Here is a 72,089-nt window from a genome sequence, read left to right on the forward strand (position 1 = left end):
TCAATAAATGTTCGAAAAATACATGGTAACTCAATTGTTTACTAACTTAGAATCTCTAGTCATAAGCTTCTATCAAGTCCTATATTTATCTATTGGTCAACATGCATATGTTTATGCCATATTTAACTAAAGATTATATTATAAAATACCATTCGTTAGAAATTATGTGAAGTAACAAAGATGATATGTCTATCTTTGAAACAATTTAATCACAATAATACTAAAGTTATGCAAGGTAATAAATACCTTTCGATATTATTACAAATTTGACCTAATATATTATGAAAAGATCAAACATGCATGAATAACATAGTCATGGTTCGATTAAATAATTAATTCAATTGTATCCCTACACTAATAATGCATGAAGAGCATAGTCATGGTTTTATCTAAATGGATAAATAATGAGGCACAGAACATTAAAAACATGTCATGAATAATTTAAATCAAGAATTTTCAATCATTCTAGCATAAACAAAACTAAGTCATTATTATAAAATCAAAAGCAATAGAATAAATTGCAACATGTTTTTCAACTTAGAACAAAAATAAAGAGTAAATGAAAAGAAAAACTCCAATTAGAATCTGATGGTTCTCTATGATACTGCTCATGGTTATTTCTTCCTTTCTTTACCACTTGCTCCGATACAGATTACTCCTTAGGTGGCTTGCCCTTAAATCTTTAGACTTTACAATTGCTCACTCAATTTTCTCTCAAATGAAGAGAGAATGCAAAAATGAATGAATGAGAGAAATGAAATGCTTGGATAAAGGATGATTGACTGATGAATGATGCTCTCAAGTGATGCTTTAGCCCCTATTTATACTTGTATGTTTCCATCCTTCTTTACTATTTTTAGTTGTAACTAACCTTATTTTTCTCCTTTATAGGCGGTGCCTCCCTTGATTTGAAGAAGAATGATGGACGACTCCTTGATTTGAGGAGAAATAGGTTGAGACTAAGTCTTGGTCTGTTTGTGCACATGGAAGGGCCGGTTTGGACTTCTTCGTGTGAGCTTGTTGGGCCTCTATATCTATTGGACTTCTTCTACTAGGCTAAATATATTTTTTAAGCCTAAGGGAGTTGGACTGAAATACTCATGAAATTGTAAATTTCAGATTTTAGTCCTCAAAAAATATAAAAGTATTGTATTTAGCCTGAATTTAATTAAATTGACACACATTCACGATAGAATTAATTTATCACAAATTATAAGTAAAAACTACAAAAATTGTTATCAACTATTCAGAATTTTCATAAATTAAGTTTGAAAACGTGTCTAAAATAACTATATATTGTAGAGTTATCAAAGCACACCAGAAACAAATCCCTATTTTTTTCTTTTCTTTTCCATCTCTACTTGGGAAAGAGACTTAGTATGAGCCTTCTGCCCCATATTTCCACTAGAATGGCTCCTTGCTATCTTTGAGCCACTAGGGGTATGGTACATTTTGGGCCTAGGAAATAAGGGTTTGGGTTGGCCTACTCAACTTCCTTCCATCATACCCTTCTTTGGAGGTTCCATCAAGATACATTCAACCTGTTGTGTAACACCCTGAATAATTTAAGTCATTTTTTATGAAATCTGACATAAATGAGTATCTGCTTCAGTGGTTAATTGCTCTAGGTGTGTGTATGAGGTCTTGGGTTCAAGTCTCACATTTGGAAAATTTTTATTTTTTATCCTAGCCTTATCCTTGGTGGGTTGGGTTATACTTTATCTTTAGTGAACTTATATTAAAATGAGCTTGCTGGCTTAAGTGGTAAGGAGTTTGCTTACTGGAGGTCTTGTGTTTGATTCCTTGTGAAAGCGTGGATGATATTTTTGTTTCGGTTGTGAGATAGAGGTTGGGTGGAAGTGAATTTTTGAAGGAGTTGAGAGATAGTGGTTAGTGGGTTAGTGGGATTTAGTGGTTAGAGGGAGGTTAGGATAGATATTATTTGAATTAATTTTATTTTATTTTTTTCAAAATTTTGGTTCTCTCTCTCTCCCAAATTTCTAACATTCGCTTTGCTTTCCTCCACTCTTCCCTTCTTCTGTCATTTTCCTTTTCAATCTATACCCTCTTTTTGTTCATCGTGTGTTATTCAAGATTTCAGTGTTTCGTGTAGTCAAGTAAGTGGGAGGTTTTCACTTGTAGATTGGTTTCATTTTAGTAAGCTATTGTGTTCTCCTTCTCTCTTGTATTCTTAGTGTGGGTTGTAAGGGAAAGTAATTCTCTGTAAACATTTTGTATAGGAGAAGGCGGTGAGATGGTGGTTTCGCCCAATTGGGCTAATCTGTGCGCATGATCAGGTTTGATAGCGGTAAATGTATGCGCGTTGCTCAGTTTTGTATTGATGATTTTGTAATTAGATTACTAAAAACAGTGTTTGGTATACTGTTTTTAGGTTTGAGAGATCTCGGGATTTCTTTCGCATCAAAATCGAACCAAGTGTGTGCCTTAACACGAAAAATTAAGTTTCAGCAAAAGCCAAAAATAGGGTCAGCGATGTCGATCTTTGTGTGGTGTCTGTTGGCCGTCACGGTTGGCCATGTCTTGTAGACACGACTGTGGATCGACGAAGGTGTCACCTTGCGCAAGGCACGGTCGTGTGGTGGTGTGAGTGTGACCATGTGTGCCACATGGGCTAAGCCAAGTTGGGTGTGTGGGCCACACTAGTGTGTAGGTTTTGGGCAAGCCGTGTTGGCCACACGGGCAAGGCCAATTTTGGAAGTGAACCACACGGGCGTGTGGGCCCACACGGGCATGTGGGCCTATAATTCTAAAATTTTCCCTAGGGTCGCACTGGTCATTCTGATCGACTGTGGGCCTACCGTAGGGTCGGTAAGGACTAACCAAACCCTAAATCATGTGATCTGGTATTCTAATAGTCTGCTCTAAGTAGGACACTGATATGTATGTCTGACTATTCTGTTTTGAGTATATATGTTATCTGTATACGAGCATGCTAAGCATGATATTTCTGTATCTGTATTCAGTATCTGTGATTAGGGTGAGAATTGGATATGTGGAGGAAGTGATCTGTATGACAACTTTTCGCCTATATTCTGGCAGCTTGACTGTGTATTATCTATCATGTGTCGCATCGACACTATATGGTGTGTAGGGATAGGTGGGTGTTTTTAACCCCATATGGTGTGATGGGATGGTCAGAGATGGTGTGTAGAGGATGGGGGTAGGACTCTGGATATCTGTATCTGACATGGACTAAGGTCCGAATCTGTATCTGACTATATATAAGATTTCTGTGTATATTGCATGTCTACTTCTGTTGGGTTACACATTAAGTTTACAAAATCTCATATCTATTTGTCTTTCTATTCAAGTAATCCACAAACTTAGGCGGGTCAGTGTGGCAGAGGCTTAGTGGTGTCCACTCTATCGAGATCTATTTTTATTTAGTAATAATGATTAAACTTTAAAATCGAGTTTTTCTTGAGAGTTTGTAATCTTAAAATCGGGACTTTCAGGACTGTATGGTTTAACTGTTGGATTAGGATTTTGTTTTGTTTTCATTTCTTCAAACATTGACAAAAACACTTTACGGAAACAATGTTTTTAACAAATAGTTTTTGGAAAAAAGAGTTTCGTTTTGTTTTGAACGATTTTCGAACTTTCCACTGTGAAATATACGATTGATTTCAAAGAATAACTGAAACGGTTCCAATAATGTATATGTATAAACAAAATTGTTTTATAACAGTTGGACGTTTGATTAAGTAACTAATCGTTGTTTTATCGAGGTATCGTTGGTTTCAAAACCCTTCTTCGTAACACTCCCAGATTCGGCCATAACGTTTAGACAGTGTTTGGGGTGTTACATTTAGTGGTATCAGAGTCAAATTACAAAACTCTAACTGTGAATTTTTGGTTCCAAAATTGTGTTTTGAAAAGGAACTGGTTTTTAAATAATTTGGATCATTTTGAGTAAGTATGTGGTACACCGAGTCTCCGGCGTCGATCCTGTAAGTATCTCTGAATTTAAAAAACACTGTAGCTAGAACTTGCTAAAACTACACTGAGTTAAGTTAGAAACTGAAACCTCTGAAATACTTCTGAACTTCTGATAAATTAAGCATAAAATATCTGTTAATAAACACTGAAACTGATGCATAAAAGTTTATAATGTAGATAAATTTGAAATTAAGATGAGCACCCGTGGAACTCGCGGTCATGATATTTGTCGGCCCGGCGAGCGCCGTAGGAGGGCTCGACCTGAGTTTTCCTCTCTGGGCAATATGCCGAACTTAGATACTAATGAGACACTAGTTTCACCTGCTACTGAGACTGGGTTTCAAAGCCGCTTGGCTAGGGACGACGCATTGTCCTAAGTCATGTTGAGTGTTGGAAAGGGTAGCTAGAACCCATTTTGGATCTGGGGGCCGTGGGTCGATAACTGAATGACTCTGTTCCAATGGAGCTGAGTTGTTTAGGAGTGTCACTGGATTCGCCCCTACTGTGATTGAGTATTTGTTGGAGGCCACTGAGAGTATTATGAACGACATCGACTGCACTCCTGAGCAAAAATTAAAGGGTGCAGTCTCTGTGCTTCGTGATGAGGCATATCAGTGGTGGTTGTCAGTTGAGGAGGGTACTCAACCGGGTCGCCAGAATTGGGACTACTTCAAGACTGCCTTTCAAGCAAAGTATGTGGGTGCAAGTTATGTGGATGCTCGTAAGCGTGAGTTCATGAATCTCAAACAAGGTGATAAGTCTGTGGCCGAGTATGAGGATGAGTTTTTTAGATTTAGCCGTTATGCTTGAGGTATGGTGGCATCTGAGTATGAGAAATGTGTCCGTTTTAAAAATGGTTTGGAGGTTCTGATTGCTCCGCAGAGGGAGTGTGAGTTTGCTATTGTGGTGGATAAGGTGAAGACCGCCAAAGAGGTGAAGTGCGTGGAGCACCAGAATAGAGATTGTGAGAGAGGCAAGAATAAGAGGGATTCAGAGCCCTCTAGTTCTGTTCAGAGGCCTAAGAAACGGGCCAGACCTGATGGGCCTGTTAGAGTGGGAGTTCTTGTTGCTCTTACTAGGATTCAACCTTTTGTTGACTGTGGTAGGCGCCATCCAGGCGAGTGTTGGAGGAGATTAGGGGCTTGTCTGCGGTGTGAGTCTTTGGAGCACCGGATTAGAGAGTGTCAACATCATGTAGATCAGATGCAAGCTATGGGATCGGGTTCTGTTCAACCTCAAAGGGTGGTTCAGTAGCCTCCTAGGGGCCATAGATTGGCTAAAGGCGGTAATGGTATAAGCCTAGGCCAGAGAGCACGGGGTAGATGTGCTAATCAAATTGAGGCGAGGCAACATGTATTGATTTATGTTGCTCGACACCGAGAGCACAAAGACGCTCCTAATGTGATCACATGTACGCTTTTAATTTTTGATGCTCCAAATACTGCTTTAATAGACATAGGTTCTACACATTCCTATGTAGCTAGTACTGTTTTTGAGAACTTGGGGATTGCAGTTGAGTGTACTGCTGGTGAGATTAATGTACTGAGCCCGTTGGCGTAATCTGTTCAGGTTAGTAGATTATATAAGAATGTTCCATTAGAGGTACAAGGGCCTGTGTTTCCTACAAATTTGATGGAGCTAACGTTTGGGGAGTTCGACATAATTCTGGGTATGGACTGGTTAGTTGAGCACCAAGTCAGGTTAGACTGCATGACAAAGAAGGTCGTTCTGAGGACTGAGGTTGAAAAGGAGGTGATTGTGATTGGCGAGCGTCAATATTACTTTTCTAATGTAATCTCCGCTCTAGTGGATGAGAAATTGGTTCGAAAAGGGTGTGAGGTGTATTTGGCTTACATCAGTGTTTCAGTTTCTTGGGACTCTTCCGTTGGGGATATTAGAACAGTAAGGGAATTTTTGGATATTTTTTCTGAGGAATTATCAGGTTTACCTTTAAATCGAGAAGTTGAGTTCGACATTGAGCTTCTACTGAATATAGCTCCGGTGTCTACCGAATACATTGAGCTTACAGAGCTTAAGGCTCAACTTCAAGAGCTTTTGGATCGTAGGTTCATCCATCCTAGTGGATCGTGGGTTTACTCTAAGACTAAAGATGAGCATGATGAGCATCTTAGAGTAGTGCTTCAGATACTCCGTGAGAAACAACTTTACGCTAAGTTGAGCAAGTGTGAGTTCTGGTTGCGAGAGGTAACTTTTCTGGGGCATGTGGTTTCTACTGAGGGGATCTGAGTGAGGCTGTGCTTGATTGGAAACAACCTAAGAACATATCAGAGATCCGCAGTTTTCTGGGTCTTGCAGGTTATTATCGGTGATTTGTTGAGGGGTTCTCTCTGATTGCAACTCTTTTGACTAAGCTTCTGCGCAAGGGTGTTCCTTTCGTCTGGACTGATGTGCAATAATCGAGCTTCAAAAAGCTATGTTTGTTCTGACTCAGGCTCCTGTTCTGATATAGTCTGAATCTGGTAAAGAGTTTGTGGTGTACAGTGCTGCCTCGCACGTCAGTTTGGGATGTGTACTGATGCAAGATGGTAAGGTTATGGCATATGCATCCCTTCAACTTAAGTCACACGAGGGGAATTATCCGACGCATGATCTTGAGTTAGCTACTGTGGTATTTATGTTGAAGATCTAGAGGCACTATCTGTATGGTGAGAGGTGTATCATCTACATCGATCAGAAGAGCCTCAAGTACCTCCTTACTTAGAAAGAGTTGAATCTTAGACATCGTCGATGGGTAGAGCTACTCAAAGATTATGACTGCACGATAGAGTATCATCCTGGTAAGGCCAATGTGGTGGCCGATGCTCTTAGTCGTAGAGCGATGAATGATTTGAGAGCGATGTTCGCTCGTCTTGGTCTGTTTGATGATCGGGGTTTGTTAGCTGAGTTGCAAGTTAAGACGACTTGGTTTGGGTATATTTTAGAAAATCTATTAGGGGATAAGTCTCTGGGTTTATGGTTTCGTCAGGTTGAGAATGACAGTACTTCTAATTTTAGACTGAATAAGAATGGATTTCTATGGTTCCGGGGATGGGTTTGTGTACCAAATGATTTTATTCTGAGGCATACGATTCTGAGGGAGGCACATAGTAGCTCTTATGCTATGCATCCCGGTGGTAATAAGATGTATCGGAATCTTCGTGAACTGTATTAGTGGCCGAGATTGAAACTAGAGGTAACGAATTTTGTTGCTCGTTGTCTGATGTGCCAGCAAGTTAAGGCTGGGCACCAGTTGCCTTCGAGTTTGCTGTAACCTGTTAAGATTCCCTTGTGGAAATGGGAGCGAGTGACGATGGACTTCGTTAGTGGGTTGCCCTTGATACCCACTAAAAAGGATTCTGTTTGGATCATTATGGATCGATTGACCAAGTTCACCCATTTCATTCCGGTTCAAACGGATTATTCACTGCAAAAGTTAGTGAAGCTCTACATCTCTGAGATTGTAAGACTGTATGGGGTTCCAGTTTCGATAATCTCTGATAGGGATCCTCACTTCACCTCTCGATTTTGAAAGAAACTGTATAAGGCTCTGGGTTCGAGATTGGATCTTAGTACTGCGTTCCACCCTCAGACCGATGGTCAATCTGAGAGAGTGATTCAAATACTGAAGGATATGCTTCAGAGTTGTGTGATTGATTTCCAAGGTAGCTGGGAGGATTTTCTGCCGTTAGCTGAGTTCGCCTAGAATAATAGTTTCCTGTCTAGCATCTAGATGACACCTTACAAGGCTTTGTATAGTTCTAAGTGCCGTACACTACTATGTTGGACTGAGTTGGGTGAGCAACAGATTTTGGGTCCAGAGTTGGTTTCCGAGACTGAAGATAAGGTTAGATTGATTCAGGATCGAGTACGCTATGGGTGACTTCATATTTCTTAAGGTATCTCCGTGGAAGAAAGTTTTGAGGTTCAGTCGTAAGGGCAAGTTGAGTCCTACGTTCATTGAGCCGTATCGGAGTCTGAAGCGTGTGGGACCGGTCGCTTACCAGTTAGAGCTACCACCAGAGTTTAATTGTATCCATGATGTCTTTCACGTCTCGATGTTGAGGCGGTACCGGTCAAATCCATCTCATGTTGTCTGTGTTGAGGAGATCGAGGTTAGATCGGACTTAACTTTTAATAAGGACCCAGTTCAAATTTTGGATCGAGATATTAAGGTTCTGAGGAGGAAGTCCATACCTTTGGTTAAGGTTCTGTGGCGGAATCATGGCACTGAAGAAGCCACGTGGGAATCTGAGGACTCGATGCGTCAACAATATCCTCAGCTGTTCGAATCAGGTAAATTTCGAGGCCAAAATTTCTTTTAGGGGGTAGAATTGTAACGCCCTGAATAATTTAAGTCTATTTTTGTGAAATCTGACATAAATGAGTATCTGCTTCAGCGATTAAGAGTTCTGGGTGTGTGTATGAGTTCTTGGGTTCAAGTCTCACATTTGAAAATTTTGGGTTATTTTTTATCCTAGCCTTATCCTTGGTGGGTTGGGTTATATGTTATCTTTAGTAAACTAATATCAGAATGAGCCTGCTGGTTCGAATGGTAAGGAGTTAGCTTGCTGGAGGTCCTGTGTTCGATTCCCTACGAAAGCATGGATGATATTTTTGTTTTGGTTATGAGATAAAGGTTGAGTGGAAGTGAATTTCTGAAGGAGCTGAGAGTTAGTGGGTTAGTGGGATTTAGTGGTTAATGGGAGGTTAGGATAGATATTATTTGAATTTATTTTATTTTGTTTTTTTCCAAAATTTTGGTTCTCTCTCTCTCCCAAATTTCTGACGTTCGTTTTGCTTTCCTCCACTCTTCCTTTCTTTTGTCATCTTCCTTTCCAATCTGTACCATCATTTTTTTATTGTGTACAATTCAGGATTTCAGTGTTTCATGTGGTCAAGTAAGTGGGAGGTTTTCACTTGTAGATTGGTTCCGTTTTAGTAAGTTATTGGGTTCTCCTTTTCGCTTGTATTCTTAGTGTGGGTTGTAAGGGAAAGTAATTCTCTATAAACGTTTTGTATAGGAGAAGGTGGTGAGATAGTGGTTTCGCTCAATCGGGCTAATCTGTGCGCATGGTCGGGTTTAATAGCGATAAGTGTATACACGTCGCTCAATTTTGTATTGATGATTTTGTAATTTGATTGCTAAGAACGGTGTTTGGTATACTATTTTTAGGTTTGAGATGTCTCGGGATTACTTTCGCATCAAAATCAAACCAGGTGTGTACTTCTAACATGGAAAATCGAGTTTCTATGAAAGCCAAAAATACCCTAAATCATGTGATCTGGTATTCTAATAGTCTAATCTGAGTAGGACACTGATATGCATGTCTAACTGTTCTATTTGAGTATATATGTTATCTGTATACGAGCATGTTAAGCATGATATTTTTGTATCTATATTCTGTATCTATGATTTAAGTGGGAATTGGATATGTGCAGGAAGTGATCTGTATGGCGACTCCTATATTCTGGCAGCTTGACTGCATATTATCTGTCATGTGTCGCATTGACACTATATGGTGTATAGGGATAGGTAGGTGTTTTTAACCCCACATGGCGTGATGGGATGGTCGGAGATGGTGTGTAGGAGACGGGGGTAGGACTCTGGATATCTAATTCTGCTATCTGTATCTGTCATGGACTTAGGTCTGAATCTGTATCTGACTGTATATGAGACTTTTGTGTATATTGCATGTCTACTTCTATTGAGTTACACACTGAGTTTACGAAAACTCACATCTGTTTATCTGTTCTATTAGATAATCCACAGACTTAGGCGGGTCGGTGCGGCGGAGACTCAGCGTTGTCCACTCTATCGAGATTTTTTTTATTTAGTAATAATGATTAAATTTTAAAATTGGGTTTTTCTTAAGAGTTTGTAATTTTTGGGACTCTCTAAACTGTATGGTTTAATTGTTGGATTTGGATTTTGCTTTGTTTTCTTTTCTTTAAACATTGACAAAAACTCTTTATATAAACAATGGTTTTAACAAATGGTTTTTGGAAAAACGAGCTTGGTTTTGTTTTAAACTGATGCGATCTCGTACTCGTTAGGTGAATCGAGCTGCTTGTGTTCACGATCATAAAATTAAGAAGTATGGGATTAGTTATTGGAAGAGTTGTAAACGAACAAAGTTGGCTTGAAACAAAGGGATTTTTAATGGATAAAGATGGCAAAGATAGGTTTGTCTTAAGGCTAAAGAGAGAACCAATATTATATGGTAATATTGACCCAATTCTTATGGTAGCTCTTAAGTTGAAAATGGAGTTGATAGCTTAACCGTAACCCACTATCTATAAGAGATAGGAACGAATCAGTATAGGTTGAACGCCACACTTCAAAGAAGTGATAAGTTCAAGAAGAATCAGATTGATGCCACAAGGTTCACTTGATAAGTCAATTTGAGTCAAGGAAGAACAAAGAGATTGAACATTCTCAATTATATCAAAAGTTCAAAAGTTCTTTCTACATGATTTAAGCCTAGTATTTATAGGTTGTAAAAGGTCCAGCCGAATGGACATGTTTTAATCAGCTTAATTGAGCTGAATGTCTATTGAATTGAACAATAATTCCCTTGAAGATTTCTAGGAGTGCAGGACAGCAATAGCCTGCAATTCCCAAGCAGTCAAACCATGTATACTTTGAAGTTGAGTTGAATGTGCAAGTATCTGATCAGTTAAGGAGGTGTGAACATGGATTGATGCCTTCTTGGGAAGCCGAATGTGCATCTATAATTTTAATTCTACTTGTGGCACATGAATAGTCTTCAAGTGTGAACAGCCAGATTTGGACGGTCACTTTGGTGTGAACTTAGCAACCCGCTGATTAGTCAAGTGTGAAAACACTTGTGTCCATTACCTTCCACGAAAAATTGATTAGTCAAGTGTGAAACCAGCAGCTGCCCATGCATGCACATCCAAATGCATGTCTCTCCATTAAATGTCGTCCATTGAATATACTTGTTGGGCAGCCAATGTGAACAACCTACAAAAAACATTTAAACTCGGATTAACTTCACTAATAAGACACAATTTAATCCGTATGAACTTTAGACAAAATTAATATGTCTGAACTAAGACCAAATTAAAACATATATTAAAACATATATTAATGTTGTACAAATAGGACATAATTAATAGACTTATCACTTATTAAAGATGTTCAGATTATGACATAGTTAAAACTCAAATTAATGATGTTCAAATTATGGCATAATTAAAGATTCAAACTTTAATAACTAAAATAACTAAAATGACTTAATGTCCTTATTTCAGCAACCGAAAATAGCAAGCTAAAAATTAAAGATTAGCTTGAAGCAAGCTGTATGGAACGCATGAGGTGCATGTCTACTATTGATCAATGAGCCTCGCAACAGCTTCTCCCCAAATTCGATCAATGAGACCCGAAATAGCTTCCTTGAACCTCTTAGCTCGAGCACGAGTGATCGGCCCCATTGGTAGCTCCATTAGTTCATCAGTAGCCTTGGTTGAGTCCTTGGCCATGATCACATCATAAACGGTTTTCGAACTTCCGCTGTGAAATAAATGGTTGATTTCAAAGAATAACTGAAACAGTTCCAACAATGTATATGTGTAAACAAAATTGTTTTATAACACTTGGATGTTTGATTAAGTAACTAGTCGTGGTTTTACCGAGGTGCCGTCGGTTTCAAAACCCTTCTTCGTAACACTCTTGGATTCAGCCATAACGTCTAGGCCTTATTTGGGGTGTTACATGTTGAGCCACCAAATACCCTTCCACCAAGGTTTTTGGTTTAAACAATCTTAAGTATTGCGTAACCTCTGGCTTCAATTTACTCATAAAAATGCTCAATGAATAAGTTTCAGGCAAGTGTAATTTGTTCAACTTACAAAATGGTCATTGAAGTGGTCCACTAATCCCAACTTCTTAAGGGACACTAACTCAGCCATAAGATCTAAAAAAGTGTCAGAACCAAAACATTTCTTCAACCCTCAAGCATATACTTCCCAAGTCAGTTGATGTAGTTCCTTTAAGTAAAGAAATGGTGCCAATCCAAGGGTTTTCCCTCCAAGTGCAGCATAACAAGTCTGACTTTGGCATGATCTCCCACACATTCAGCTTCAAAAAATTGCTCAATCTTGGACCACCACCCTCGGAAGTTAGTCTCATCAAAGTATGGACAATTGACCTGCCACCAAATGTGGTGGTAGTTTGGTACAATTTAGCACTTTAGGGGCTTGTTTTCTAGTCATTTTAGGATTAATTATGTTATTTTCATCCTTAGTAGCTTAAGTATAAAAATAAGTGTTTTTACGTATAAATTGATGTTTCTTGACCTATTAGGCCAATTCGAGCCTTAGTTAGTTCTAATGTGTTCAATTGAGTGTGCAAGATAAATATTTTGTAATGCCCTCAACCAAACCCGATCTACCAGATCCGAATCTCGGGTGTTACGTCCTTCTTATAGATGTAACTAAAAATTTCCTCTTTCTTTTATTCACTATTGTAAATGTCTTTATGAATGTAACATAATTTCTTATTGGTGTAGATTTATATTTTGCCTATGTACAGACTACTACAGAGTTTCTTGTAAAAATACATTGTGTGATTATCATCTCGACTTAATAAATTATTAGACTTTCCTACTTCCTCTCTTTAACCTACAGTATACATCTTGGAGTACTACTTATTTATTTAGGCACAGTACTTTAGTTGTAACACTCTATACCCGGCTTGGTCGCCAAGCCCAAATATGGGATGTCACACCACCATCTCATGTCACATACATCAAGTAGAAAGTTCATTCTAAACAAAACATCCATAATTTTATTATTTGTGAAGGTTTTAAGACACTCAAACTTGAGATTTATTATTGTTTTAGGCAAATTTTACAATAATTAGACTTATAAACATTTTAAAACAAGCATAAGGTCCATTTAGAAAAATTTCCAAAACATGTCCATAGGTATTAATACTGACTCTAGGGTATCGATATTTTCTCTAAGTGGTATCGATACCATCTGGAAAAACGATACCAAACTTGCATTCTATTTCTAGATTGAAAACCCAAATCTCGAAAATTATCGGTACCTGTCATGAAATATCGATTCTTTAACCTTGAGTATCTATACTCGAGCAAAGATATCGATACCAAATCTCTATTCTAACTTTCTGCACGTTTCAAGCATAGGGGTATCGATTTTTAAAACCCGATTATCGATACCTCTGCTCTAGACCTTAAAAATGCAGCATACATATGCAATTATTCCATTCCACTTTAGTTCCTAAACATCATACCTCAATTAATTCAACAAATAATCATTCAACGGCCATATCTGCAATTCAAAATCACAAAATCACATCGAACAAGTAACGTCGAACCATTCTCATGTTCATGGAACTAAGCATATTAAAAACATGTAATCCTTATAAACCAAATCAAAGACTAGCAAAATGTCCAGAAATCAACATGGCTATAACAAGTCTACCACATTGTTTTTTTCCCAAAACATAAATAAATAAAGAACACCTATGGAATAACACAAAACTGGCTTGGATCACCTCTCAGAAAACCACACTGCTCACACTGGTACGCAGCTAATTTGCAATGGGTAAAGAAGGGAGTGGGTGAGCTTAACAAGCTCAGTGAATGATTAGAATAACCACATCACAAACATATCATCATGCATTCTCAAGACAACAATTTATAAGTACAACTATAATAGGCCTATCTCTAGTGTCGTAGAGTTTCTATCCATGCATTACCTACTAGTTCATCTACACAACATTTGCATACTCATGCAAACATATATCATGTAACACACATATTTAATCAATCATATATTACCTTTCACACAAGTCACACATAACGATAAATTGGCACTTGAGGTATGAAACATAAAGTGAGATCTATCATCACTCATTGGATACATGGATCTCTAACACACCATATAGACTCAAAGAGTCAAACATTTCCCAAAAGTGTAGGATATAGCTAACACTCTCCTTATTTCCCCTCATATGTCTCGTTAAATAGAGCTTAGCTCACATTCCCTTATCCCTCCAACATGTCCCAGGGAATCAACACCCAAAATCATTGTACATATAGGTGATTACTCACAATCCTATGGCATGCCAACTTATCCAATGGTTTCAAGATCACAAGGCCAAAATATCCGAAAAACAATCATATATCACTTACCGATTATCCGTGCACTATCACTGCATTGTTAGTATCTTTTGCAAATCAATATCGCTATCATTTAACCTATATATACCATGTATACATTTTCATTTTTCACAAAAGTTACCATATCCACATATCACATGTTTGAGCTTCTCATTACCATGCACAATTTCATAATCATATAAGCACAAAACCACAAAACGAGTATAGATACAAGAAAACTTGCACTCAGAATTTAGAGTAGTCGTTTAGACTACTACTAAATTCTCAATTAACTCATGACTCTTGACTACAAGTAGCGATCCCAAACACTCACCACTGTGCTTTCGCCAAGAAGTCAAAAGCTCAAACTAGCTCTTCCTTTAACTTGTAGAAGGCTCCAATGAATCCAAGGCTTTACACATAACAACCATACAATATTCACAATAAGATATTAGTCAAGGACTCACATAAACCAACTAAAACATCAACCTATTCTAAGTTCTCATGTAACCAAAACCTTTAACATAACACACTTAGAATGCTCATAACTCGGCCTACACTTAACCTTTTTACCTAAAATGAAATCCATTAATCTAATTAGTCATCTACACCTAATCCTCAACCTTTAAACCACTAAAAACTATCCAATTCATGGTATCAAAATTTTTCGAAATATTTTTGGCAATTTTCACAAAATTCATTAAAGCGTAAGAATTCATTAACGAAAATTTAAGATAAGTTTATAAACCTTCTAATCATGACAAAACGAGTTGAAAAACACTTTGAAACCATATTTTTACTCAAAATACTAAATCCACCATTAATGTCCCAAATTTTGGCTTTTATTAAAAACTTGTGATTCAATGGCTAATACTTTAATTTTAAGGACTAGATATCATGAAAAACTCATAAGAATTTGAAACATTACCTTTGATGGAAGATTAAATGAGTTTTGACACAAATCCAAAAAACCCACGTTTGGAGAAGATAATGAAATCTATGGAGTTTTTGAATGTTTTTCTTGGAGTTTTAGAAAGGTTTAATGCTTGGGAATGATAGGAAATCAAAGTATTATGGTTTGAGAATAAAAAATTGGTTCTAATGGTGAGGGAAAATTAAGGGACGACAACTTTAAAGAGAAGGGAAGAAGTTATCGTGAAATATGCTAGGAGTGGGGGTTTATTAGGTTCAATTTTAAAAATTGGTGAACCTGCAACATAAATGCTCACCGTTTTGACTCTATTACAAATCAATCCTTTTTCTAAAATTAAGTGTTTCCAAAGCACATTTTCAAAAAATTGATTTAACAACTAACATGCCCTAGTTGAATATAATTTCGGTTTACCATTCTACGAAATTTCGAGCACTCTAGTGCTAAAATTCTTAAAATACCCGTAAAACTCTTAGACCCTATTTTGGGGTCTTACAATAGCTATAAACATTTTGAATTTCCACATAATGACTTATACGTAGACTTTAACATGCCACTTGTAACAACCTGATTTTTAGTGGTGTTAGAAACAGTGGTCTTAGGGCCACAAATCTGACGAGTAAGTTCGTAAATATTATTATTTAATATTTACAAGTCACTTTTGGTTTTATAAGGTTTTTGATACGGTAATTTTTGTTTTATGAATGATTAATTAAGTTTAAGTGATAAGACCCTAAAGTCAAGCGGTTTTAGAAAATGAAGTATCGGGACCTCGTTTCTATAAAACGAGCACTAAATATTTTATAAATATTTACAGAGTGTCATTAAGGTGGTATTAAATTTTCGTTAAAATTTTTTTAATGTTTTCGATTGTTAATTAAAGAAAAATGACTAAATTGTAAAAGGTGCAAAACTTGCTAATTAAAGCAATTAGGTGATCATATGCCTCAATTAGTAATTGACGGAGGATCTATTTAATAAATAAGCCATAATAAATTTGTGGGACAACAATTAGAATTAAAAATGATAGAAAATTTCATGTTAATGGCATAATGGTAAATAAATTAAAATTAAACAAAAACAAATTGGAAAGTTAGCAAGTTTCCTATTCATTTTCTTCAACCTTGCTGAAACCATCTTTGGGAGAGAACTTGAAGCTTTGATTCCCTCATCCTTATGCATGTAAGTATGTTTTAGCCCCGTTTCTAATAATTTGTATGTTTTTGAGATCGTTGCAACTAGGTCCAGCTAGCCCGTACCTTTGATGTTGAAACTGTTAAAAATTTTGAATGGTTCCATTGATGAATCTAGTGATTTTTTTATCTTAAATGATGAATTTGAGATATTATTTATTATTTAAAAGTATTTTATTACGTAATTTTTGATAAATTTATCGATTAGGGACTAAATTGTTAAATAATAAAAGTACAAGGATTTGATGTGAATTTTTATTAATATAAGCTGTATTGGAAGCTATGAACATTCGGCTAAGCTTAAATTTGGGTAAAAATGGTTGATTTACATGTTTTAGGCTCAAGGACTAAATTGAATAAAATTAAAATTTAGGGGCAATTTTGTAAAAATATAAAAAATGACTAAATTGCATTGAATAATTTTTTTTACTATCTAAATTATAAATTGAATAAAATTATTAATTTAGATCAGATCGAGTTTAAAATCGAGGAAAATAGAAAATTACTAAAAGGCCCCTATGCTTCGACATTTCTATGATTTGGCCAGGTAAGTTCATACGGTTTAGAATTTAATATCAATATGTATTATTGAGTAGATTGTCATTTAAAAACTTATATTTATTTTTAATTGTGGATAATGAATAGGGAATTGATATATATTATTGATTTTGATACTCGGTTTGGATTGAACGCGGAATTAGAGTACATTTTTGCTTTGGTATATTACGGGGGTTTGGAGTGGAGATGGTATTGGAGGGAGATATCGGTATATTACCCAATTAAACTGAGGTTTAGCATTTGTTGCGAACTCTCATGTTATACTTTCTATTTGGCGTGATTCTGGTGGATCAGCTCTTTTGAGCTTCTGTTTAGCTCTTATGAGCTTCTGTTCAGCTCTTATGAGCTTCTGTTGGCGTGTTCGGGAGGACCAGCTCTTATGAGCTTTTGTTTACGATGTACTCTTCTCTATAAGTCTTTCATCTGATTGTTAATCTCGGTAAGGTAACTTGTTTAGTGATTTTGATGGAATTGTCTTATATTTGAGTTTGAATTGAATATTTCAATTCACCTGATGATATTGTGGATGACAGGAATATAAAAGGTAAATTTTATGTTTATATTTTGTACTATGCAAATGAGATGAGTAAGAAAAGGAAAGGAACGATAAGTATTCAAATGACTTATATCATGAAAACTATGAAAAAGGAAAGAAAAGAAAATGTTAATTGAAGGTATGTCTATGTTCATGAAATTTATGATTTCAAGTGAGGTATTTCATGTTTAATGACTTATCTTATGTTAATTCAAGTGGATTATGAATTGGTGCATTAACAAGTGTTGTTGATGATGCTTAGGCTTATGCCAAGCTATTGGTTAGATTGTATTATGTTAGCTTTAAATATATGCATTGAAATAGTAAGTGACCAAATGGAAATATGCTTATGTGCATGAAAGAGTGGTAAGAATCAATATATGTAATTTCTCATAAAATGGTTTAATGTGTAGTCAATTCTAAAAGAGTTATGCTTAAATGCAGTAGCTTGTAGCTATGGTTAATGTTATGTTTATATCTTGTATGTTATTCAAATGAAATGATAAGTTCATAGTTGTGATGTAATGCTCCGTAACCCTATTCTGACGACGGATACAGGTTGGGGGTGTTACACCACCTGATTTCCTCTGTATGCATAACAGCCTAGTGCACCGCTTCCTTGGCATAGCCCGGTGCATAGCTGCCTTGGCGTAGCCTTGGCACCGTCTCTCAGTGCTTATTCCTTTGTATACCTGAAAACAAAAATAACTTTAGTAAGTTCGTAAGAACTTAGTGAGCTAAACCTTAGAATACCTTTTTCATTCATTCTTTATTGCACATGGTATATTGTACATCCTTAGGTATTTCTTAACCTTTCTTCTTTCTTTGGTGGGTACAATATTGAGTCTACCATCTTTCTTTCTTCAGAACCATTTTACCCTTTCTTTGGCGTACCGTACTTAGGGCATACTATACTTAACATCTCTTTACTTCTATCTCCTTTCTTAAATCTTACCTTTACATCATCCTTAACCTATCACTTAACTTATTATCAAATTTAATAACTTACTCCATAATCACTAGTCTTATCATTATCTTCATGCGGGGTAGACTACGCCCAATACTTATCTTAGAATTTGCCTTTTCTTCCTTACTTTAGTACATTTTCTATTCTTACTCTTAACTTGTATCTTTACTTTGCCACATACTCTGGCACACACTAGTCTTTCTATCCATTTTTATAATTATATAGAGTTCACCATTCGCTAGGTGTTCACTCGAAGGCATTGTCTTCAAATGACATCATGAATATTGTTCTTCAGATTCCTCCACGAAGGCATTCCTCTTTAGTAGAGTTTTCCACCAGACATTCCTTTAACAGAGATAGACAAAAAGGCATCCTTTTAGCAGAGATGGCCACAAGACATCTTTATAACAGGGATCGCCGCAAAGGCTTTCTTATAACGGAGATCTCTACAAAGGCTTTCTTATAACAAAGATCACCACAAAGGCTCACTTTTAACTGAGATAGCCACAAATGCCCACTTTTAACTGAGATAGCCACAAAGGCTCACTTTTAACTGAGATAGTCACAAAGGCTCACTTTTAACTGAGATAGTCATAAAGGAATCCTTTCAGAGATAGCCACAAAGGTGTCCTTTCAGAGTTAGCCATAAAGGTGTCCTTTTATGGAAATTGGTGTTTTTAACGATAAGGATTTTCCTATACTCATCATCGTGAGGTTTGCCCCTCATCGCTAGTACTCACCCAACCATCTTTTACATATTTCATATGATGTCATGGCCTAGCCAAGGTCTTACACTATATGGTCTTCAGAGTGCCATGGCCATGGACTTGTCCTTATCAAAGATTCGTGTTTTTAGTCCCAACGGACCGCTTTATCTTGAGTTTCATGTTTTTAGTCCCAACGGACCGCTTTATCTTGAGTTTCATGTTTTTAGTCCCAACGGACCCTTTTAGACGACTCTGGAGATAGACACATGCTTGTCATGCAGACTCATACTTGATAGACTTATTTCTTTTAGACTTCTTCATAACAAATGCATTCATGCTTACAGATATGTGATACATTCCCTTAAACTTCATGCATACACTTACTAATAACAGACTTGTTCAAGTCATCAAAACACACATATACACACTTTACTCATTCAGACACATTAACCATTTTTCATATGAATCATTCATGTAAGTTCATCAGACATACATTTCACTCAGAATCATCACACCATGCACTTTGGCTTGTTTTCACGAAAGGTTCTAACAGGCATAATACATTTGCAAAATTTAGCTTAGAGACTCACCTTATAACTTTAAAGACAACTTAAACTTCAGACCTATCCCTTTCTTCTTGAAATAAATCGCTTAAGCTCTAGATCTTTCATCCAACCAGATGCTATGGCCTCCTCACCTCACCAAACAGAGACACTTTGTTAAAGCTCATTTGAATAACCTTTCGCCTTTACTTTAACTCAGACATATCATTTAGCCTTATTTCTTCAAGTATACTTACAAATTTGCTTTTCTCTAGAAGTCAGAGTCATGAAACGTACCTTGTTGACGGGGAAAATCACTAGCAAAAATTGAGGTTTCAAACCTATTTGTTGGGAGGCAACCTCCATCTACTAAGCCCTTCTGTCCTTAAGAAGGAAGATAACCCCCTTAACTTAACCCAGGTGTCCTTTTAACTTGCCTTAAGTTTTCATGGGGACTTGATAAAGGTCACGTCAAGACTAAGTGGCTTATCAAAATATGTCACATTTAAGAGACTTACCTGATACTCCTTCAGCCTTTAATTCTTCTGGTTAGCGTTTCGTTAGTTCCTAACCAGCTTTCCTAACAAATCAACTAGTATGCAACCTCATTGGTCTCTAGAGGCATTATGCCTTCTGGTGTGGCCTCATACCTCACATCCATCCTTTTCGTGACCTTTATTTTTCGTCTCATTTATCATCCTATTTTGACTAGGAATCCTTATTTATTGATTTCCATATTAGAATCCGCTTATTCCACACGCCAAAAATGCATTTGGGCTACTACAACTATTTAGTCAAATATTCCTCTTTATGGTTCCTTAACTATTCCTATTACAGAGGGCCGTATAAATAGAACGCTCTCAATTCACCTACTTTCTACACTAAAATGGCCCCTTTTTGGGCAAACACTACTTAGCTTATTGTACGTCTTTATAACCTGGCGTCTTAGTCATATACCTATACCCTTAACACTATTCTCGACCATCATACTTAGTTTTCCCAAAGGTTAGCCATAAGCTTTATTCCCTTTAGAATCTACTAGACCATACCGTCATTGGCGTACTCGAAAAGTAGCTTATACTTAATCCTATCCTAGCATTGGACACATAAAACTACATCTTAAGCCTTATTCTTATAGACTATATTTCAAACTTTCGAGACTTCTCCCAAGGGCGTACTTAAACGGTTCTTATACTTAGTCTAGTTCTAACATTATACCTATTTAAAACTTATCTCATCCGCCTTATTTACCTGAACAGTATCCAAATACTAAGGTTTCATTGGGTGGGGTGTTACATATTTAGCAGCCCCAGAGCCTCGTGGATGACACCTAAGTGGAGCACGATTTCCTGAGACACAACACATGAAGCCGGAAGACCAAATACCACATGTCGATGTTGTGTCGTGAGAAAGGCATGGTGTGTTGCAATAAAGGGCTTGACATGGGGAACAACTATTGGGAAGGCTAAAATCGTTTGTAAAATCGACATATTTCAAGATTAAGGCTTTTAATTGACCTAGTTAGTATTTTTAAATGTCTCTATAAATAGGAAGGCTATTCCTAAGATATGGAAGGTCAATTAGAAGTCATAGTTAGTAGATTTGGTATTTTATTACGTTTTTATTTCATTTCTAAAACTCTTTGTTCTTTTCGACTAGGTTCGATTTGAACCTAAGTCTTTTCTATTAAAGTATTCAGTTTATTTCATTGTTCTTATCCAGACAACGAAGATCAAGTTAACGTTTCTAAGATTACACAAATCCAAGAGCATCTAATTCTATCGACTGAGCAAATTCTTACCCTTCTTTTATTTAAATTATTTTTCTTCTTTTTCATGTTTAAATTAAACCTAAGACTGATGGCATTTAGATCGATAAGAGGCTAAATCTCTAGGAAGATTAACGAATGGATGTGGAAGTAGTAAATGGATGGATTAAGTTTCCCGAGAGGAGTTAACTAGTAATAAATTATGTATGCCTAAACCCTAGGAGTGATGACCCTAGGAAGTAATCTAGGATCAATGAGATCGAGAGATAAGTTTACCAATTAAATCATAGTTTATCCCGGTGGGGAAAGTGAGGTTGAGATATAAGCGAGTATCTGTCGATTAATTAACTAGTAGAGGCTGAGAGCTAATACTAATTAGCTAATAGTTAATTTCATATAAAACCTAATTCTGAAGTTAATTATGACCACTGAAATGAGTTAATCTTCTGCTTGCTATTTTGATTTTGTTGTTTGATTATTTTATGTTTATTCAATTTAGTTAATTTAGTTATCATTGATTCTATATTTAATTGTTCATTGTAATATATATTTTAATTACTACTATTTAGACTTATTATTGTATAAATATATATTTTTAATTCATCTTTCCTTGGGTACGATCCTCGGAATACTTACCAGTATTTTGTTGTAACATAACTATATTATAATTTAACCTGTGCACTTGTGGACATTGTTGATATTTTTGTGTGGTATTTATACTCTAAACGATAATGTAACACCCCACGCTCGACCTATCCATCGAATATGGGTATGGAGCTTCACAGATGGACTTATACTTAATTAACCTTTGCTAATGCAACTACTATAAAACAATCTAATAATAAAACCAATCTAATAATGACATTTAAAATAATAATTCTTACAACTAAGTCTAGTTACTGAGTACTTAATCTCTCAAATTCCTACCTTTAATCAAGTTGTTTGTTACAATACAACTATTAAATTCTTGCTAAGGACTATCTGTCCTAAATGTTCAAACTCTAAGGATAATGTCTGGTTACACCATGCTTTATCCTGAGGCGAAGCCTTCAATGGTACCCCTTCCTATTTGCATGACTCTAACTTCTAACGATCTCTGATCTCCATTCCATCTGGCTTGGTCCCTCCTCGAGGTCCTCGATCATCCTCGCAAATCCTACAAACATAGGAGAATACCTTGTAAGTTCAAATGAATTTAGTGAGTTCCTCTACTAGGTCTCACATAAATAAACCTTATCACATGATGGTAACAAATGTAAAATAAATTAAATATAAATGTACTCCCTATTATAAGGAACCCCTTGTGGCAATTTCTGTTATAAGGAAATCTTTGTAGTTATATTTGTTATAAGGAAGCCTTTGTGGCGATCTCTACTATAAGGAAGCCTTTATAGAAATCTCTGTTAAAAAGGATGCCTTTATGGCTGCCTCTATTAAATGAATTCCTTTGTGGCAATCTCTGTTAAAAGGATGCATTTATGGATATCTCAATTAAAAGGATGCCTTTGTGGCTATCTCAGTTAAATGGATGTCCTTGTGGCTATCTTTATTAAAAGGACACCTACGTGGCGAGACTTTGAAAGGAAGACTTTGTGGCTATCTTTGGAAAAGAACACCTTCATGGTGAAATCTGAAGAACGGATCTCGTGATGATCATCTAAGGACAATGCCTTTGGGTGATGGATGGCAAACCTCGTATAGTTACAAGGATGAATAGAAAGGTTAGTGTGCGTCAGAACATGGCGAGGAAAAGATATGAGTTAAGAGTAAGAATAGAGACTGTACTAAAATAAGAAAGATATGAGCAAATTCTGAGATAAGTATTGGGTGCAGTCTACCCTGCCCGAAGATAATGAAAAGACTAGTGAGTATGGAATAAGTTATTAAGTCAGATGATAAGTAAATGAAGAGGTCAAGGGTTATGTAAATATAAGATTAAAGAAAGGATATAGAAGGTAAAGAGATGATAAGTATAGTACGCTCAAGAGAAGGAAAAATGGTTCTAAAGAAAGAAAGAATGTAGTCTCAGTATGGTACCTGCCAAAGAAAAAATGAAAATCAAGAGGATGTGCAAAACAACATAAGCAACGTAGAATAAATGAAAAAAGTATTTTAAGGTTTAGCTCACTAAGTTCTTATGAACTTATAAAAGTTGTTTATGTTTAAGGTTTGTAAAGGAATGTACATCGAGAGACAATGCCTATGCTAAGAAAACAATGCGTTGGGCGATTATGCGTGCAGAGGAAATCAAGTGGCGTGTCAAAGTCTATGCATAAGTCATTTGAGTAAAAATTCAATATGTTTATAGCTAGAGTCTACACCTAAATAAATAAGTAATAGTCTAAGATGTACATAGTAGACTAAGAGAGAGAAAGTAGGAAAGTCTGATATTTTATTGATTTGAAATTATAACCATACATTGTAATTTGACAAGAAACTTTGTAGTAACCATAGATAGTAGTTTGTACATAGGCGAATTGTAAATATAATTATACAATGTACATCAATAAGAGATTCTATACTCTTTTAGAGAGACGATTGCATGAATAAGAAAGAGGAACTTTCAGTTACATCTGTAAGAAAGACGTAAAACCCAAGATTTGGATCTGGTAGAACGGGTCGGGTTAAGGGCGTGACATACCATGTCACCATGGCATCTTTCATCCATGGTATTATGCTACGTACTTACCAAATTGTCATAGCCTTTTTCATTTACAGTCTTACGCCATATACCTTATACCAAACTATCATAGCCTCTTTTATCTATGGTCTTATGCCATATATTGTCGCCACGGTGTCGCCCTAAAAGACCATTCGATATCGCTGTCACGGTAGTTACCATTCCATAATTTCATTTTTCGAATCCTCTTCCTATTACCTTCTTTACACCACCTAACCTTGATGCTCAAACACCACAGTGTTCCCTCTGCAAGGTCTAGAGCTTTGCCCGAAGCGGTAACTAATGGGCTCTCTCCCCATTCCCATCCTAACTTCATCTAACCCCTTAAGGTTTATCCCATAGTCATGCAATGCATGTTCATGCTTCATGCTTATGCAACCATGGCATGCTTAAACAACGTAGACCATAGACAATAGGTTTGAAGTCTAGAACTCACCTAAATCTTTATCGTTACCATAGCTTATTCCTTCTCTCGAAAGCCAAAGCTTCCACTCTCTAAGCAATACCTTACAACCAAAAACCTATTGGTTAAACTTACACTACATCTCAAAAGCCTAAGTTTCCATAAGCATGCAAAACCCTTAAAATGGTTCTAATGTCCATAACTTAATCCTACATATACAGAAGGGTTAAGAACCTAACCTGCTTGTTGGCTTCCCTACTTTTTTCAGGTCCATTTTCATGAAGTCTGCTCCATGCAAAACCTTTCATGGCTAATCATTCTTCGAGATACCGAATAAGATGAAGAACGAGAGAAATTGGGCAAGGTCGGGAAGAAAATCATCCCTAGGAAGCCATTCTCAGCTATTTGTAGCCCTTCTCGCGTTACTTCCAACCTTAGGAAAATCGTGCATCGCTAATTATGATGTCTTCCACAAAGGAACTGACTGGTTCCATCTTAACCAAACTAGAATTGGATCTCAACCATGTCCAATTTGGTTTCTAGCTTTTTCGTTTCTTCCAATATAGGTTGTCAACTTGCGATCCCTTAATTATTCTTAATTCGGGGTTAATTGGAAACTGAGTGTTATAGATAACACGTTTAGAGGCGGTCAACAGTCCAACTTAAAGGGTTTGTTAACCATATCCAAAGTTCCAATACAGGCAGAAGCTTTAATATGACCTAGATCCGGCATAAGAGACATGACCAAGTGCTCCTTTGGTGGAAAACCAGTAGGAGACCCTCCCAAAATCCCCTTGCATTTGTCATGAACCAATCCAGCAGCACTCGCAAATGATGACTAACCTAGGTATTGCTCAAACAAGGAATGCAGCTCGGTCCGAATTTCACCCAAATAGGAGCGGATTTCACCCTTGAATCCTTCATGGAAGTCTTTGAAACATGAGTCGAGTTTTGCATCAATCTGAGAAAACTCCATCTAAAGTTGTGATAACTCATGTTGCAGCATCCCCATCTTTTTTTGCTGCCTGGAGGCGACTCCCTCGTTGGCCATGAGGAACTTGCTTACTTGATACCTTTGTAACAAAATGAATAGAAATAGTAGAAAAAGGAGAAGAAGGAAGGAATTTGAGAGAATTTAGAGAGAAAGAATAGTGAAAATTATGACCAAATTCATTAACCACCATTTTCATGCCTTGGTTGGTGCTAAAAATGGGTGAGTAACGATTTTTAACACCCCGGTAGCTGTTAGTTCAACTGCTCAAATCTGCAATTTCATTAAACGACCCTTTTACATCAAAATGGTTCGTTTTGATGCTATAACTAGACTCCCCCAAAACATACCGTTTTCATTAAAACATAAAACCAAAACATTGCATTTTACAACTGTTACTAAAATTTAAAATAACAGAAATTCAAAGATTTGGTTGTTGCTCAACTGTTGCTGTCCTTTTGTTCTATAACACCTACCAAGAGATATAGAGATACATGAGAACTATATGCTAAATTGCCAAGAGATAAAGGCGAACCCACACTTGAGTAACGTAAATTGACAAATTCAAAAGAGCCAAAAATAAATTGAAAAGTCAAACTAAGCTCACTAGAAGATGAAAATGAAAATAATGGAACTTTACCATTTGAAGGAGATAAAGATACCAATATAACAAGGGCACAAAAAGCCTTAATACCATCAAATAAATCAAGAACTAATCAAACAACACGAATCCAAGATAATAGAACAATTATTGGTGGTAGTATAAATGGATCTCACGTATTAAAGCTTTGATCTACAATACCCTCAAGATCTACTAGAAAGCTATAAACTAAACGTGAAAAGAGTCTAATAACCAAATCCACACTAAATCCAAAAAAACAAAAAAAGAATTCACGAGAAAAAGAAAGAAATAACCAAAATACTGAATCCAAAACAAAGATCACACATCAATAATAATAAATAAATAAATAAAAAGAAAGCAGCCAAGAACACTTGAAACCAATATCTTCAACAAACTAAATTATCTTAGATTGTTAGGGACTTGGCGACAAGGCTTTAAAGAGCCCCTGATACCGTATTAAAATAATGTAATCATAGCTTTCATGTAGTATGAAGAATGACAAGAAAATAAAATAAAATAAAAAATATGAAAGAATATCAAGCATCAACTTGATTTTTTTAATTAGTATAAACGCAATATTTATGAGGCTAATCACTTAGATCAACTTAGTAAAAGATTAGTTTCGCAACAAATGTTTTAAACCTCTCCATAATTTTATAATTTCTACCTGTTATTACTAACCACTTAACTAGTGGCATATGAAACATACTTCATAATAAAATAAGCACTAAGACGGACAATAACTTTCTCGATTTTGTTATATTAACTAATAGGATTTTGCTTTGATTTTACTCATCAATTCTCAAATTTTGTATCAATAAAAAATTTGAAATTTAACTATTCTACTTCAAAAGCTAAAAGTTAAATGCTTTTATTTTTTTTCAATTTAAGAATCCATTTAATTATCTACCCTGTTAATGTTCTGCTATCTAAATTTGCCATCACACCATACAATTAGACCAATTTTAAAAGCAAATTATTTAAAAATCATTAAAGTACCTGAAAAAATTTAACAAAGAAATAACAAATTGGAATAGAATTTATTATTAAAAATGAGAAAAAAATAGCTTTCCAAATACAAGTAAATTTCAAACTTTATCGAAGAACTCCCATCATATTTTAACCCAAATAAAATCTCAAACAATTTTAAAGAGTATATTAGTGACTCTCATTAGCTAATAATTCTCGAATGATTTTTATTATTGAATACTAATTGTAGCAAAAGAAAAAGAAATGCAACTCTAGTGCAAATATCAAATGCCAAAATACACAAGAACAAATAAATAATTTAGACAATGAACTAAAGGTTCAGAAATCAAATGATTATAATTTCTCTTTGCTGCATGTTCTTTCTTTCTTTTCTTTTTTTTAATCCTTGGGATTTCTCCATAGCCATATGGTGTTTGCTTTGCTTCATCTCCTTTTGATTTAGATATTAACTAATTACCGTCTCCATTTACTGCAGCAACCTCTGTGTTAGTATCGCTGCCACTGTCTACCTTTGGAGGACCAGAATGCCGCCTCGGCCTGGCGGGTGATGGTGGATAAGAAAGCCGTTTCTTGGTAGACGGGATTGGCCCTTTCTCAGGTGTTGTTCCATTTGCTTCTAGTCCCAACGGACTTTGCAACCTGGTCTTAAGCCTTGCAGACTGAGTTGGTACCATATAACTTGGAAGGGATGGAGAGCTTGCTAGGCTCTCATCATCCAGTACCGAGGAACCTCCAATGGTGTGTCTGCGGTTTCTTTCAGACAGCACACTCACTGTACTTCTCATATTATCTGGAGCAACCACACTGCTCCTAGGGCTCGGTGACTTCACTTTTCGGGTAGGCGTGGAAACTGGCTTAGGAGTAGAAGGGGATTGCAGACTCGAAGTTCGGCTTGGCTTTTGACTGGCCTTCAGGGATTGCTTATCCAAATTGAGTTGGTAACGAGCATAAGCTTTGCTGATGTCTCCTCCGAAGCTGCTGCGTCCACTCTTCACGGATGACTGATCATTGTTCTGTTCTTTTTCTGCCATGCCACGACCCTCCCATGGCCAAGCTGCCATCCAACGTTCCAACCAGCTCCAACCCCAGGACAGATTGTTCGGATCCATGAATAGTGGATTCATAGATCTTGAAGCATTCTTCCAGGTTTGCTGTCAGACACATTACTTTGTTAACTTTTCAAATACTTGAATGCCAAAAGGACTAGTTCTCTGGTAGTACTCCCACCTTAGAAAGTGTCATGTTTAAGCATTAGGATAAGCTACTAGCATGGAAAAGGGTTAACACAAGGTCACCTGATGAGTAAACGAATACGCCATGGCCTTTTCTCGTCTCATAGAGGCCTCATGCTTGCTCAATAAGCTTGCCTCAATTTGTTCCTTTGACTGCAGGCTATCATCCCAGTCTTCCCCCATCTATTCAAACATTCAAAAACATTGCGAGAAGGAATCCTTACAAAACGCAAAGGGAACTTTTCTGATGAGAAACTAAGTAGTTATATACAAATACACTGTCCTTTAGGGAACTCAGGTTGACTGCAATGACAAAATTCAGTCCAAAATCCCCAGTATGGTGTACATAATAGCTAAATCAATACTCTTATTTGTTTGTAATAGAAAGATGATTGTAATTCTAGGACATAGGTCTGAAAAAAAAACGATTTGCAGCAGTCTGACTTCCAGATCACATTTACTAACTTTGCCATTAATTCAAGCAAGTGAATCAATATCATATATCAGTGAAAATGGGCAATTTACCTGCAAGTTTACAATCTCTTTTGCATGTTTCTGCAAGAGTTGCCTTTGAAGAGCCTGATTTTCTTCTGTCATCCGGATTCTCCTCAAGCGAATCTTACATTGTACACGAGAAAGGGTTTGCATGCACCTAAGGGTACCGGCTGCTTGCCGTTTAACCATTGGTCCTTCCATCATTGATTTCAGTCTCACCAGTCCTCGTAAAGCATGCAATGCCCTTTTTGCCTGAAAAGGAAGAAACCATAATCAGTCGAACTCAAATCAAATTACATAAATTCCTTTCAATGCGAAAATACAATCAAGAGAGGTAGTTGGGGTGTGGGTTTCAAAAATGAAACTATCACCTAACTTGACCTGAGTCCCTTTAACAAAAGTCTCTTCAACAGTGTAATTGATAAGAATTCATACATTCCCCTTCTTGTATAAATAATCCACAATAAACTCAAGCCATTATCAAGAAAAAGTTTCATAAGGATGTTTTTGGAATGTATCATTGTATCCTAATAAGAAGTTGCAACACATACAAGGTAAACTCGGAAAGCGGTTTGAATTTTGATAGCTGCCACTTCTTCATTAGATTTTCCAGCAAACCGAGGACCTGTATTGGATTGACGACGAACGACATCCGCAACTGCCTCAGCTGGAGCGGCCAAAGCCACAGCAGCAGCAGCAGCAATAGCAACTTCCACAGGGTAAGTTTGCTCGCTCGGTTCAGCCTCGGCTTCGATTAATTTCACCTTCTGTGGCTGGGGAGGAGGGGACAAGTTGAGAGTTTCTAAAGTGGCTGCATCAGAATCATTGGAACCCAAATCCACTTGCTTTCCCAAAACCTGTTCTTTGGATTTCTGAAAAAAAAACATAGCAATAAAGAAAATTAAAAACACTCATTGAGGACTAATAAACTGTGGGTAATTTATAGCTGAATTGGACTTCTTTCAGACCTGGGTTTTCTTTTCCTTGGATTCTGGGGTGAAGGCTTTCTTTAGAGAAGACAACCATTTTCCTTTCTTCCCCATCTTATCTTATCCTCAATGTAATTCTTTAAATGGAAAAAAGAATAGCCTCTTCTGATTGCATCTGGAATAGGTTAAAAATGGTCAATGGTTTCTCACTGTAAAATAGTACTTTTTCTAGAAATGAAAATTCTCATTCTCCAATCAATATTCACAGAAGCAAAATTGCAAATAGCTAATAAATGGTAATAGCAGATCTACCATAAAGCATAAAGGCAAAAATCAAATATTAAACACTGCAAATTAGGAAGGAAAATGAAATTGAAGTTAAAAAGAGAAAAATCCCATGATTTCTCCGTTAAAATCTAAACAAGTTTTTAAATTAAAATGACTAACAAATTGGGAAACAACCCAGATTTTGAAAGACAATTAGCAATATCATGCCACAGAGAATTCAAACAAAAAAAGCAAAAAAAAATTGCATCTTCGTATTGGGGTCCATGAAAAAAGAAGAGAGAAACCAAAAGTAGCAAAAACTACCTGAGATTATAATAATGCCCAGATCTCAAAGAACTCGAAGGGTCATCTTTCCAAAGTACAAAAAAGAAAAAAAGAAAAGAAAGAAGAAGATAAAAACTTGAAAGGGTCACAGTTTCTTTAGCTGCATAATATAGTATAGAGAGGAAGATAAAGAGAAATAGATCTTGAGAATAAAGGTTTTGGAGAATATGAAACAGCTGCTTTGGTAGTGTGGCCCCCTTCTTTGCCCAGTGTTTGATTGGTTGGAAAATAAAACCTACTCATCTACCTATCATTTCTTTTGCCCCCCAACTTTTGGTAACTAAAATAGTTAAAAAGAAAAACAATGTTTTTTTCTATCTTTTTCAAGTTATAATAATGGCATGCCAGTTCAGTGTATCAGTGAAAACTGAAAACTCAACCTTAAAACTTCCAAGAGTGTTGGACTGTAATTTTTTTTTTTTGTAACCTTACCAAATCAATACAATGTGGCCGAATCTATTCATAGAGTAAACTATTAAAATAGTTACTTATGTTTAAAATGTTACGTCTTAATACTTAGGTTATTATTTTGTTACGAAATATTCACTGAGTTATTAACTTCTCTTAATGGTGCAATAATGGTCATTATTTCAATTGAATAACAATCATTTTAATCAAATCTTAATTTGAATATAACCTAAATTTGAAATTAAAACTAGATATAACTAACCAATATAAAAATCATATTCTTAATCAAATCTAAACATAAATTGAATTATTTATATTTAAAACATTTTTTTTCTTTTCTACAATTTGACAGAATCGTGTAGATTATTCATTTATTTTTCTTTTATTTTCTGACGAATAAAATTAAGCAAACAATAAATTGATTTAAACCTTCTTAGATATTCCCAAGTAAGCTTGATTAGAAGCCGAACATGGATGAACCGAAGAGAGAAAGGGAGCATGGAACCAAACTGATTTAGGTAAAGTTGAGGGTAAGTTTCGTATGGTGGTTGTTTTAGTCATTGGCAACGTAGTTTCGAGAGGGCGAGAATGTTATAGGAGAGGTAGATAAGGTGGCCTGTGGGGGTTGGTTTGGAGGTTGAAGGAATGGGCTCGGGAAGCTTTTTCGAGGGTGGACTGCCATAAGTCACAACTGGCGAGGTCTTCGAGTGAGACAAGCTGGCAAACTAGGTCATTGAGAAATTCAAATTGGTTCGTCAAGGTGGCAGTGGATGATGATTATCTGTAACAGTAATGTGAGAATGTGTGAGGCAAGTTTTATTTTGGTTTCAATTTTCGCCTTTTCTTGTTTTAGAAACATAAAAAAGTTATATTAAAAGAAATGGAAAACATAGAAAAAAAAAATATGTTAAAAGAAATGGAGAAGGGGAAAAACAGAGGGAGAAGCAGAAGAGAATTGAAAAAAAAAGAAAAAAAAAGAAAGTTAAAAGAACATAAAAGAAAAAAATTAAATTGCTCAAAACAAAAAAAATATAGGGACCAATTGTATAATTTAACCTAAAATTTTTATTTGAAATGATGATTTAACATGCTACATCAGCTTACCGTTACACCGTTAACGATAATTAACAGCTCAATGACTAAAATGTTACAAATCAATAATGTAAGTGACTAAGGGTGGGTTTAGATAGGCAGCACGTTTACCTGTGGTTAGTGTAAAAAACGGTGGCGGTGAGATTAAATACTGTAACGATACTGTAGCATGAGACAAAAAGTAAGCTAAATGCACCGCACCGCACCCAATCGCCCATTCAAACCCACCCTAAAACGTAACATTTCAAATATAAGTGATTAAAATATAACCTGAAGCAAACAAAAGTGACTATTTTGATAGTTTACCCTTATCTATATCTATCAATAAGTTTAATAACACATCAATTCAAGAAATGAAATTTAAAAAACATAATTATAAAATAAAAACAATATAGTTAAAATTTAATTAATTTTGATAATGTGCGATATACATTAATTAAAAGGTTAAATTCAGCCTATTGGTCATTGTACTTTACTGAAAGTTGTGGAATTATTCCATATATTTTAATTTGATCAATTTTGTCCTTATATTTTTAAAATTTTTAATTTTAGTCTTTGTGCTTTTGAATTTTTAAAATTTAGTCTGACCCAAACAATAACAATTAAATCTATTTGGCTAAATTCAATTACTAGTCATGTACTATGTATATTGTTATAGATTTAATTGATATTCTCCAATCGAGCACTTTTAAATCTCTATATTTTTAGAATTTTGAAATTTCAATCTTGATATAAATGACTTTCGTTAAGTCATTAACTGAATTTTAGTGAATAATATGTGAAAATAACAAGTTGGCATGACATTATACATATAATAATATGTTTTCCAAATTTTGAAAATAGAATAACTTAATAAATTTAATAGCTGTAATTTGGTGAGGATTGAAATTTTAAAATTTAAAAATATAGTTTCTAAAAAGATCAAATTAAAGTATATGAACTAAATTCAAAACTTTCATATTTAACCTAATTAAAATGTAGTAAAATATATTATAATTTATATATATATTGTATTAATAATACGAAATTTAAACATAATATTTTAGAAATAAAAATACCAAATTTAAATGTAAAATAGATGCTTGAATGTTATATATAAAAAGATAGTGATATTTTATTTCATTAATAAGATATAAGGAAGAAAATTATATAAAAATAATCACGTATTATATTTTGTTATATAAATCGTATATAATGATAAAATATGAAGCAATAATTGCTCTTTTTCTTCTATTAATATAATCAGACTAGGCTTTTATCCCATTCACCAAGCAAACAAATAACAAGAAAAGCGGCCCAAACAAATTAACAGGCCCAAAATGTTTCCCAGATAAAACATAACAAACAAAAGCTTCCATAATCAGTCAGACCGTCAAACTGGCACCCATTTTGAATAATATGAAATAAATAAATATATACAAAAATAACATAACAGAAATAATATTTATGGGAATAGACAAATTAAACAGTGAAATATGGGTGCCGCCTGACTAATCGGTGGAGCCAACTCAATCGGCGGCACCTGTATTTTATACCGCAAATACAAGTTTTTTTTTAGAATACGGAAAAATAATAATTTTTTTATTTGGCGCCATTGATGTGTCAGACAGCACCTAAAAAGTTGTTTTTAAAATTTTTTTAGCTGAAAAAGAAAAACTTATGTTTCAATTTTTTTCAGTATTAAAAACACGAACTCGTGACAGTCGGGTCACTTCTATGTCAGCTGTCAAACTGGTGCCACTTGACAGCTTGGCTGCACCAGCCTGACGGTTGACATGGAAGTGACTTGTCGATCACAAATTCGTGCTTTTAATACCGAAAAAAAATTAAAACACAAGTTTTTTTTTACTTTTCACCTAAAAAAAACTTAAAATAATTTTTTTTTAAAATTATAAAAAGGGTTGGTTTGGTCCCCAATCCCCACACATCCATTTCAAATTCAAAAAAATTCTTGAAGCTCTTCCTCCTTTTTAATTGCATTTAAGTTTCGAAGCTCTTCCTCTCCCCATCAGTTAAGTTTCTTCAAAAAACAAGTTGGCATTTTAATTTTTTTAATGACAATTCATTTGGTTAACCATCGTTTAATTATTATTTTTTATTGTTAATTTATTAAGTTTCTTTGTTATATTTTTGCAGGTTAAAAACAAAATGGAGAATCAATTTTTTGCAGCAATTCATTTCGATGGTGTTCATGTCGACACATATAAAATTTATGTTCCTTTTTTGTTTTCAGGATATTTTTCGGTTGAAGAAAGTCCTCTGCTATTTTTGAAAACTGACACTACTATTTTATAATTTTGCTGCTTCAGAAAACAATATAAATAGCAGATCATTCTTCTCATTTTTCATACAACAAGGAAACAACAATATGTTCTCTGCCTCTCTTATCTCGCTTGTTTTCTATTTAAAAAACTTTTCCGGTCAAATTTCCAACCAAGTTTTTAGCTTTAGTTTCAAGTCTACTTTTCTGAATACTTTTGAGAAGAGCAATACCATTTGTGTTCCATCGTTTTTATTCGGTGTACAAATATTGAAGTATTGTGTTAACCTTGGGGGGCGATGTCCACTACACGATGACACCAATTAGGGCAATTTTGCTTCTAAGGCGGTGGTTCTTCCACGGTACAATGATTATTTTATTTATTTACGCTCAATTTATTTATCCTGTCAATGCTAACTATTTCGTTTTGTAGTAGTATATTTTCAACAATTTAGAAGCAAACTCTACTATTATTTAAACATGTCTGTCATGATGAACCTGGTTGAGAACAATGTCGAGTGGATTGTAGACACGGGTGCTTCCAAACACTTCTGCGTCAACAAAGAAATGTTCACCGAGTTTGAAAGTGTAGCTGAAGGTGAACAAATCTACATGGGTAATTCTAGTAGTTTAAAAGTACTTGGTAAAGGAATTATCTTACTCCAACTTATTTTTGGCAAAACATTAGCATTGAATAATGTTCTTTATGTACCTGTCCTGCATAGAAATTTGATCAGTGGTGGATTACTAAATAAGGCATGCATTAACTTTGTCACACCTCGAAATTTTAAAGCTTGAGTTGCAATGGTAACTTTGGGTATTAATTTGAAAAGTTTTCTATTTGAGCGGGCTCTAATGTAAATAAGAGCAATTTGTAAACTGGTTGATAAAAGATTGGATTTTAACCTTTAGTTTAGTTACTTTTGAACTAGAAATTTTTTTAGTGGGAGACATTATGATTAGGGATACCTACAAATTGTTGTTGAATTGATTTTGGTGAAGGAAGTATGAGAGGATTATATAAAAGAGAGATGTTATTCTCTAGTGTCATTCTTTTTTTTTTTTTGTTATTTCTTCATTTCTTTCTCTAGTTTGTTTTGGAAGAGAGAAGGATTAAAAAACGCTATTCATGGAGGGAAGATATTGAAGTTTGGGCCTAAGAAATTGAAAAATCTTGTAGTTGTTGGCTAAAGAGGCTCAAGAAATAAAGGAAAAACTAAGTACATAGATTTGGTGTCAACTTCCAGGTAAGTTTCAAAACTCAAGTCTTAAATGGTTGTTCATTTTTTTTAGTATCGTGTGCTGATATGTTTAACTTAGTGTTATGCTAATGATGAGTTATTCCACATACCATTAATATGCATGCACTTCCAGATGAAATGTTTGACATAATATATGTCGTGTATTAACAATAGTATTGGTTGAGTGTATTAACATAATATAGGTATTTTAGTTAATTTAGACATAGAGCATAACACTTTATAGTCCAGATCCAACGATCGGGTCGGGTATGGGTGTTACAAAATTAGTCTTTGAATCCAATAAACTTGTACTTTCCCATAATGGAGATTATGTTAATTAAGGTTATCTAGGTGTAGGTTTATTTGTGATTGAGACTATGCTTAATAATAATAAATCCACCATTTCTACTTTTATTGTTGAATCTCTTGATATGTGGCATGCTAGATTAGGTCATATGAATATTCATTCTCTAAAAAAGCTTATAAAAACGAATCTACTCCCTAATCTAGATGATAGTAGCTTTAATAAATGCGAAATTTGCGTTGAAGATGACCTGACGTCAAATATAGTAGTAATTTCAGATAATTTTCACACTTAAAGAGCTTATTTTCTAGCAAATTTAGTATTTTATATTACATTTTTTGTATTTAGTAGTTAGGACTAAAAGTTAGTAAAATAAGTGTTTTCAACACATTTGTGAGTGTTGTGACCTATTAGGCTGACACGGGCCTTAAACAGTGCTAATTTGTGTAATTGAGTGTGTAGGATGATGAATTATATACCCAATTGACGTAAGAACAAGGGACAAGTGATACATAGGCTTCCTATGTCGTTAAAGCACGACACAAACCAAATAAGACAGCAATTGCTTGTCATGTCGTGCCATGGCCATAGGTTGACATGATGCCCAAGTATACCAAGGCTATTTTCGTCCGTACAATCAACTTTATACGAAGACCTAGGACATCTCGAAGACCTAATTCGGGCTGCCAACACTCCTATAAATAAGACCTTAGGGGTTTGATGTAACTAATTAGTCTTAGACGCATCTAAAAACCCTAGTAGTTTAGGAGTAGGATTAGGTTAAGTTTTCTTTCAGTTTTATCAACTCTTTGTTTTTCCACTTGGTATCGATTTAAATCCAACAGTTCTTTTATATTATTAAAGAATTTCAATTTATTTGCCTTTGCAAGTGAAGTTATTCGTTATTCTAATCGAGAGATTTACTACTTCATTCTCCATTCGACATTAATTCCAGGATTATTCTAATCTTTTTTCTCTTACAATTTATTCGTGTCATTGTCGGGGAGGTTTCGACATTAAATCTAAAAATATCTTTACAATTAATAAGATAAATAGAAACGTTAAAACTTATAGATACAATATTTTTAAATTTTGTATACTTTTTTATTTGTTTCATTTGTTTTTAATATTCTTTTTTAGGTTGTTTATGACTTGAAGCTTTAGCACCCCAATCGATCCACATTCAAATCCGGAGCAATTACTCAGGCGCAATCATCAATTAATTAACATTGATCCACCTGCGGTAATTAATTTACCCCAAGAAAATATGTTATTTGAAGATCCATAAGAAAGACAAGGAAATATCCTGGAAGAAGACCCAATAGATCAAAGGACGTTGTGCGAGTATGCCTTACTTACACTATACGCGGTGCGAGGTAGCTTCAAACAACCAGCTATTCACGCCAATGATTTTGAGATAAAGATGGCCACAATATAGATGATAAAAAATATGTTGTAATTCAAAGGGAACATGGTGGAAAACCTAAACAAGCACTTGAAGCGCTTCTTACAACTAAGCGACACCTTCAAGTACAATGGGCTATTCAATGATGCTGTGCACCTTCGGTTATTCCTGTTCTCTTTGTACGACAACACAGCTGACTAGTTAAACTCGTTAGAACCCGGTTTCATTACCACGTGGAATGACCTAGCAGAAAAATTTATTTATAAAATTTTCTTGATTAGTAGAACCATTCAGCTTAGGCGAGAAATCACCAATTTAAACAATGCGAAGGTGAATCTTTGTACGAGGCGTGGGAACATTTGTAATGGCCTAAATTCAAAGTTATCGGAACAGTGGTTTCGTAGCCACAAATTCGATTTAAAGATAAATTTATTTTAATACTTTTGCATGAATATTGATATGATAGGAAAATCGTATGAAAATATAGATAGAAGAATTTTACCGATTTAGTGGTTAGTTAGAAAAAGAAATTACTGAAGAAATTGGGTAAAAACAAGGTATCGAGACCTCGATCTCGTAAATTCGAGTAAAAAATATTTTTATAAATATTTATGAAATGTTAGTAATATGGTATTAAAATTTCGTTAGAAAATTTTAATGTTTGGGTAGTCAATTAAGTGAAAAGGACTAAATTGAAAAATGTATAAAAGTTATTAGAAGGATTAAATAGCTCAATTGTTAAATGAGGAGGGACATAAATTGCAAATAAGCCAAAAAAAGAGATGTTTTGGGCGGCATAAGCTGAGAAAAATCAGGAGAATTGGTGAAATAAAGGTAAAATGGGAAAATAACAAATTTTACTAACATAAAAATAGGACCAAATTGGAATATCTAGAATTCTCTTCATATTTTCTTCATTATCATCAGTAAAAAAACATCCTAGGGGTTTATTCAAGCTGGTACTTCATATTTTTTGCACCAAGTGAGTTAATCCTTGCCTTTTTCTTGTAATTTTTGTGTTTATAAGACTTTTACAACTAGGTCCTATTACTAAATTCACTAGTTTTTGATTTTATGAATGAACTCAAAAGTTACTATGAATATGTGCTGGAATTTTATGATGAAATAGCATGAAATTGAAGCTTTAATTTGTTTATGAGATGATTTTATTAGGTAATTTCAATAGAAATTGATTTGTAGGACCTAATTGTGAAAAAGTTTGGAATTAAAGTCTAGTGCTAAAATTCTGATTTCCAAAGGTTATAAAGTAGTTTAAAGTGATAGAATAAAGTGTTAATTGAAAAAAATAAGCTCAATTGAGAGGTTAATTGAGCAGGGATGAAATTATCATTTATTGAAAGCTTAGGGGAAAAATGGTAATTAACATCATGCACTAAAATAGTTTTGGACAGCAGCAGTAGTCTAACTTTGAAAAATCACCAAAAATTATAGAGATCTAATTAGAGGATGAATAAAATATGAAATTAAAGCCTATTTAGTCTAGTTTCTTATAAAAGAAACGATGTAAGTAATGAAATTGAAAATCATGAGATATAATAGATTTTGTGAGACAAGATCACAATGAATTCGGGTTCCCCTGTTCTGAATTTGGAAAATCATAAAAAATTTGAGAAAAATAATTATGGGTTTACATTTATATGTTTAAAATCCTTAATGAGTCTATTTTCAAAAGAAACAAACGAGAATATCATATGAATTTTGTACAATGAGATAATTAAAATTTAGTGAAGAGGGGTCGAAACTGTCGAATAGTGAAATAGGGGAAAATTTAAAGAATAAAATGTACTTATTGGCTAAACCAAAAATTCTGAAAATTTTATGGTAAGAAGATATATGAGTTTAGTTTCGGGAAAAATTAGCGGATCTTAATTGGAAGTTTTGTAGCTCAAGATATAAATAATTTAGTGACTATGACTTAATGAGACAACTTTGAATGCGCTATAAATAATAATAGAATTATAGAGAATGTTACATATGAACAAGAAATGTATTAGATTAATGATTAAATTTATTTCTTTAGATCCAGAAAATTCAAATTCGAAGCTAGATTGAGGAAAAGAAAAAGTTTGAGATTAGTGAATTTTTGTTTACGAACAAGTATCGAGGTAAGTTCGTGTAACTTGAATTATATTCATAAATGCTTGAAATATATTTTTCTTGATGTGAATATGATTTGGATGTTTATTGTATGATAATTGATGAAGTATTGATATTCTTGATGAAAAGAGAAAATAAATCCCGGTTGAATGAAAGGAAAATTTGATGGATCTCTACGGGTGATCCTATCTTGATATAGCCCTCCTGAAGAATATGTGGAAAATGGATTTAGCCCGGATGGGTAATCCGAATTAGGGTCTAAATTTAGCCTAGACTGGTAATTCAGATCCAAGCTCATTAGAGTAATTATCATTGCAGGGGATTTAGCCTGGACTGGTAATCCTGACAATACTCTATGAGTTTATATTACAGGGGATTTAACCTGGACTGGTAATCCCGGTGTAAGGATGAGGTTCGCGGGAGTGTGCTCTTTGAAATGGAAATGTGCGCACATGAATATGAATTGACGGACCCGGATTTGTACACTAAAGTGTACCCCTGAAAATCCATCGAAATTCTGAGAAATTCAATGGGATAAATATGGAAAAATAACAAGGAAATGGAAATCATGGTATTGATGAGCTCATCAATCATGGTATATATTATTGATACATGGAAATTATTGGACTAATTTGAATGTTGAGTTTGTGCATGATAGGGGAATAATGTATTGAATGGGTGTATGAATGTTTATTGCATTGTATTGAAAATATTAGGTAAGTATAATTCTTGTTAAATGAACTTACTAAGCACAAAGTGCTTGCCCTGTTTCTTTTTCCTTTGTTTTGTAGTGTTAAGAGCTCGGAGGTCGGATTCAGTCAGAGGCATATCACACTATCAACCTCAAGATCTCGGTATATAAAGAAACTTTAATTTGGAAATCAATGGCATGTGTAAGCTAGTAAAGTAAATGTTAATGTGAAATGAATGTATGGTTAGCCATTGGTATGGCTAACAAATTTTGGTTTTGATATGTGATGAGGTTATCTTATGGATACGCTAAATCCATCTTGAAAATATGTTGAAATGGATTGGTTGTGTTGGATTGGTCTCAGTTTAAAATTGCAGGGAAGATTAGATATTTATAAAGGGGTTATATTGAGTTAAAAAAAAACAAAAACTTTGGGATTTTGCGAAAAATTTCTTATGGTTTCGATTTAATCCCAGTTTGGTCCCGATGTATGTTTTGGTATTCGAAGGCCCATCCAAGGGATGTCATGACATGTTTCGATAAATGAATAGTATTTAACTCGTAATAACGAAAAATTTATTCGGTAAAATCTGGTAATGCCTCATACCCTATTTCAGCGACGAATACGGATAGGGGGTATTAAATCATTTCAAGACAATACTAAGAAAGTGCCCACACCATGGAATGCAAGCATGACTCCAAATTCAGACATTTTATAATGGTGTTGATGGTAACATCAACTCTAACCTAGACAGAGTGACTAAAGGATCTCTATGTTCCACCTGTACGAACGAGCCTACAAAATAATAGATGACATGGCCATGAATTCGTATATGTGGCCTAATGAAAGATTCATGTACAAATCAAAGCCTCCAATGCTAAAAGTTGTAAGTGAAGATAACGACAATGATTGGTATCAAGAAATCCTAAAAGAGATTAACCATTTGGAGACGACTTTCAAGCCGACGAGAGCGGAGCCATATTTTAAAAACCAACCAGAAGTGGCTAGCTACATTAGTGATAAGGTTCAAGATCCTTATTCAAAAACCTACAATCTCGGTTGGATGGATCATCCTAACCTTAATTGGGGAGGCAACCAAGGAGGTGCAAACCAATCAAAAAATTGAAAAAACCCTCATTACCAACCTCTTCCATTAGAACAAAAAACCGTGGGGAACAACCTTTTGAGACCATCGGTACGTCTCATGGTGCAGTGGAAGGATTAAATAGCTCAATTGTTAAATGTGGAGGGACATAAAGTGCAAATAAGCCCAAAAGGAGATATTTTGGGCAGCATAAGCTGAGAAAAATCAGGAGAATTGGTGAAATAAGGGTAAAATGGGAAAATAAAAAATTTTACTAACATAAAAATAGGACCAAATTAGAATATCTAGAATTCTCTTCATATTTTTTCTTCATTATCATTAGTCAAAAAAGCATCCTAGGGGCTTATTCAAGCTGGTACTTCATAATTTTTGCACCAAGTGAGTTAATCCTTGCCTTTTTCTTGTAATTTTTGTGTTTCTAAGACTTTTACAACTAGGTCCTATTACTAAATTCATTAGTTTTTGATTTTATGAATGAAATCGAAAGTTGCTATGAATATGTGCTGGAAGTTTATGATGAGATAACATGAAATTGAAGCTTTAATTTGTCTATGAGATGATTTTATTAGGTAATTTCAATAGAAATTGATTTGTAGGACCTAATTGTGAAAAAGTTTGGAATTAAAGTCTAGTGCTAAAATTCTGATTTCCAAAGGTTATAAAGTAGTTTAAAGTGATAGAATAAAGTGTTAATTGAGAAAAATAAGCTCAATTGAGAGGTTAAATTAAGCAGGGATGAAATTACCATTTATTGAAAGCTTTGGGGAAAAATGGTAATTAACATCATGCACTAAAATAATTTTGAACAACAGCAGTAGTCTAATTTTGAAAAATCACCAAAAATTTTAGATATCTAATTATAGGATGAATAAAATATGAAATTAAATCTTATTGAGTCTAGTTTCTTATAAGAGAAACGGTGTAAGCAATGGAATTGTAAATCATGAGATATAATAGATTTTGTGAGACAAGGTCAGAATGAATTTGGGTTCTCCCGTTCTGACTTTGGAAAATCATAAACAAATTGAGAAAAATAATTATGGGCATAATTTATATGTTTAGAATCCTTAATTAGTCTATTTTCAAAATAAACAAACGAAAACATCTTCTGAAATCTGTACAATTAGATAATTAATTTTTAGTGAAGAGGGGTCAGAACTGTTAAATAGTGAAATAGGGGAAACTTTAAAGAATAAACTATACTTATTGGCTACACCAAAAATTATGAAAATTTTATGGTAAGTAGATATGTGAGTCTAGTTTTGGGGAAAATCAACGGATCTTAATTTGGAGTTCCGTAGCTCAAGATATAAATAATTTAGTGACTATGACTTAATGAGACAGCTTTGAATGCACTATAAATAATAATGGAATTATAGAGAATGTTACATATGAACATGAAATGTATTAGATTAATGACTAAATTAATTTATTTAAATCTAGAACATTCAAATACGAAGCTAGATCGAGGAAAAGAAAAAGTTCAGGATTAGTGGATTTTTGTTTACGAACAAGTACGAGGTAAGTTCGTGTAACTTGAATTATATTCTTAAATGCTTGAAATGTATTTTTCTTGATGTGAATATGATTTCGATGTTTATTGTATGATAATTGATGAGCTATTGATATTTTTGTTGAAAAGAGAAAATAAATCCCGGTTGAATGAAAGGAAAATTTGATGGATCTCTACGGGTGATCCTATCTTGATATAGCCCTCCAAAAGAATATGTGGAAAATGGATTTAGCCCGGACGGGTAATCCAAATTAGGGTCTAAATTTAGCCTAGACTGGTAATTCAGATCTAAGCTCATTAGAGTAATTGTCATTGTAGGGGATTTACCCTGGACTAGTAATCTCGACAATACTCTATGAGTTTATATTACAGGAGATTTAGCCTGGACTGGTAATCCCGGTGTAAGGATGAGGTTCGCGGGAGTGTGCTCTCTGAAATGGAAATGTGCGCACATGAATATGAATTGACAGACCCGGATTTGTACACTAAAGTGTACCCCTAAAAATCCATCGAAATTCTGAGAAATTCAACGGGATAAATATGGAAAAATAACAAGGAAATGGAAATCATGGTATTGATGAACTCATCAATTATGGTATATATTATTGTTACATGGAAATTATTGGACTAATTTGAATGTTGAGTTTGTGCATGATAGGGGAATAATGTATTGATTGGGTGTATGAATGTTTATTGCATTGTATTGAAAATATTAGGTAAGTATAATTCTTGTTACATGAACTTACTAAGCATAAAGTGCTTACCCTATTTCTTTTTCCTCTGCTTTGTAGTGTTAAGAGCTCGGAGGTCGGATTCGGTCAGAGACGTATCACACTATCAACCTCAAGATTTTGGTATATAAAGAAACTTTAATTTGGAAGTCAATGGCATGTATAAGTTAGTAAAGTAAATGTTAATGTGAAATGAATGTATGGTAAGCCATTGGTATGGCTAACAAATTTTGGTTTTGATATGTGATTAGATATTTATAAAGGGGTTATATTGAGTTCAAAAAAAAAAACTTTGGGATTTTGCGAAAAATTTCTTATGGTTTCGATTTAATCCCTGTTTGGTCTCGATGTATGTTTTGGGCTTCGGAGGACCATCCAAGGGACGTCATGACATGTTTCGGTAAATGAATAGTATTTAACTCGTAATAACGAAAAATTTATTCGGTAAAATTTGGTAATGCCTCATACCCTATTTCAGCGACGAATACGGGTAGAGGGTATTACATTTGTTGGTATCAAAGCCACAATTTAGCCGGTTCTCGGGCCGACGTAGCAAATATGGGATTAGCTATACATGCCATTTAAATTATTATTGATAGTGTGATATCTCTTGACCATTTGAAATGTGATTTTCTTATAGTAAAGGCCTGCCGACCGAGCTCAACCCGAGGAAGCTAGGAGTCATGCTCCGGCTTCAGAACAAAGAGAAGTTGAAGCTACTAGTAGTAGAAGGTTCGAGACAAGGGACCAAAGTGAAGAGGCTAGAATGGCCTTCTATCAAATGATGAATGAATGATTTACTCAGTATATAAGAACTAACCCTATAGTGCAGAAAGCTCAAGCTCCTCCTTCTCCTCCACCGGTTCCCGAGATTCCACAGGGTACAGGTACTGAATCTATCAGAAAAGGAAAAGCTCTGATTGATAAAATAAGAAAATATGGGGCAGAAGAATTCAGAGCTGCAGTTGATGATGATCCCGAATGGGCTGAGTTTTGGTTAGAAAATACTACTCGAGTTTTGGAGGAATTATCTTGCACACCAGAAGAGTGTTTGAAACATGTAGTATCATTGCTAAAAGATACAGCTTACAATTGGTGGAATACTAAAGCTTCAGTTGTTCCGAAAGAAGAAATTACATGGGAATTCTTTCAGACCGAGTTCAGAAAGAAATATATCAGTCAAAGGTTCCTCGATCGGAAGAGAAAAGAATTTCTTGAGCTGAAACAGGGTAACATATCAGTATCTAAGTATGAAAGAGAATTTGTCCGATTGAGTAAATATGCTCGGGAATGGGTACAATCAGAAGCCAAAATCTGCAAACGATTCGAAGAAGGGCTGAATGAAGAAATTAAGTTACTAATTGGAATTCTTGAAATTCGAGAGTTTACTACATTGGCAGAGCGAGCTTATAAAGCAGAAGAATTGAGCAAAGAAAAGAAACATGCTGAGGGAAGCTCGAATTCTTAGTAAAAGATAGATGGAAAAATCTCAGTTTTCTGCCTCAAAGAAATTGAAGAAATTCCAAGATCGGTCTACTTCAGCTACTGGGTATTCGGGTAGAGAGCGAGGTTTTCGACGCACTAATCCAAGACCTTCCACCCCATCAGTGACCAGTGTTGGCAGTGTTGGTACCCCTAAGCCGAGATGCCAGTACTGTAATAAAACTCATTTTGGTGAATGCCGATTAAAGAGCGGGGCTTGTTACCGATGTGGTTCTTTCGATCATTTCCTCAGAGATTGTTCAGAAAGGGGTGAAAAAGAAACTGAACAGACATCGAAGCTGAATAATCCAGTTTCGTGGGGTAGACCACCTCGACCATCTGGTAATGTCAGTGGTAGCCGAGGAGCTACGAAAGATACTACAGGTAGGCCTGAGGCATGAGCACCCACTAGGACATATGCCATCTGTGCTAGAGAAGATGCCTCAACACTCGATGTTATTGCTGGTACATTTCTTTACTTGATACTGATATTACTGCATTGATTGATCCTGGTTCTACATATCCATATATATGCACAAAATTAGTATTTGTTAAAAATTTATCTGTTGAACATACTGAATTTGTGGTTAAAGTCTCGAACCCCCTGGGCCAGTATGTGATGGTGGATAAAGTTTGTAAAAATTGTCCACTGATGGTAAAAGGTATTTGTTTTCCGGTTGATGTTATTGCCTTTTGATGAGTTTGATTTGATATTGGGTATAGATTGGCTAACTCAGCATGATGCAGTAGTAAACTATAAACAGAAATATATTGTTCTGAAGTGTCAGAATGGAGAATTACTTCGGGTTAAATCTGATCAGACAGAGGAATATCTAATGTGATTTCGGCGATGATAGCTCAGAGGTGCGTTAGAAAAGGGTATGATGCTTATTTGGCATATGTGTTAGACAGTAAGGTATATGAGTCAAAGATACAGGCAGTGCCAGTTGTATGTGAATTTTTCGATGTGTTTCCAGAGGAATTACCGGGGTTGCCACCGGAAAGAGAAGTGGAATTTTCTATAGATTTGATTCTGGGAACTACTCCAATCTCCATAGCTTCGTATTGTATGGCTCCTACGGAATTAAAGGAGTTAAAGACATAGTTGCAAGAACTTGTTGACATGGGTTTTGTTCGGCCAAGTCATTCACCTTGGGGTGCTCCGGTTCTATTTGTGAAAAAGAACGGGTCTTTAAGATTATGTATTGATTACCGACATCTCAACAAAGTCACTATAAAGAATAAGTACCCATTGCCTCAGATTGATGATCTGTTTGAGCCACTGTATTTTCAAAGATTGATCTACGATCGGGTTATTATCAACTACGGGTAAAAGAGCCAGATGTGCCAAAGACAGCTTTCAGAACCAGGTATGGGCATTATGAGTTTCTGGTTATGCCGTTTGGGCTGACTAATGCACCTGCAGTATTTATGGACCTGATGAATCGGATATTCAGACCGTACTTAGATAGGTTCGTGGTAGTTTTTATTGACAATATCTTGGTCTATTCCCGAGATAAAAATGAGCATACAAAACATTTGAGAATTGTGTTACAAATTCTGCGAGAGAAGCAGCTATATGCTAAATTCAGTAAATGTGAATTTTGGCTTCGAGAAGTGGGTTTTCTCGGACATATTGTATCCGCAGAAGGCATCAGGGTAGATCCGAGTAAAATCTCAGCTATTATTAATAGGAGTTAGAAGTTTCTTGGGTTTAGCTAGTTATTATCAGAGATTTGTACAGGGGTTCTTTATGAAAGCTTCTCCGATGACCTTTTTATTATAGAAAGATGTTAAATTCGAGTGGACTGATGAATGCCAGCAGAGTTTTGATCGATTGAAAGACTTGATTACGAAAGCACCTGTGTTGGTATAGCCTAAACCGAGTAAATAATTTATTATTTATAGTGATGCATCATTAAATGGTTTAGGTTGTGTCTTGATGCAAGAAGGTAAAATTATAGCCTATGCTTCGGGACAACTTAAGACATATGAAAGAAATTACCCGGTGCATGATCTTGAATTAGCTGCTATTGTATTTGCATTAAAAATATGGCGGCATTACTTGTATGTTGAGAAATGTCATATTTATACTGATTATAAAAGTCTAAAATATCTGATGACATAGAAAGATCTGAATTTAAGACAGCGTAGGTGGCTTGAATTGATAAATGACTATGATTTGATTATTGATTACCATCCGGGTAAGGCTAATATTGTTGCTGATGCTTTAAGTCGAAAATCTCTGTTTGCTTTAGGAGCTATGAATGCCCAATTGTCTTTAGTTGATGATGGTTCAGTCGTAGTTGAGTTGAGAGTTAAACCGACATTTCTACAACAAATATATGAAGTTCAGAAAAATGATGAGATGCTACAGGCTAAACGGGTACAATGTGAGTCAGATATTCAGAAAAATTATGAGATGCTACAGGCTAAACGGGTACAATGTGAGTCAGATATTGATTTAGAATTTTAGATTGGGACTAATGGTTGTTTATTATTCAGAGGCAGAGTATGTGTACCGAAGAATTCAGAGCTTGTACAGAAGATTTTACACGAGGCACACAGTGGTATTATGTCTGTACATCCGGGAGGTAATAAAATGTATAATGATTTGAAGAAGATGTACTGGTGGCCAGGTATGAAACGTAATATTTCTGAGTTTGTATCAAGATGTCTGATATGTCAACAGGTCAAAGCAGAACATCAAGTACCTTCGGGATTGCTCCAGCCAATTACTATACCAGAATGGAAATGGGAAATAATTACTATGGATTTCGTGTCGAGATTACCATTGTCACCGAAGAAGAAAGATGTCATTTGGGTGATCGTTGATCGATTAACAAAATCAGTACATTTTATCCCGGTAAGTATGGATTATTCTCTAGATAAATTGGCTGAACTGTATATATCTGAGATTGTCAGGCTACATGGAGTGCCAATCTCCATTATCTCTGATAGAGATTCCCGTTTTACATCTCGTTTATGGGACAAATTGCAAGAAGCCTTGTGTACTCAATTGCATTTTAGCACTGCATTTCATCCTCAGACAGATGGCCAATCTGAGCGTGTAATTCAGGTACTAGAAGATATGCTCCGATGTTGTATATTAAAGTTTGAAGGTAATTGGGAGAAGTATCTACCATTGATTGAATTTGCTTACAATAACAGTTATCAATCCAATATTAAAATGGCTCCTTATGAAGCTTTGTATGGTAGAAAATGTAGAACACCGTTTTATTGGATAGAGCTCAGTGAAAAGAAGATACATGGGGTTGATTTGATCCGGGAAACAGAAGAAAAAGTAAAAGTTATTTAGGATAGTTTAAAAGCAGCTTCCGATTGTCAGACGTCATATGCCGAACTTAAACGAAAAGAGATTGAATTTCAGGTGGCTGATAAGGTATTCCAAAAAGTGTCTTCTTGGAAGAAAGTTCTCCGGTTCGGTCGAAAGGGTAAATTGAGTCCAAGATTTATCGGGCCATATGAAATCATAGAAAGAATTGGACCGATCGCTTATCAATTGGCATTACCACCGGAACTCAATATAATTCATAATGTTTTTCATGTGTCTATGCTACGACGATATCGATCAGATCCTTCACATGTTATATCTCCATCAGAAGTGGAGATTCAGCCGGATATGACTTACAGAGAAGAACCAGTCAAGATATTAGCACGGGAAATAAAGGAGCCTAGAAATAAAAAGATAAATTTGGTGAAAGTATTATGGAAAAAGCACAGGATTGAGGAAGCAACATGGGAACCGGAGGAGGCAATGAGGAAACAATACCCGAACCTCTTTACTGGTAAGATTTTCGAGGACGAAAATCCATAAAGGGGGGAGAGTTGTAATGGCCTAAATTCAAAGTTATCGGAACAGTGGTTTCGTAGCAACAAATCTGATTTAAAGATAAATTTATTTTAATATTTTTGCATGAATATTGATATGATAGGAAAATCGTATGAAAATATAGATAGAAGAATTTTACCGATTTAGTAGTTAGTTAGAAAAATAAATTATTGAAGAAATTGGGTAAAAACAAGGTATCGAGACCTCAATCTTGTAAAACCAAGTCAAAAATATTTTTATAAATATTTATGAAATGTTAGTAATATGGTATTAAAATTTCGTTAGAAAATTTTAATGTTTGGGTAGTCAATTAAGTGAAAAGGACTAAATTGAAAAAGATGTAAAAGTTACTAGAAGGATTAAATAGCTCAATTGCTAAATGAGAAGGGACATAAATTGAAAATAAGCCCAAATGAGATATTTTGGGTGGCATAAGCTGAGAAAAATCAGGAGAATTGGTGAAATAAGGGTAAAATGAGAAAATAACAAATTTTACTAACATAAAAATAGGATCAAATTGGAATATCTAGAAATCTCTTCATATTTTCTTCATTATCATCAATCAAAAAATTTCCTAGGGGTTTATTCAAGCTGGTACTTCATATTTTTTGCACCAAGTGAGTTAATCCTTGCCTTTTTCTTGTAATTTTTGTGTTTATAAGACTTTTACAACTAGGTCCTATTACTAAATTCATTAGTTTTTGATTTTATGAATGAAATCAAAAGTTGCTATGAATATGTGCTGGAATTTTATGATGAAATAGCATGAAATTGAAGCTTTAATTTGTTTATGAGATGATTTTATTAGGTAATTTCAATAGAAATTGATTTGTAGGACCTAATTGTGAAAAAGTTTGGAATTAAAGTCTAGTGCTAAAATTCTGATTTACAAAGGTTATAAAGTAGTTTAAAGTGATAGAATAAAGTGTTAATTGAGAAAAATAAGCTCAATTGAGAGGTTAATTGAGCAGGGATGAAATTATCATTTATTGAAAGCGTAGGGGAAAAATGGTAATTAACATCATGCACTAAAACAGTTTTGGACAGCAGCAGTAGTCTAACTTTGAAAACTCACAAAAAATTTTAGAGATCTAATTATAGGATGAATAAAAGATGAAATTAAATCTTATTGAGTCTAGTTTCTTATAAAAGAAACGGTGTAAGCAATGAGATTGTAAATCATGAGATATAATAGATTTTGTTAGACAATGTCAGAATGAATTTGTGTTCCCCTTTTCTGACTTTGTAAAATCATAAAATATTGGAGAAAAATAATTATGGGATTAAATTTATATGTTTAAAATCCCTAATGAGTCTATTTTCAAAAGAAATAAACGAGAACATCATCCGAATTCTGTACAATGAGATAATTGATTTTTAGTGAATAGGGGTTGGAACTGTCGAACAGTGAAATAGGGGAAATTTTAAAGAATAAACTGTTCTTATTGGATAAACCAAAAAACTCTGAAATTTTATGGTAAGAATATATATGAGTCTAGTTTTAGGGAAAATTAGCGGATCTTAATTTGGAGTTTCGTAGCTCAAGATATAAATAATTTAGTTACTATGACGCAATGAGACAGCTTTGAATGCACTATAAATAATAATGGAATTATAGAGAATGTTACATATGAACATGAATGTATTAGATTAATGATTAAATTTATTTATTTAGATTTAGAAAATTCAAATACGAAGCTAGATCGAGGAAAAGAAAAAGTTCAGGATTAGTGGATTTTTGTTTACGAACAAGTATCGAGGTAAGTTCGTGTAACTTGAATTATATTCTTAAATGCTTGAAATATATTTTTCTTGATGTGAATATGATTTGGATGTTTATTGTATGATAATTGATGAAGTATTGATATTCTTGATGAAAAGAGAAAATAAATCCCGGTTGAATGAAAGGAAAATTCGATGGATCTCTACGGGTGATCCTATCCTGATATAGCCCTCCCGAAGAATATGTGGAAAATGGATTTAGCCCGGATAGGTAATCCTAATTAGGGTCTAAATTTAGCCTAGACTGGTAATTTAGATCTATGCTCATTAGAGTAATTGTCATTGCAGGGGATTTAGCCTGGACTGGTAATCTCGACAATACTCTATGAGTTTATATTACAGGGGATTTAGCCTGGACTAGTAATCCCGGTGTAAGGATGAGGTTCGCGGGAGTGTGCTCTCTGAAATGGAAATGTGCGCACCTGAATATGAATTGACGGACCCGGATTTGTACATTAAAGTGTACCCCTGAAAATCCATCGAAATTCCAAGAAATTCAACGGGATAAATATGGAAAAATAACAAGGAAATGAAATCATGGTATTGATGAACTCATCAATTATGGTATATATTATTGTTACATGGAAATTATTGGACTAATTTGAATGTTGAGTTTGTGCATGATAGGGGAATAATGTATTGATTGGGTGTATGAATGTTTATTGCATTGTATTGAAAATATTAGGTAAGTATAATTCTTGTTACATGAACTTACTAAGCATAAAGTGCTTACCCTGTTTCTTTTTCCCCTGTTTTGTCGTGTTAAGAGCTCGGAGGTCGGATTTGGTCAGAGACGTATCACACTATCAACCTTAAGATTTCGGTATATAAAGAAACTTTAATTTGGAAATCAATGGCATGTATAAGCTAGTAAAGCAAATCTTAACGTGAAATGAATGTATGGTTAGCCATTGGTATGACTAACAAATTTTGGTTTTGGTATGTGATAAGGTTATCTTATGAATACGTTAAATCTATCTTGAAAATATGTTGAAATGGATTGATTGTGTTGGATTGGTCTCGGTTTAAAATTGCAGGGAAGATTAGATATTTAAAAAGGGGTTATATTGAGTTCAAAAAAAAAAAAACTTCGGGATTTTGCGAAAAATTTCTTATGGTTTCGATTTAATCTTGGTTTGGTCTCGATATATGTTTTGGGCTTCGAAGGCCTATCCAAGGGACATCATGACATGTTTCGTTAAATGAATTGTATTTAACTCGTAATAATGAAAAATTTATTCGGTAAAATCTGGTAATGCCTCATACCCTATTTCAGCAACGAATACGGGTAGGGGGTATTACAACATTTGAAGACAATACTAAGAAAGTGTCCACACCATGGATTGCAAGCATGACTCCAAATTCAGATATTTTATAATGGTGTTGATGGTAACATCAACTCCAACCTAGACAGAGTGACTAAAGGATCTCTATGTTCCACCTGTACGAACGAGCCTACAAAAGAATTGATGACATGGCCATGAATTCGTATGTGTGGTCTAATAAAAGATTCATGTACAAATCAAAGCCTCCAATGCTAAAAGTTGTAAGTGAAGATAATGACGATGATTGGTATCAATAAATCCTAAAAGAGCTTAACCGTTTGGAGACGACTTTCAAGCCGACGAGAGCGGAGCCATATTTTAAAAACCAACCAGAATTGGCTAGCTACATTAGTGATAGGGTTCAAGATCCTTATTCAAAAACCTATAATCTCGGTTGGATGGATCATCCTAACCTCAGTTGGGGAGGCAACCAAGGAGGTGCAAACCAATCACAAAACTGAAAAAACCCTTATTACCAACCTCTTCCATTACAACAAAAAACCATGGGGAACAACCTTTTGAGACCATCGGTATGTCTCATGGTGTAGTGGAAGAAAATATTCCGGCTATCCTCAGCCATGGATCCATGTATGAGGAACGAAACAGGTTGAAATAAGGTTGAAGATATACCTTCTTAACTGAAAAACAATGAAAGGATGCTGTTGATTTGATGTCGATTCCAAGCCACAACGAAAACGTCTCGACCTCTACATAGTCCATTCACTATTAAAACGAACGACAAAAACTCTCTTGGAACTTTTCTAGAGAAAATCTCCTACAATGGCTGATAGACCTTTTTCTTCTCTTATTTTCTTTTTAAAACACTTTTAACCCTAATTCAGGATTATTGGTATCCATATATTAAAATAGAATATCCTATAGAGAACATATGGAAAGCATTAAAAATGTTATATTCTTTCCAAAAAGAATTATAACTACCATGTTTCAATGTTTGACCGATATCTTTATTTTAATAATTTCGATAAACTATATCCTATTAAAATTTTATATGCATCAAATTCATATATTAAATTTTAACTATATTCTCTATTTGTGTACAACAAGCTTGTACATCTAATTCATTTAATATTTAATCGCCAAATTAGATGAATTCAATAATTAATTTAATTCATGTGACAGCTTAAACACAATACTAACTGTGTTTGGATTTTGTTCATTTTAACCATAGGGTATGTCCCTATAGGTTCTTGTAACATTAGTAGTAATACTAGAATATTTCTAATAATACAAGCAATGAGTGGCATTTAACAATGTATCATTGCTACCTAAGTTACAAGAAGTCATAATTCGACATAACCTTTCAGTTATAAACCTTTCATGTATTACATCCTTTTATCCTTTATATCTAGATTGGACACAAGTAATGGAATAGTCACATGTTCATAATCCAATCTCATGTTTCTTGATATCTTGAGTAGACTACAATAAACAAATAAGTATGATATCTCATGTAACAACCTAATTTCTGTGGTGTCAGAAACAATGGTTTCGAGACCACGACTTTGACAAGTGAGTTATTATTTTAATATTTATTTAATTTTTATAGGGTTAATTTAAGGTAGTATTAAATTTCTGTTAAGAAAATTTGAAAATTAAATGGTTAACTAGGTAAAAAGGACCAAATTGTGAAAGATGCAAAAGTTGGTTTCTAATACTTAAATGGATTAAATGGCTTTTGAAATGCAAAATAAAGGACTTAGATGGTATTATACCATATGAAATGTTTTTTTAATATTATACCATATGAAAAGTTAATGGACAATTATGGGTTTATTTTTGTCATTTTGTAAACTAATAAACTAAGGGTATATTAGTAATTAATAAAAAAATCTTAAACTAAAATAAAACAAATTAGTATCATCTTTATTAGTTGTCTTCTCCACCGAATTTTAAGACAAAAAAAACACCATTTCTATAGCTTTAAGGTTCGGTCAATTCAGGAGCTTGCATGTAAGTGATTGTAATTTCATTTTTAGTGATCTTTATGTTTTTGAGTTCATATTAACTTAATCTACCTAGCCAAGGGGTTAATTTGCAAAGCTATTAAAGGTTGAGGGACTTGTAATGAATGAATTTGATGTTAATTGATAGATTATTAATTTTTATTCTTAAATGAACATGATTTGTTAAGTGAATTTTAGTAAATTTAGGGTTTAAGGATTAAATTGTTTAAATGGTAAATTCCATGAATTTTGAGTGGAATGAGTAAAAATGTAGATTGATATAGGTACAAAGAAGAACCGTCTAGGATGTTTTGGGTTAGGAAAATGGTAAATTTTCAAAGTTATGGGCTTAATGACTAAGTTGTATAAAAGCTAAAATATTAGGGGTACTTTGTAATGTTACATTAATATGAATTATAGATTGAATTGAATACTTGAGGTTAATTGAAGTACTTAATTGAATGAAATTATCTATTTAGATAAAGATAAACAATAAACGGACTTAAATCGAGGAAAGGCGAAAGCTTTGAATTAATCTTCAACTTTGCTTTTGTGACTATAGTTATCAAGGTAAGTTCGTATGAACTGTAATGTTATTAATGATAGTTGATTGGTTATCTGTTATATTATATTGGTTATAAGTTGACTTGAATATATAAATAGATTTACGTTTTGAGTAATTGATGGATAAATAATCCCGTTTGAACCTTAAGAATTTATAGGATACGATGACATGTCATTAGGGATTTCATGTTTCGGGTATGGGTCTTGAATGTCCTACTGATGGCTGAGGTCCTGCATTTGTTATGGATTCTCCACAGCTCGTGTAAGCAGCATCGTGTAGCTAACATTTAGACCCACAGCTCGTATGAGCAGGCCCATTTTACAGCCCATGTGAGGACTATTGAAAAGGAAAGGTTATGGTTAATTGGAAAGGCACACTATGTGTGAGCATTCTCGAGTATCCAATGTAATTCTAGATGGTTCAATGTGTAAACAAAGGTTAATGGCAAGGTATGTATACAATTGGATAATGGTTCATAATCTTATGAAAAGGTTAATGTGATAAATGACGTGTACATGAAAATCTACTTATAATATGGTTGAACTTATATGTACCATGTACAAACTTACTAACTTGTGAGTTTGGTGGTGCTTATATAGGATTTTACTAAGCTTATGGTAATGATGTTATGTATAATTTATAAATTGAGCCTAAGAATGGTAAGTTATGTTTGAGTTTATATGATCTTATTAAGCACTAGTTGCTTACGTAGTTATTTTCCATTATTTTATAGCTTATCAGAAGCTCGATCAGTTGGAAGCTTGTCGGTGATCTATCATACTATCCAACAATCACTTCCGTAGTTTTTGAGTTATTTTGGCCAAGGTTATAAATGGCATGTATAGGACCTTTTTATAATGAATGTCTTTGAGTATGTTAATGACCATTTTTGTATGAGTATGTCTTTTATGTATTCACTTTCTGTGGAATTATAATGTTTTAGCAAAGTTTATGCCCTTGAGTTAAGTTTTAGGTATTTTGTAATATATGGTGTGTTTGGTTGTTGATTGGCTATTTAACGTCACAACAATAATGTGCAAGCGTACACGGTCGATGCAAGTATAGTAGACAAATATGAGTCTGTCGGATATTGATCCTATGAGGATAGTTGTCTTTTGTCTATTAATGTTAGTGCAATAAATAGATAGAAACGAGATAAATTGTGAGAGTAGTTGTCCAAGAAATAACTTTAAAACAATAAGATGAAATATAATAATGATAAACTGGGATCCCCAGTGTGAATATTCAACAGAATACTAAGTGCTCATAAGGTATAAAAGGATAGGTAATTGTCGATACATTAAATGGCAATGAATATCTTACCAAGCTTAACTTCTATATTTAATCTAAGACTTAAAAATGCACATTCACTACATCTTCTGATGATGGCAATGAAACACTATTAAGAAGAAGTGGATTAAATTCCTCTAATCCTCAAGAAACTTCTATTGTCATGCTTGTTAGCTTGAACTGTCGCAGCACTTTCCTGTGTCAGTGACCGCAATAACATTTCTATGCAAAAAAACATTCAAACCCAAATATTAAACAGTAGAAGCAAGATTGAATACAATAAAATTTAGCCCAGAAATCATGTATACTTCCGTACAAACATGAAATAAAAAGTAATCACCATTGTTTAGAAAAGAAATATAAAAGAAACAAGTGGAGAGTACTATTCTTAGAAAATCTCAACTTGATCTCTCAACTCCCTATTTTGTTGCATTCAAGGCTCCTCGTCAAGATCTAATCTACATCAGTTTCACGTCAATTCACCCGTAGGAGACTTAAGCCGCCATAGCCAAAAAGCTTTAAAAGATGGTTGAAGAAGATACTCTCCTAAGAAGGCCTCCTTTTTTTCTTTTCACATGAATATTTACATTCTTCCCAAATAGCCCATGTGTCCTTTCATTAGAATCATGTTGCCTCTGTACGTACAAGTTGGTTATACGAGATTGGACAGCGCACACATTTTTGTTCTTATCCCGACAACTATTGTAACAGGCCCGATTTGCCCGACCCACTAAGCAAATAAACTAAACACAATAAATAATAAAAAAGCCTAAACATCAAAAGTCCATTTACAAGCCCAAATTACATTAAATACATTTAACCCAAATACAAGCCCAAATCAGAAACCCTAGCCCAAAAATTACAAGGCCAACACCTAAAAATAGAACAAACCTTAGCCCCTAACCCCTCTCAGCTGCTGCCATTGCACATCAGTGACGTCAACCTCCATATGGCCTCCGTACTTGCAAGGACAAAAAACAAAGACAAAGAAAACGGCAACAAAAAAAGAAAGAGAAGAAAGCTGTAATTTTTAGGCTATAAAAAGCCCTAAAACAGTGTTGTAACAAAAGAAAAAAGAACTTTTTTACTGAATACGAATACAAAAAAAATCATCAAAGAAACAGTGAACTATTTTGCAGAGGTAGTTTCATATTTTTCTTGTTTTCATTTTATTTTCGTTTGATTTTATCTTTCAAACAAAAAGAGGATGAGAAATAAAAAAATACTTTTTACTCGCATTTTGCATCGCCATGGGTGAGGTTCGTCGTTTCTGATAAAAAACGACGTTTTTAGGCTAAGGGAGTCAAAAGGCCCAAAAAATGGCCTTTTTCAGTTTTTCAGCCACCGTGGACGGTAATGCCATTGCCGGTGACCGGCGGTCGCCACATGGTTCGATGCCGGATGCATGGCAGGATTCTGGAATTGAGAGAAAAGGGGAGAGGGATTTTTGATTTTTTTAGAGAAAATGGGAGAAATGAGAATTTTAAATTTTGTTTTGATTTTTATAAAGGATCTAAACGGCGCTGTTTTGGGCCTGAAACGACTTCGTTTCACCCCCTTCAACCCGCGTGTTGACCCGACCTGAGGGGAGGATCCGCGCGTTTTTACTTCAATGGTTTATTTGCGCGTTAGGCTCTTCCGCATTTTTCAATTGTTTTAATTCAATTTTTTTTCAATTGGTACTTTAAATTTTATTTCGTTTCCGATTTCATCCTAGTAAAGCAGCTCATTTCAGAGGGCGGGGATATTTCCCCATTTGGTCCCTCTGAGTTATTCGCGCCTCTCAATTGGGTCCTTTGTTTATTATTTTTTCTTAATTCATCTCTTAAATTTGGTTTAATTTCAATTAAATCATTTATTTATTTAAGTTTAGCCTTTTAAAGTTCATTTTTCATTTTCATTTTTATTCTTACGTTTTATATTTTATTATTGTCGTTTTTTTATATATTATTATCATCATCCTTATTATTATTATTATTATTATTATTATTATTATTATTATTATTATTACAACTTTAATTTCACTCATTTTTTATTATCCTTTTAATATTTTATAAATGATTTTCCTCAATGCTTATTTGTGTATTTATTTGTTAATTCCTTGTTCTTTTAAATTTGATAATGTCTTGTTATGTGTTTAATTTATTATTGTTATTGCTGTTATTATTCATTGTTATTATTATTGATTTTATTTTTTGATTGTTAATATTAGTATTAAAGTGATGTATGCATTATAATCATCGTCGTTACATATGCTATGAACGCTTATTAATACACTCGTAATGTAATCATTCGATAGTTTAATATTTTATACGTATATCATTTTAAATATTACATTAATTTTCACCCAAATTCAAAAAAAGAAGACTTTTAAAAATAAGCAATATTTCGTATTTTAGAATTCGAAAGGTCATCCCCTAACTTACGGGGTTTCGATTTCTTTTCGATAAACCCAAATATACAAACCAATTTTCAAAAACACATTTTTAAAATTATCTCGAGAATTAAAAAGATCGTTTTCCAACTTACGGAATATGATTTCTTTTCTAACACCGAGATAATAAAAAATTGGTGTTTATTCTCGTTTCGGGATTTAAGGTATTGTGTCCTAACTCAAGGGATATAATTCTTTTTCTCGATTGACTCGAAATACGCTCTTTTCTAAATTTTTATTTAAGTGATTTTAACAAAGGGATCGTATTTTAAATCTCTTCAAAATTTTCAATTTTCGACATTAAGACGTTAATTAATCAACTAGATACCAATTTTGGACGTTATGAGGGTGCTAATCCTTCCTCGTATGTAACCGATTCCCGAACCCATTTTTTCTGAATTTCATAGACCGAAATTGTCATTTTAATAAATTAAATCATTATGAGGTGACCCGATTACACCACATAAAAATGATCGGTGGTGACTCCCGTTTTAATTTTCGTTTTCAAACAAAAGTCGACCTTTTATCAAAAAGTGGTTTCGACAGCTATCATGTGTGACGACAATTCTGGGTGCAATCTAAAAATACTCATGCAGCGATATTGGTACCAAAACATGACAAAATTAAGGATAAATAGGCTAAGATCCACTGAGTTATAAAATGCAATTTCCTGAACTGAAAATGCCAAAAATATGTGCTAAAGATAACTAAATAGGGACAAATTAACCAATAAGTAAGAAGAAAACATATGTTCTTTCTAGTACTACCACACCCCCAAACTTGAGTTTTTACTTGTCCTCAAGTAAAACAGAAACTTGCAAGGCTACACAATAATTCATTAAGGCAAATGATCATTCTAGCAACTTGAATCACCTAAAATCCCAATGAGTGAGTCACATTCAAATGACAGAATATTGCATCGACAATACATAAGTATGAATGAATGAGATTGCAAGTTCATCAAAACCAACATCATGCTTTAAATCCTAAATTCTATCTATCAATACATCATTTCTTGTACAATATATGTCTTTTTTTTTTTTGTGAATAAGGGACCGTTGCATTACTGTACCCTTGTTCCTGAGAAGTAATGGTGGAGTACAACAAACCCCTAGGGAGTATGTAATTGCACCAATACACACTTATGCAGCGACAGCCTTTGGCTAGATTCATTTTTCTAACGCTTGCATTGGAGTGTTTCCTCTTTAACATTTCACAATAAACCCACTTTGGAGTGTCTCTGATTCATAACTATATATATATAAGCAGTTGTAAAAGGTAGATTCATTCAAGATTCAAAGAATGCTACTAGTCATCCATTACTAATGCAACCTAAATCATTCATCAAAGAATTGAAGATACAACATTCAGTCAAATTTATCCAACTCATTCATCGATAATTCGCATGATTCAAGAATTAAGCATCGAATGTAACAAAAAATTTTAAACTCATTTGCATTAACCACAAATAAACCTTGCGTGCTTTATTAAACTAATTTTTTTAAAATGTGGGTGTATTCCAAACCCCATATGCATTGCCCCAAACTTAAAGTTTGCATAGTCCCCAATGCACTAACATTAAAATGCGATGACAATAAAAATGCAATGATAATGTTCACTATCAAAATGAAATTATAGCTACATGCAATGCATGAATACTACAGCTAAAACTTAAAATAAACTAACTCAATTTTCCTCGGCAATCAATGTGGTTGCACAATGTTTCTTCTTCCTCCTCTTTTCTCCTCCTTCTTACGCTTTTTGTCTTTGGAGCGCTTTCTCTTCTTTTCTTTGGGCTTTACATAGTCCTCAGATCTCTCCACAGTTTCGGGCGCTGCCCCGACATCATCGGTTGCTTCTTGTGTAGGAGGGGTCACTAATGGTTCGGTATAGACCACATTGCCAATGAGTTGTGGTGCTGCTCACTGGTTACCTCAGCAACTTTCGTTGATTTAGCTCTATCTCGCTCCAGATTATCAATAGTTGCATCCACAATGTCGGATGCATTGACAATGTTCTTAGTAGATTCTTTCTCAGCAACTTCTTTTTCAGTATTGTCTTCCTTGGCCTTTTCATTCACAAATGTAACACGAACTTTTTCCTCTCCCACATCAACTTCTTCTTCAACAGCAGACGCCTCTTGACCAGGAATGAAGTCACCCTCGACTAGGCTATCAATCCTTTGCATACATTCCTTAATGTCCCTTGAGTCCTCTTCATTCTCATCATCAGAGACATGCATAATGGGAGGGGATTCTACCGATCTGTCTCGATCCCCTAAGTTATCTTCCTCGAATGAGGGTTCATAATCTCGGATGATCGGTGGGAACACTAAAAATTTTAGGAGTGGGATTGGGTTTAACTGACTTAATGTGGTTACAATAGAGTTGTTCTATACCTTAGTATAAGCGTAGAGCAAATTTTGTGATTTGTCCATATCCTCTATTGTAGCAACAAGCCTGATCTGCTTATTGCTGATGGAATTGGCCTGTAACACCCCTAACCCATATCTGTCTCCGAATTAGGGTTACGAGGCATTAGTGAACAAAATACAACCACTGCAAAATCAAAACATATACATTGTATATAAATATTCAAAATTTAATAAACTTAATTTAATATTAAATATGACATATTATGAACTTCACTTAGATAATTCAAAACAAAATAAAGACATAACAATCCAGCAAATCCATAAGGAAATAAACCATTTTCATATGGCTATTAAATTTATATACAATATAACAAAGTACGACCTTTAAAACATTTATCTAGTCTGTACATGCCATAGTTAAAATTTAAACATTTTAAATACCGAGACAATAGATAGGGTGATGAACTTGCTGACGATCCCCGAGCTTGAAGCTTGATCTTTAAGTCTACAAAACAGAAAGACATAAGTAAACAAAGTAAGCTTTTATAGCTTAGTAAGTCTATAGCATAACAACAAAAATATATATATAAAATTATAAAATTTCCAGGTACACTTAATGAATTCGCAAACACCGTATATATTAACAAATACTTATAGACAAATGCATACATAATTATCAACAATTAAAACCGAATGTACATACACTTTAACGTAAATAGCCGATTGCATATATATATACATATGTTTAAAAATTTTATAACTGAATGTGTATACATCTTTATTACCTACATACATCTGAATGCACATATATACTTATCATGTGCATATAATTGATCATGCACATATATACCAATCACATTTTATATCCGTTGTATATATATATACTCATTATGAATTTATACCGAATACATAGCTAATACATATATTATACATAGCTAATACATACATTTGAATATATATACATATTCTTCATATACATATAAATGAGTACATCTATATATATATATATATATATATCTCAAATGCATACATAAATAATTATCAAACACATAGGCTCAACATATATATTTAACAACCGCATATCACCATATTCATTTATAAATTCAACAATTGCATATACCTAATGTACATATGCCTTTATTAATTGTATATACCGAATGTATACAATTATGTTTAACCGATGCAAAACCCGAATGTAGGTGTATACTCACCAAGCATGTAAAAACCGAATGTTTATGTATTCATCGATTTCATATAATCAAAATCATAGATATATCAATTTCTCACATAATTTAAACAGATTCACCGGCACTTAGCCTGCTAGGTTTTCAAACCTGATTCGGTACACCGGTTTTTAACCTGCTAGACCTATAGTCCGAAATGTATCACCGGCATTAAGTCTGCTAAACGTAAAGTCTGAATTATTTCACCGGCATCAAGCCTGCTAGACGTAAGGTCTGTATTACATTCGATCACCAACAATTGGGTGCTTTTAAATTTGACCCCCAAATTTTTATTTTACGTGATTAAGCCCTTTTTATCAAATTGAGCACTCAAACGATCAAATTTTCATACGAAATTTTCACACATAGTAATTCACATACTGTAAATAACAAAAATAATTTTAGAAAATTTTTCTGACTCAGATTTGTGGTCCCAAAACCACTTTGTCTGATTAGGGTCAAAATCGAGATGTTACATGGCCAACTTCTTAATATCCTGCATTTTGCGCAACAATGATGTCTCTGCAGTCAGGTTTGTTCCCTTGGTTTTTGCTTTAGTTTTGCCTTTCCTTATCTTGCTGGTCTCTGCTCCCTTCATTGTCAGTGTATCTTTGCCATGAGCCATTCCTTCAATAGAGGCTACATTTATCGGTCCCTTATTCTTCAGGATCTCTTCATCATCACGGGGCACGATCCCTTTCTGCTGGTAGAGTAGCATCACCAACGATGGGAAAACCAAAATTCCAGTTTGCCTTGCGGTGCAGTCAGTAATTTCCTGGTGAAGTATTACATTGACATCAATCTTTCTACCCTTAACAATTGAATGTATCAGACACATTCTATCGAGGTTGACTGTGGTGCTGTGAGTAGAGGGTAGTAGCCTGCAGTTGACAAAATGAAACTAGATTTTGCTTTGCAGTGTCAGGAAGCGGCGGTGCATCGTATAATTCTTTTGTTGTGAACCCATCTGCAATGCTCCTTCGACACAGAAATCCTTCACCAAGCGGTCCCTTTTTTCGTCTGTGATATCCTCAATAAACTCAAAATGTTCATCTACATCCACTTTAGTGTTGTACAGCTCATTGATTTTTTTAGCATCCCATGGGACTAAGCCTTCTCGAACAAATATAAAATCTAACTCATTTTCATAAAGGTTAGTGTAAAACTCACGTACCATAGAAAAAGAATAGCTTCCAAGATGAGTGTAGAAAGTCTCCCACTTCAGCGTAGAGATGGTTTTGTAGATTTTCTTGCCTAGGTCTTGCTGTTGCGAAAGAAGAATGCCCTATTTTGGATGAAAATGTCGATTCAAAATGTTGTCTTGAAACCAATCTTTGGACGCTTTCGTTAAAAAGATCATTGGCTCTTTTTTCTCTATTGGCATGGAGGATTCCGATTAACGAACTGTAGTTGCAGAGGATGAGTGTTCTTCAATAGGCTTGGTGGCTTTCTTGACTGATCCTCTCGTTCTTGCCATATTTTGTTTCTTTTGTGGAGTGAAGATGGTTTAAAGTTGTAAAGGTACGAGCTTGGGTAAGAGAAAGTGAATAAAAATGGCTGCTTTGTATGTGTTATAGTCGGCACAGTGAATGGGGGTTTATAGTGAGTGAAAGAAGAAGATGGAAATGCGTTATTTTTTCATGTGAAGAGATATAAAGCTAGTGGGAATAAATGTGTCCAATGAGAATTGTGCCCGTTCAGACAAATCAAACGGCTAGGTCACTTTTGATCAAACGGTGGGATCTAAAAATTCTGATCTACCCTTCATTCGTGGTGAGTCGTATGTAACAGTACAATAGTACGAACTGCACTGACAATAAAGCCCAAGTGCGTCGACAATGGTACCTAATTATTCTACAAGAAAAAATAAAAAACTTGAGTAGGAATAAAAATAAAATAAAATTACAAAATAATAAATTCCATAAAATAAAAATTTTTCGACCAATTTAATGGTCTCTGCCTGCTTTTGATCAATATTCCCAAAATAATGTTTCAATCACAGGCCATTCACTTTTAACTGATGTCCATCAAGTAAATCTCTGATTGTCACTGCACCATGAGGAAATACTTCGAAAAATTTGAAAGGTCCAGACCAACGTGAGAGCAATTTACCCGGGTGCCATTGTTTGGTCTTTTTCTTACAAATTGTAGCGTTTTCATAGGCATTTCGCCTAATCTTCTCTAGTTCAGTGATATCCAACAACCTTTTCTTTCCAGCAGCTTCATAGTCCATGTTCACTTGCTTAATAGCCCATATTGCTTTGTACTCCAGTTTAACTGGCAAGTGACATGCTTTCCCAAAAACCAATTGATAGTGCTTCAAGATTGAAAGCATCTCCTCTTTCGGAACACAACACCAAATAATGTTATCATTGCATACTTTGAATAAATACGACTGGTTCCAATGATACTTCACTACTTCACGAAGAAATCTTTATTTTTTATGGCCTATGATACTCAATGGGATTTTTCCACACACTAGATAATTAACCAAATTGGCATACCAAGAAGTTGCATCTATAGTAAATAACTTTTCATCTGGGAATGCGTTGATAATTTGAAGTATGTTTCCATCTTCGCTGCCAACTCCCAATCGTGACAGATGGTCTGCAACTTGATTCTCTAAACCCTTGCGGTCTTTTATCTCGATGTCGAATTCTTGCAACAATAAGATCCAGCATATCAGTGGTTGTTTTGCATCCTTTTTCGTAAAAAGATATCGCAACGCTGAGTGATCAGTAAATATGATAACCTTTGCGTTGACAAGATAAGAACGAAACCTTTCAAAAACAAAGACTACAACCAACAATTCTTTATCTGTGGTGGTATAATTAATTTGAGCCTCTGTAAGAGTTTTGCTAACATAATAGATGGCGTGAAATATTTTTCCCTTGCGTTGTCCTAGAACAACACCCACAGTAACGTCGCTTGCATTGCACATAACTTCAAAAGGTTTAGATCAATCTGGTGCAACGACAATGGGTGTATTTGCTAGCTACGTCTTTAATTGAATGAATGCCTCCAGACATGCATCCTCAAAGAGGAATTTTTGATTCTGTTCCAACAATGAGCATAAGGGCATTGCAATTTTTGAGAAATCTCTAATAAATCTTTGGTAAAATCCCGTATGCCCAAGAAAACTACGAATACCTTTCAAATTTATTAGTGGAGGTAATTTCTCAATGATTTCCACTTTAGCTTTGTCTACTTCAATGCCTTGACCAGAGATTCGATGGCCTAACACAATTCCTTCAGTTTCCATGAAATGACATTTGCCCAATTTAGAACAAGATGTATGTCTTCACATTACTGCAATACTTTATCCAAATTGTTAGCACAATTTTTAAAATCATTCCCATAGACTAAGATATCATCCATAAAAACCTCGAAAGAATCTTTAATCATATGTGAGAATATTGCCATCATGCACCTTTGAAATATGGCTGCTACGTTGCAAAGATCGAAAGGTATACGTCAAAAAACAAAAGTACCAAAGGGACAGGTGAAAGTTGTTTTCTCTTGATCCTCCGGTGTAATAGCTATTTGATTGTACCTAGAATAGCCGTCTAAGAAGCAGTAATAGGCTCTTCCAGCAAGCCTGTCCAACATTTGGTCAATGAAAGGAAGTGGGAAGTGGTCCTTCCTTATGGCAGCATTAAGTTTGTGATAATCCATACAGATTCGCCATCCCATAGGAATGTGTGTAGGAATTAATTCATCTTTGTCATTGCTAACCACAATGATGCCACTCTTTTTAGGAAAGCATTACATTGGACTTACCCAATTGCTATTAGAAATAGGGTAAATAATTCCAGCATCAAGCCACTTTATAATTTCTTTCTTAACAATTTCTTTCATCTTCTCATTTAATCTTCTTTTTTGCTTAATCGATTGCTTGCCTTCATCTTCCAACTTGACCTTGTGCATGCAAAAAGATGGACTAATGCCTTGGATATCGACAATGCTTCAAGCAATATTTCGTTTATGTTGCTTAAGAATATGGACCAATTTCTCTTCTTGAGTTACATCCAGTGTTGCGGAGACAATAACTGGGAGAGTATTGTTATCACCAAGAAAGACCTATTTAAGATGAGTAGGTAGTGGTTTCAATTCTAGAGTAGGAGATTAATTGATAGATGGCTTGAAAATTGGAACTATTTTGTTTGCTAAGTCTAAGGATTCAATCTGCCATCCATGCCTGAGTTCAATATTATTAGCTTCAACCATGCTGACACAATTATCTAAGAATTTATCATTAGATATCACTGTAAACTTATTTAAAAGTATTATGATTTTGTTATTCAATTCTTCCTCAATTAGATCATCTAGTACATCGACAATATGACATTCTTCTTTATCCTTGCATTGAATAGATTCAAAAATACTGAAGGTAACGTGCTCATCATTAAGTTGCATGGTCAGTTCACCTTTGTAAACATCAATAAGAGTTTGTCCGGTGGCTAAAAATGGTCGTCCCAAGATTATGGGAACCTCATTGTCTGCCTCGCAGTCAAGTATGATAAAATTAGTCGGAAAAATGAATTTATCCACACGAACTAAGATATCTTTGATTTGCCCTCCAGGTTAAGCCAAGGATCGATCAACTAGTTGCAATGTCACTGTAGTAGGTTTCATATGACCAATTCCCAACTTTCTGAAAGTAGATAGTGGCATTAGGTTGATGTTAGCTCCCAAGTCGCATAAAGCCTTGCCCAAATAATGGTTTCCAATTGAACATGGGATAGTAAAGCTCCCAGGATCTTTCACTTTCGGGGGTAATTTATTTGTCAAAACAGCACTACAGCCTTCTGTGAGTGCAATAGTTTCCATATCACTGAGCTTCTCTTTCTTGGGCAAGAGCTACTTCATAATTTTCCCATAATTCAGAATTTTCACAAGAGCGTCTACTAAAGGAATTTCCCATAATTCAGTGTGCTCAGGAACTGTTGGTACTGCTTGTCCTGCTCATTCTCCCTAAATTTTTGTGGAAAAGGTAAAGGTGGACATCTGATTATGCCGACACCTTTGATTGCGTCGACAGTTTAGAGGGTTGGGCATTAGGCATATGAGTGACGATTTGTGGAACTTCTTTGTCTGGTACATCGACAAGCTCTTCAGATTTAACCTTCACACCAGGGATCAGTTCAGTAGTATCTTGAGCTACTACAGTAGAGTCTGTAGTCGGCTTGCCAATTTGTTTATCACTTCTAAGTGTGATAGCGTTGCAGTGTTCTTTCCCCCTTGGACTGGGATTTTCTGTGTCATTAGGTAGTGTGTCCAGTGGTCGAGTATTCAGATTCGAAGTAAGTTGTCTTAATTGTGCTTCCAATGCCCAAATAGAAGATGAATTCCCTTGCACAATACCTTCTGTGCGAGTCATATGCTCTCGTATTAAAACCTCAAAAGCGGCTAATGGGTCAGAAGGAGAAGCTTGTGTGTACTATTGTTGTCGATGCCCTTGAACATGCTGATGTGGCATTGAAGAATGATGTGGCTGTGTCTGACTTTGTTGTGGATGCATCCGAGTGTGCTGATTGTAGTTTTATTGTTATTGATTATAATTCCCTTGTCTTGTATTATATTTGCCTTGAGTAGGTATATTCCCATATCGGAATGTCGCAGCATTTTGTCCAGCATTCTGAGTTCCACAAGACTATTGATTGTGTGCAGAATTATTATAAGAGTTGCCATAAGAATTTTTACAGATGTTATTGACATAAAAGACATTATCTGCATGTTGTGGACAATCTTCATAGCTATGGTTGTCACAACAAAAGGTAGGAACATCAACTTGTAGAGCGACTTGTATAGGTGCAGCGTCACTGGTCCTTTGCATATTTTTTATCATATTTGCAAGAGAAGAAATAAGAGCACTAAGTGCAGATATTATGTCCAATTCAATAAATTTCGGAGTAGCTTTTTCTTGTGCAGCTTTAGAGATAGGATATTGATAATCCAGCAAAGGACCATTGGTTAATACGTCGACAAGATTCCTCGAGTGTAAATTCAGCCCAATATAGAAAATCCTAATTTGTGTTTCCTGTTGAATACCGTACATGGGACAACGTCCAAGTAAAGATTCATTCTGAGAAATTCTCTTCAGAATTCAAATAGCATCATTATAAGTATAATCCAACAAAGGACCATTGGTTAATGCGCCGACAAGATTCCTCGAGTGTGAATTCAGCCCAATATAGAAAATCCCAATTTGTGTTTCCTGTTGAATATCGTACATGGGACAACGTCCAAGTAAAGATTTATAACGTTCCCATGTGGTGTAAAGATTCTCATCGTCCAGCTGATGATAAGCTGTAATATCATTTCGAAGACAAACATTCATTGTCGGTGGGTTAAATCGCAAAACAAACTGTGTTGCTAGTGCATTCCAAGAAGTAATTGATCCGCCAGGTAGTCCAGTGAACCAAGTACGAGCTCTTCCCTGCAAGGAATAAGGAAATAATTGCATCTTCAAAGCTTCATTAGGAACTCCTTGTTGACTAAAGGAAGCACAAATCAATAAAAATGATTTAACATGTTCTCTTGCATCTTCATGAAGTAGTCCAGCATATTGCCCATTAGAATTCAACATTTGAAACATTACTGGCTTGAGTTCAAGATTTCCAGCTTGGATTGTTGGCCTAACAACTCCCGATTGTAATATATCCAAGACAGAATAGTCCTGTTTTGTATTTGAGCGTCTTATGACAATGGTGGGTCATTAGTATATTTTTTCTGCATCAGGGGTATGACTTCATAGTTTCTTGGTAAAACCATATTCCTTTGTTCTCGAAGTCTCCTCCAAACGGTTCTTTCAATTTCTAGATCAAAATAAGCAATAAACTCCAAATTGCTTTGAGTCATACAACACATAAATAAAATGTGAAAATAGCAACAAAAAGAAATCAAGTTAGTAACAACTAAATATTATGAAATAAAAACAAAAAAAAATAAACATCAAACAAATGCAATCCCTGCAATGACGCCAAAACTTGATCGACTATTTAACATAACATCTACAATGTACAAGCGTACATTATCAGTGCAAGTATAGTAGACATATATGAGTCTGTCAGATATTGATCCCACAAGGATGATTGTATTTTGTCTATCAATGTTAGTGCAATAAATAGATAGAAACGAGATAAATTGTGGGAGTAGGTGTCGAAGCAATAACTTGAAAACAAAAAGATAAAATATGATAATGATAAATTAGGATCCCCAACATGAATATTCAATAGAATACTAAGTGCCCACAAGGTATAAAAGGATAGGTAATTGTCGATGCATTAAATTGTAATGAATATCTTACCAAGCTTAACTTTTATATTTAATATAAGACTTAAACATGCACATTAACCATATCTTCCAATGATTGCAATGGAACACTATTAAGAAGAAGTGGATTAAATTCCCTTAATCCTCAAGCAACTTCCACTGTCAGGCTTGTTAGCTTGAACTGTCACTGCACTTTCCAGTGTCAATGACCGCAATAACACTTCCATGCAAAAAAATCAAACCCAAAGATTAAACAGTAGAAGCAAGATTGAATAAAATAACATTTAGCCTAGAAATCATGTATACTTCCGTATAAACATGAAATAGAAAGTAATCACCATTGTTTAGAAAAGAAATATAAAAGAAACAAGTGGAGAGTACTATTCCTAGAAAATCTCAACTTGATCTCTCAACTCCCTCTTGTGTTGCACTCAGGGCTCCTCGTCAAGAGCTAATCTGCATCCCTTTCATGTCGGTTCACCTATTGGAGACCTAAGCCGCCATAGCCGAAAAGCCTTAAAAGATAGGTTGAAGAAGATACTCTCCCCAAAAAGCCTTCTTTTTTCTTTTCACGTGAATATTTATATTCTTCCTAAATAGCCTAGGTGTCTTTTCATTAGAATCATGCTGCCTCTGTATGTACAAGTTGGTTATACTAGACTAGACAGCATGCACATTTTTGTTCTTATCCCAATAGCTGTCATGTACGATAATAATTTTGGGCGCAATATGAAAATACTCATGTAGTAACATTGGTACCAAAACATGAAAAAATTAAGGATAAATATGCTAAGATCCATGTAGTTATAAAATGCAATTTACTGAACTAAAAATGCTAAAATATGTGCTAAAGATAACTAAATGGGGACAAATTAACCAATAATTAAGGAGAAAACATATGTTCTTTCTAGTACTATTAGTTGTTTATATATTAAAGCCACATGATTATTGTAACACCCCTTACCCGTATTCCTTACCGGAACAGAGTATGAGGTATTACTAAATTTTTAAAAAATTTCGACAGCATTCCTACTTATTTTTGCTTAAACCTCCTGCAAATTTAGAACACATTCCAATATACCAACCAATTTCATTTGTATAAACACACATACAGATTAACTATTAATAAACACTACATTTAAAAGGGAACCATAACATATATTTACATGATGATCCCACATTACATAAATTGTCTATACATGCCATAAAATTTCGGAACACTAGTAGTAAAATACCCCAAATGTGAAGGATAGTGTAGATGATTGTTTGACTTCGTTCCAATTTCCGAGTTGTTGGAAGTCACTATAATCAAGAGAAAAATAAAATCGAGTAAGCATATAGCTTAGTAAGTAAACACATGATAAATAAGTAATTACTCCCATAACTACACCAAAATATAAACTTATTGATGAATAACTTTATTGTTTAGGCAATTTCCAGCAAGCTGTTTTTCTGCGTCATAGTCGGTAATTTATTTTTAGCTGGAGCTACAGGGCTCCAAATTGAGTTCCGTAAATTTTTCCTGAAACTATACTCATATACCATTTCACCATAAAAATTTTAGAATTTTTGACCTGGCCAATTAGTACAGTTTATTCATTAAACCTTCCCCTGTTTCACTGCCCAACGGTTCTGACCCTTCCTCACTAAAATTCACTTAACTCTCTGTAAACAATTTGAAAAATGGTTTCGCTTGTTTCTAATAAAAATAGACTCAATAAGGATTCCAGGGATATAAATTTCATGCCATAATTATTTTTTTACAATTTTTGGTAATTTTCCAAAGTTAGAACAGGGGATCTCGAAATCAATCCAGCCCTGTTTCAGTAAAATTCAGATATCTCCAAAAATACAACTCTTTTGCTTATTCTATTTCTTTCATATGAGAATAGATACATTCAACTTCAATTTCATATATTATTCAGCTTCCCATTCATTTTCCACCATTTATGGTGATTTTTTTCAAAGTTACCCAATTGCTGTTGTTCAACACAGTTTATAATTAAATCGTTCCTTTTGCGTTTTTGATATTTTCTCCCATCTCATACATGGGTCGATTCAGTATTCAACTCAATATTTACCCCATAAAATTTTCCACCATATGGCAATATTCACCTTCTATACTTTTTCGTTGAACACTCGGAATGTTAACTGTTATTGGTGGATCCCGCACTTAGCACCACCACTGAATCGGGGAATCAGCACTTAGCAACCCCTGGGAATCAAAGACATAGCAACCCCCTTTTCATTTCAAAGATATGGTGGATATCGCACTTAGCACCACCAATGAAATCGGGGAATCAGCACTTAGCAACCCCTCGGGGGAATCAGAACATAGCAACCCCCTTTTCATTTCAAAGATATGGTGGATATCGCACTTAGCACCACCAATGAAATCGGGGAATCAGCACTTAGCAACCCCTCGGGGGAATCAGCACATAGCAACCCCCTTTCACATTTCAAAGATATGGTGGATCACGCACATAGCACCACCCATGAATCGGGGAATCAGCACACAGCAACCCCTTTTATATACAACATACTCCGGCTTATTCCGAGTGTTCAACCCATAAACCATATATTGCAACCCTTTATCACCTTTCCCAATTTAACAACATTTTTAGGATATTGCCAAACATTTATTTTAATTCCAAATAAATCTAAACATATATCAAATAATATCAAAATAATACATTAAGTCACGTGTTTACTTACCTCGGTGCAAAATATCGTAATTTTGCACTTTACTCCACTATCTTTTCTTTTCCCCGTTTGATATACTCTTCACGTCTTTCTTGATCTATAATAGCAAATTTAACTCGTTTAATATTCACATTTATTAAAATAATCCACCACCCAACTTTTTGAAAATTACAATTTTGCCCCAAACTTTTGCATAATTACACTTTTGTCCCCAAGCTCGAAATTAAACTTCATCACTTATTCTTAAGTTTTATAACATGCTGAACATTTTTCCCTTCTATGGCAACATCAAATTCCCACTCCAACACATACTTTTGAATATTAATTATTTTTACCGATTATGTCTATTTACCCGTTTTCGCTTAAAATTGCTTAGCAAAAGTTGTTTAACATAATCTCTAGCTTCATATTCCACCATAAAACAGCAAAATAAACACATTTCACCTATGGGTATTTTTCCAAATATGAACCCTAACACGAATTAATGGTAGAATAAGCTAAACCAAGTTACCGGGACTCCAAAAATACGAAGAACATTAAAAACGGGGCTTAGAATCACTTACTATGGAGCTTGAAAGCTTAAAAACCCTAAATATGGCTTCCTCCTTGCTGATTTCGTTCACCATGAAGAAGATGAGCATATTTTGCCATCTTTTTCCCATTTAATTCTATTTAATAACCAAA

At 34.7% G+C, this 72,089-nt stretch overlaps 4 protein-coding genes across 4 annotated transcripts; 3 read left to right on the forward strand and 1 right to left on the reverse strand.

Moving 5' to 3' along the window:
• The first annotated feature begins 4,154 nt into the window (after positions 1-4,154).
• On the forward strand, positions 4,155-4,770 carry LOC105765301 (uncharacterized). Its single transcript, XM_012584319.2, has 2 exons — positions 4,155-4,330; positions 4,440-4,770. The coding sequence occupies exons 1-2, from the start codon at positions 4,155-4,157 to the stop codon at positions 4,768-4,770; spliced, it is 507 nt and encodes a 168-aa protein (XP_012439773.2).
• A 2,920-nt stretch (positions 4,771-7,690) lies between these two features.
• LOC105765293 (uncharacterized) lies at positions 7,691-9,440 on the forward strand. The gene is made up of 3 exons (XM_012584307.1): positions 7,691-7,804; positions 7,941-8,253; positions 9,400-9,440. Exons 1-3 carry the CDS (start codon positions 7,691-7,693, stop codon positions 9,438-9,440), a joined length of 468 nt encoding a protein of 155 aa, XP_012439761.1.
• A 17,739-nt stretch (positions 9,441-27,179) lies between these two features.
• On the reverse strand, positions 27,180-30,450 carry LOC105767304 (protein IQ-DOMAIN 2). The gene is made up of 6 exons (XM_012586805.2): positions 30,246-30,450; positions 29,694-29,829; positions 29,277-29,597; positions 28,756-28,977; positions 28,294-28,413; positions 27,180-28,149 (listed from the first exon to the last, which is right to left on the reverse strand). The coding sequence occupies exons 2-6, from the start codon at positions 29,766-29,768 to the stop codon at positions 27,448-27,450; spliced, it is 1,440 nt and encodes a 479-aa protein (XP_012442259.1). The 5' UTR covers positions 29,769-29,829; positions 30,246-30,450; the 3' UTR covers positions 27,180-27,447.
• Positions 30,451-44,613: 14,163 nt separating this feature from the next.
• LOC128036152 (uncharacterized) lies at positions 44,614-45,722 on the forward strand. Its single transcript, XM_052627041.1, has 2 exons — positions 44,614-45,001; positions 45,439-45,722. Exons 1-2 carry the CDS (start codon positions 44,614-44,616, stop codon positions 45,720-45,722), a joined length of 672 nt encoding a protein of 223 aa, XP_052483001.1.
• Positions 45,723-72,089: the final 26,367 nt, after the last annotated feature.

This window comes from Gossypium raimondii, chromosome 13 (genome assembly GCF_025698545.1).
Source record: "Gossypium raimondii isolate GPD5lz chromosome 13, ASM2569854v1, whole genome shotgun sequence".
Lineage (NCBI taxonomy): Eukaryota > Viridiplantae > Streptophyta > Magnoliopsida > Malvales > Malvaceae > Gossypium > Gossypium raimondii.

Excerpts from the sequence above, each read along its gene's own strand:
- LOC105765301 (XM_012584319.2), top strand. The coding sequence starts at position 4,155 with ATGAGCACCCGTGGAACTCGCGGTCATGATATTTGTCGGCCCGGCGAG. Across the intron at positions 4,331-4,439 it reads TTGGCTAGGGACGACGCATT|GAGTGTCACTGGATTCGCCC; the intron begins GTCCTAAGTCAT and ends TGAGTTGTTTAG.
- LOC105765293 (XM_012584307.1), top strand. The coding sequence starts at position 7,691 with ATGACACCTTACAAGGCTTTGTATAGTTCTAAGTGCCGTACACTACTA. Across the intron at positions 7,805-7,940 it reads TTTCCGAGACTGAAGATAAG|CGTGTGGGACCGGTCGCTTA; the intron begins GTTAGATTGATT and ends CGGAGTCTGAAG. Across the intron at positions 8,254-9,399 it reads TCCTCAGCTGTTCGAATCAG|GAAGTGATCTGTATGGCGAC; the intron begins GTAAATTTCGAG and ends GGATATGTGCAG.
- LOC105767304 (XM_012586805.2), bottom strand. The coding sequence starts at position 29,768 with ATGGGGAAGAAAGGAAAATGGTTGTCTTCTCTAAAGAAAGCCTTCACC. Across the intron at positions 29,598-29,693 it reads CCAAGGAAAAGAAAACCCAG|AAATCCAAAGAACAGGTTTT; the intron begins GTCTGAAAGAAG and ends TTTTTTTTTCAG. Across the intron at positions 28,978-29,276 it reads CCGCTTTCCGAGTTTACCTT|GCAAAAAGGGCATTGCATGC; the intron begins GTATGTGTTGCA and ends CTTCCTTTTCAG.
- LOC128036152 (XM_052627041.1), top strand. The coding sequence starts at position 44,614 with ATGGAAAAATCTCAGTTTTCTGCCTCAAAGAAATTGAAGAAATTCCAA. Across the intron at positions 45,002-45,438 it reads AGCTACGAAAGATACTACAG|ACAGAGGAATATCTAATGTG; the intron begins GTAGGCCTGAGG and ends AAATCTGATCAG.